Source organism: Hibiscus syriacus, unplaced genomic scaffold (assembly GCF_006381635.1).
Source record: "Hibiscus syriacus cultivar Baekdansim isolate YM2019G1 unplaced genomic scaffold, ASM638163v2 tig00010533_pilon, whole genome shotgun sequence".
NCBI classification, from domain to species: domain Eukaryota; kingdom Viridiplantae; phylum Streptophyta; class Magnoliopsida; order Malvales; family Malvaceae; genus Hibiscus; species Hibiscus syriacus.
Window position 1 is genome coordinate 1,900,236 of NW_024062223.1, and position 72,089 is coordinate 1,972,324.

Here is a 72,089-nt window from a genome sequence, read left to right on the forward strand (position 1 = left end):
TCCAATCGAAGTGTCAGGCCACCGCATCCAAAACCCTTCTGTCAATTTGTCGAAAGGAGTCACCTTTTGTCGTGGAGAAGCTGAAGAAGCTTCGTCGAAATCCTCACCGCTGCCGCCGCAGGATTTTGCTTTGATTCTAGTCACCTCGCCCATCGTCTTGCCTCACCATCTGCACCATTGGACTCACCGTCGTCGTCCACCCAAACCCAACTGGCGGGTTACCTTGTCGTTGGCGATTTCATCCGTCTACCGTCGGTGAGCTTTCCGAACCCATTTTAATCTATTTAATCGTATTATTGGTTGATTGTTGGGTTTAATTTTAGTTGGAAATGTTGTGTTGAAAATTTTAAATTTTCATATAATATAAGTATTTTTCTATTTTTTGTTGTTAATTTATTTCTATAATATCTAAAATTTAATAATTATTTTTAACCATTAATAATTTATAAATTCACTCATAAATAAAATCTTACAAATCTTACATTTGTCCCTCTCATCGAATTTTCTTACGCAAACTTTTCAACCGATTTGCCGTAACCAATGTATTGAGCTGATTAATACAGCTTATTGTTTTAGGACTCCAGCCATACCTTAATTATGCAAACCATACAAGTAATAAAGTAATAATGATCATTTGCATTAAAACAAATTTAATGATAGAATGAACTCAATAAGCGGTTTCAATGATAAAAATAAGTGTTATTTTTTAAAATATTTAATTCATCTACATGATATACATACATTATTTATAACTAAAAAAATTTCTAAATAAATATTATTTTATGATCATTCAACATAATTAATTTTCATGTTTCTTCCTTTAGGAGGTTGAGGTGGACAGTTGCCAAGGAACTTGTCTTTATGATTTGTCCAACATAAAGTCTGCTTAACCGACCAAACATGGTTTTTCTGTTGTGTCTTTAACAATGGAATGCTTTTTCCATCGTTCCCGGTTTCTTCGAAGTTTGTTTGGTCTGTTCAATATTTGACCACGCCTTTAGGGTAAACTATATACAAATGGTCATTGAACATTTATTTTCTGTTTTGATCATCAAACTACATTTTTCTGCAAATTTGATCAATAATGTTAAGTTTTTATTAAATGGAAATTATTTTAAATTATTTGTTTATAAATTTAAGATTGTTTTTATTTACATTTTAAATGTTTAGATTAATTGATTTTAATTACTTCATAGATTTTTTTTCTCGACAAACATGGAATTACTTCGGAAAAGTCAATAAAAGTAGCAACTAGGCGCGTATAACAGCTCTCAAATACCACAAAATAGCCACAAACTACTCAACAAATTAAACATTAACGGATATTATTTTCTAATTTCGATTGAGATTTGAAGAGATTATAATGTTATTCAAGATTAGGAAAGAAAAAATGCTCCCACTAGCCTTCCTATAAACACAAGGCTCATCTTCATTTCTGATAAAACCAAACTCTTTGATTGCATCAATGAAACGAAGATTCCAGCTTCGAGAAGCTTGCTTTAGTCTATAAATAGACCTCTGTAGCTTACAAACCTTTCCAGCATTTCCTGGAATGACAAAACCTTCTGGTTGTGTCATATACACATCCTCTTCAAGTTTCCCATTAAGAAAAGCGGTTTTGACGTCCATTTGCCAGATTTCATAATCATGGAATGCATCTATTACGAGCAAGATATGAATGGACTTAAACATAGCTACAGGGGAGAATGTTTCGTCATAGTCTACACCATAAACTTGTCGAAAACCTTTAGCGACTAATCGCCCCTTGTATATTTGTACATTACCATCTATGTCAGTTTTTTCTTGAAAACCCATTTACACCCTATAGGTTTGACCCCTTCAGGTGGTTCAACCAATGTCCATACTTGGTTTACTGACATGGAATCCATCTCATATCTCATGGATTCAAGCCATTTCTTAGAGTCTAGGCTACACACTGCCTCTTGATAAATCCTAGGCTCATATTGATCCATAAGAAGAACATCTCCATGTGCAGTAACGAGAAATCCAAATCTCTCAGGTGCACGGCGTTCTCTTATGGATCTGCGTAGTGGTTGTATTTCTAAATTTGTTGAATGCTCCTTAACAACTTGTGAGACATGCTCAACTTCAGGTTCTTTGATCTGTTGTTCTTGAACTTCTCCAAGTTCAATATTTCTACCCTTCCCTTTCTTTGAGAGAAATTCTCTTTCGAGAAAAACTACTGTTCGAGCAACAAACACTTTGTTCTCGTTAGGGTTGAGGAAATAATATCCCTTAGTTTATTTAGGATATCCAACAAATATACACTTATGAGATTTAGGTTCAAGCTTTGTAGACATCTAATGTTTTACATAAGCTTCACAACCCCAAATCTTCATAAAAGACATATTAGGACGTTTCCTAGTCTATATCTCGTATGGTGTCTTTTGAACCGATTTAGATGGAACACGATTTAGTGTGAAAGCGGTTGTTCAAGTGCATGTCCCCAAAAAGAAGTCGAAAGATCACTATGACTCATCATTGATCGAACCATGTCTAACAGTGTTCGATTCCTTCTTTCAGAAACTCCATTCCACTGTGGTGTACCAGGTGGTGTAAGCTGTGAGACAATCCCACATTCTTTCAGGAGTTCATCAAACTCTATGCTTAAGTATTCTCTACCTCGATCTAATTGAAGTTCCTTAATACTATTGCCTAGTTGATTTTGTACTTCATTTTTAAATTCCTTAAACTTTTCAAGGGCTTCAGATTTATAGCGCATAAGATAAATATACCCATATCGACTGAAGTCATCGGTGAAAGTAATGAAGTAATGGAATCCACTTCTGGCTTGTGTATTCATTGGTCCACATACATCACTATGTATTAACCCCAATAAATCACTTACTCGCTCACCTTTACTATTAAAAAGAGCTTTAGTCATTTTTCCCAACAAGCAAGATTCACATACATCATATTGTTCGAAAACAAATGAATCTAAGAATCCATCTTTATAAAGTTTTGATATGTGTTTCTCACTTATATGGCCTAAACGAAAATGCCAAAGATAAGTTTGATTTGAGTCATTTGTTTTTGATCTCTTAGTATTTATGTTATAAATGGTGTTTTCTTGATCCAAAATATAAAGACCATTAATCAATTATGTCGAACCATAAAAGACATTATCGAGATAAAAAGAACAAAAATTATTCTTAATAATAATCTCAAAACTAATCTTGTTCAAACAAGAAATAGAAATAATGTTCTTAGTCAAACTAGGCACAAAATAAAAATCCTCTAAATTTAAATCAAGTCCAATAGGAAAAGATAAAACATATGTCCCTATAGCTAATGCAGTAACTCTTTCTCCATTTCCCACTTGTAGGTCTACGTCTCCTTTAGCCAGATTCCTTCTCTTTTGCAGTCCCTGTACAGAAGTACAAATATGAGAACCATAACAGGTATCTAATACCCAAGAAGTAGATGTTGGCAAATTAACATCAATAACATAAATACCTGAAACAAACGTTCTGTTTGTTTTTGCCTTCTTGACCTCTTCAAGGTAAATAGGGCAGTTTCTCTTCCAATGTCTGATCTTATCACAATAGAAACATTTTCCTTCCTTGCTAACTCACTCTTTGGGGTTTAATGCATTTTCCCTTTCGGTTTGGCCTTACCATTGCCCTTAGACTTTGCCACTACCTTTTTCTTTCCCTTTCCTTTGTCCTTGCGGACCATCAGAATGGGCTTATGTCCAACCTTTTTCATGTTACTTTCAGTAGTTCGTAACATGCCAAGTAACTGTGGAAAAGTCTTGTTAATCTCATTCATGATGAAATTAAGGACAAATTGGCTAAAACTATCTGGCAATGATTGCAGGATAACATCGGTAGCCAATTCATCTTTGAGAGGAAATCCCAACTTTTACAACGTTTGGATGTAGCCCATCATCTTGATGACATGAGCTCCTATAGGAGTTCCCTCTGCCATTTTGCATTGAAAAAGAGCTTTAGAGGTCTCATATTTCTCTTGATGTGCTTGCCCTTCATATATTTCTTTGAGATTTTGAATCATCTCATATGCAACCATGTCCTCATATTTCTTCTGAAGCTTAGGAGTCATAGTGGCAAGCATTAGACATCCAACATCTAACATATCATCCATATGTTTCTTGAATTTCTCTTTGTCAGCTCTTGAAGCATTAGCTACCGGTTCATCAGGAACAGGTTCTTCAATGACATATTTCTTCCTTTCTTGTTTGAGAACAATTCTCAAATTACGAAACCAGTCAAGGAAGTTTATGCCATTAAGTTTATCCTTCTCAAGGAGTGATTGCAGTGATAAAATGTTGTTTGCCATTAAATCTACAACAATGAAAATATTAAAGTAAGTAAATTTACTGAATTAAAATTTATAAATAAGTCTTTATTTACAAATTACTCCCACTATTTTATTCAAAATTAAAAAAAACTCTCTATATTTAATTTCGGAAAAATTCAACGAAATTTTTTCTAGTGGGTGAGGATCCACAATACATCAATTTCCTAAATCAGCTTTGGATTTTCCTTTAGGATATTGATTATTTACGTAAGTAACACTTTACTAGTTACATCTCATGTAACTCCTCTTTTTGGTGAACAACTATTGTTCAAGTCATCTCATGACTTATCCAAATATTTAACATCTAGGTTTCTAATCCTATTAGAATAACCTAGCTAAGTTATTACCAATATTTCAACCCGTGAATATCACTTGCTTATTCTTCGCGTTTAACCAAGATAGATTTATGTGCCAATGCTTTAGCGAAGCCCACACAAAATCGATCGAAGCCTTAATGAGGGTAAATATTGGACGGTTAAGTTAACTTAGATTATAAAGAGGGATTTACGTAATTATCTCATCATTGTTCGTTTTAATATTAGACCCTTATTGATCTCATCAATATTCATTCTTATTATATCATTTGATGCATTGCATACATAACAAATATAGCAATAAATAAGAGGCAATGGTTATAGCCAAAACAATGACTAAGGTGGCCCATCCCAAGCCAATGGGAGAACCAAAAAAACTCTAAAGCCTAAGACTGCGCTCTAGGTATCTTCTCGCCATTCTTCTGCTCCTTGTGAATCTTCATAGGATTACAATTTTAAAAGAAACTCGTTTTACATACGAGGGAGTAAAATGAGAAGAGAAATACAACAAAGATATAGAAAGGCAAGGCTCGCAGACCGTATTTCAAAATAAACCATTGTAAATTGAACAAGGGCTATAACCATGCATGTCAAACACCGTGCAAAACAAACATATCATATATATATACACGTTGTTACGCCTTTGTTAAAAAAACATTAATATGGGCCTTCAATTTGTATGAACAATGATATTAATCGTTATGGTTATCGATTCGAACAATGATATCATGCATATTTACCGAAATCGATAAAACTAGAATATGCATCTCATACATATCGCATCAACCAAGAATTTAAACCGAAATCGGATCGTACAAGTGGCTCTAATACCACTATTGGGACTGTCGGCGCACCCCAAGGCGCAGCGGAAACAAAACTCGACGGTCTCACCAGCGATCCAAATACGTAAAACCGAAATCGGGAGGAAATGATGTGAATACTTACAATGGGTTCCTTGAAAATCAGCAAAGACATCAACGAGAAGTGGTGATCACGAACGGTTCGAATCGAAAACCTCCACGAAAACACGTCTCGACCTCTACCCGATTGAGAGCAAAATTTTCTTTTTACCAAATTCTGTTTTGAGAAAATGACTGAAGTAAGTGAGGCTGCTAGACCTTACTTCCTTTTTATATCTCAATTACCCTAACATCTTAGGGGTTTTAAAGTTATTTCGAATTAATAAATAAAATATTATTTAATTAATTCAAATTAAATATAAATTAAAGGGTTATAATCTGAATTACAATCTTTAATGTTTATTTAATAACTTATTTAATTATTTCGAATTATATATATATATATATATATCAATTAAAAGAGTTGTAATCTAAATTACATTCTTTTAATGCTTAATTAATATATTCGGGATAATTAAAATCTTATGTATATCAAATATACATATTTTAACTCTAGATATATTTTAATAACATATAACAAATTGTACATCTTTGCTCATTTCAATCCTAGGGTGTGACCCTGTAGGTTCTTGTAACGTTAGTAGTAATTATTAGAACAATTATAATATTATATACAATGAGTGACATCTAGCAATATATTATTGTCACATAAGTTACAAGAAATTATGATTCGACATATCATCTTCGTGATTAACTCTTTTATGTATTACATCCTTTTGTCCTTTATATCTAGAATAGTCACAAGTCTTAGAATAGTCACACTTGTATAGCCCATTTATTGTTTCTTGATATCTAGAGTATACTATAATTAATGAATAATTTATGATATCACATATCAACTTATTCGAGCATGGCCATGCATTTCTAGTCTCACTCGATCAAGTGGCCTGTGATATATTTCCTATTATGTAGGAAGGACAAATCCTATCTTAACCATATACACCCCACTACATATATATCGAGATATATTCAATAACAGTTTTTATAGTGCAACCAGTTACAGAGCATGTTTAACTGTATCAAAACATACAACAATATATGTTGGGATGACATTGATCTCAAGTCTGAGGATCATACATATAGTTATCACCGTGAGCAATGTTATGACTGTTACATAATAATCCAAGACATATGCTCATGATGGGTCAATCCAATACATTGTTCTCTAACAATATAATCATGTATCAATTTTGACATCTCTATGTCAATGACAACTCCTTGTCATCAATCAATAACATGTCAGTCTTAAGCATATTATTATTGTCCATGCCCATAATAATACTTGACTATGGATCTTTTAATAATGTTATTATATGGACTTTATTATCTTTCAGTTTATGTTAAACATAGACATATAACTAAAAATAATATTGGCAATGCCTTTATTCAATAAAATCGGTAAATAAATGTATTATTACAATCATCATATGATTGGTCTTTGAGCACACTCTAACACCGCTCCGGTTAATAACCGTTCTAGTCGATGACTGTGAACAGTTAACTCTGTTGCTTCCACAGCAGGAAGTTAGCTTCATCAAGGATGATGTTAACCTTCTTGTTTGTGAAGGTCTTTCCAGCAGGAACCTCCATGATTGAGAGTTTAGTACAGCACGTACGAGAACCTCAGGAACGTCCGGCGAATGATACCATGTTAAGCAATGCAGTATTTGCAGTACATAAACTAACAGAATTGAATGAGAAAAGCATTCTCTATTAAATCAGCTCACTATTCTTCTTACTTACACTTACATTTATAACACACTTATAACAAACTCTAACAGCCTAACAACCCTAAAACTGATTCCTAACAGCTTCATGTGATGGTTAACCACATCTATCATCATTTCTCAGCTCACTTGCATGACATGCATGAGGACTCTAATTCACGTGCACGAGCATATCTCAACAACAACTATAATGACTAATGTTCGGGATGAAATGCCTCCCCCTTTTGTACCAGCAAGAACATTGTAAGTACCTTTAGACAACATTATAATGACTAATGCTCAGCATGCATCTTGCAGACAGGTACTTACCTTTTTTTATTTCGGAGTCCACTGACTGTGGCAGAGGACTAGAAGCTGGGGTGGAGGACTAGAAGGTGAGGGTGGAGGAGACAAAGACACCGTTGTAGAAGCATTGACTGTATAGAAGGGATACAAATCCCAGCGGAATAAACAATTAGGCCTCTCAACACCACCTCCTTGCTTCCTGTGGCAACAACTTACATAGGAATCTGCAGATTGCCTTAGGCAATAGTCACAATCCTGCTTCGATAAATCTGGAGTGCACTGCATTAGTGAATATATCTTCGGGAACACCGTAACATCTGCTTCCCCAGTTGCGTACTTGAGACTAGAAGAACCGTTGGAAGCCTTCCTCATCACATTTTTTATCAAACTCTCCCAAACCGTATCGAATTCGGTTAAGTTCGATGTGATGTTTCCCGTATTATATACTGCGCTAGAGGGTTCTAGCTCCAAGGTTCCGAGAAATGAGTGATCTGCATAGTGCACAACAGAGAAATCCCCTGTCCATGAATAGGCCTCTTTCTGGTTGGGACAATTTGCCATGAGCTCGTGGATTGTATCATTGACAAGGCTAAAACATCTCTCTGGAGTAGAGTCTCCTTTGCACATAGCAAGAGCGTAAACTTTGTCGGAGCCCTGGCCAATAGTGGTATTGAAGAATCCACCGTTTGCAGAGGCATTAGATGGGAGTGAATCGAGAAGAAGGTCCCGGTTATTGCCATACGTGCTGTTTGTGGTAAAATTACCAGTGTCATAGCATCTTGGGGCGGCGGCAACAAGGCCGATGCCGATAACCAGATAGGAGAGAATTGAAGAAACAGCTTTAAGTTTAACCCACATTTTGAAACTTCAAGCAAAACTGAATGGAAACTTACAGTCTTTAATTCATCGGTCTTACCTGCGACTATGTCTTGGCAATGGGACCAGTTTTCCACTATTCCTACTTTTGAATTTACTACGTGCCTTCAATACTCTAGGACCCATTTGCCATTTACTTGTACTCTTGGGCTAACTTGTACAGTTCCTACCCTTCTTATGGTTAAGAATTCGTGATTTGATTTTTCTTGTAAACCATATACGTCATTGTAAAATATGAAAAATATTCTTTATGATTTTAAAATTGAAAAAATTAATCTACATAAATATCAGATTTTTTATTTTATTTAAAATTAAACTATTAAAACCCAAAAATAAATTTCATACAAGTTTAAACTATATTAATAATAAAGTATTTAAATATATGATTTTATCAAATTATAATTAATTAAATTTATTACGTTAAGTTACAAGTAAGTCACGAAATTTGTTTGTGAAACTTTTTTTTTTGTCTTTATGGTATATTTTTGTCTAATTGATCGTTGTTTTAGTTTATTTTTTTCAGAGTTGAATTTGACATTGTTATAACTGATCAAGATGATGCATATTTGTTATTATGCTGATTTTATTGTTCATCGGATTGGATTTGGATATACTATTTGTATTCGTGGATGGTTGTTCACGTTACTCGACCCTGATTTGTTTATGACACATTTTTCTTCAATGTCAGTGTTGCTATAACACCCCAAAATTTAATTAAAAGAAAGTTGAGGACTAAATTGCAAATTTTTAAAAGTTTGTAGCTCGATTTTGGAACATGTGGGAAGTTTAGGGACTTAACCTTGAATTATCACATTTATTTTGGTCAATGAAAAAATAAAAATAAGAGAAAACCCCCCGTGTGTTGGAAAACCAAGCCCCCCGAAAACCCAAACCCCAAACCAAACGGCCCCACCATCGCCCCTCTGGTCAGCCACTTCCAGTCGGCAGTCGAGTGCATCGCCGTCACCATCGGACTCAATAACGACTGGTGATCTAACCCCGACCCTTAGATCATCCGTTTAGGCCGTCGTTCATCGCGTGGAGAGAGAGATCATTCGACAACCCTCCTCGTCGCTCTCTGCTTCGCCCGGTGGTTCAGGTCACCGCCACCTTCATTCGAAGCGCCAGACCACCGCGTCCAAAAGACTCTGTCAATTTGTTAAAAGGAGCCATTGTTTGACGTGGAGAAGCCAAATAAGCTTTGTCGAAACCCTCTCCGCCTTCGCACGATTTTGCTTCGATTCCGGTCGCCTCGACCATCGTCTCGCCTCATCGTCTGCACCATTGGACTCACCGTTGTCATCCGCCCAAACCCAACAGGTGGGTTACCTTGTTGTCACTGGTTTCATCCGTCTGCCGTCGGTGAGCTTTCCGAACCCATTTTAATCTATTTAATCGAGTTATTGGTTGATTGTTAGATTTAATTTTGGTTTGAAATGATGTATTGAAATTTTTAAATTTTCATATAATTTAAGTATTTTTTTTATTTTTTTGTTGATAATTTATTTATGTAATATATATAATTTAATAATTCATTTCAACCATTAATAATTTACAAATTCACTCATAAATAAAATCTTACATCCATCTCTCTCATCAACTTTTTCTTACGCAAACTTTTCAACCGATTTGCCGTACTCAATGTATTGAGCTGATTAATAGAGCTTATTGTTTTAGGACTCCAGCCATACCTTAATTATGCAAACCATACAAGTAATAAATTAATAATGATCATTTGCATTGAAACAAATTTAATGATAGAATATGAAGCGGTTTAAATGATGAAAATAAGTTTTATTTTTTAAAAATATTTAATTCGAATAATTACATCTACATAATATACATATATTATCTATAACTGTTAAGTTATAAGGATTTTACAAGAAATCCGGTTACAATGGTAATGTAATAGGTTGCACCTTATTTTTATTTAACCGATTAAGTGCTTTAACCGTTTATATGACAATGACCTATTATAAATCCGATTGTAAGAGTAACGTGATAGATTGTGCCACGTATTTTTTTTCAAACCGTCACTCATATTTCCCGCCTATATAGTTCATTTTTATTTCCGACGCTGGTAACAAGCGTTACCTGAAACAAAAGGAGCGCGACCTTGAAGCATTTGTAAAATTTGTTATTAAAAATTTCGGTTGATGAATCCTATGGAAACCACATGAAACAATAGCCTAATTCAATGGAAGTGGTGAATGTTTCGAAATGTCAATGGTGGATGGTGTGCATCGATGAATCGAGTCCATTCGAAGTCGAGAAATCAACATGCAAGTAGTAGCAGATCTAGAAATTAAAAAAAAGTCTAAACATTTAGTATTCTTTTCTTAAAATTAACGGGTATACAATTTCTTTTATTATTTTTCATTTTCTTTAACGCATTAGACTAAACTTAATCATTTTCAAAATATCGTGATACACTTGACCCTTCAGTTGACCCTTAAGGGGCTTAATGCATCTGCCCGCCATGCAAATATTCTTTAAATTGGTTCCTCATGTTGATTTGTGCAACAGGAAAAGGACTTGTAGGCTTAATCCATGAATAACTAAGCCATATCTGAACTTACTTGGTTGAATCACCGTTCTCAATCCAAGTTGAAGCAAACTCAGCAACGAAGAGATTTGAAGAGATGATAATGTTATTCAATAAGTTTAATTGAAGAAAAGAAAGAATCAAATTTAATAATATTTTATTGGAAAAACCACCAAATGACGGTGAAAAGAGCAAACAATGTCCAGTTCTTTAGAGTTATTTTAACGTGTCACGTATAAAATTTTTTGTTAATGGCAGTAACTCAAATGAAAAAATTTCAATTTCAATAACCAAAATGAAAATGACCCAAAGTTTGCTGACTGTTATTAGAGTTTACCCTAGAAAAGTCTAAAAGACAGCCACAGCATTAACCAAAATATCAGCTTACCAAATTCAACACCAAAAAACACGCACAATATGCTGCACCGATCACCGCACCTAACCACGCTCCAATCATCATAACTATTGAAACAAGGATTCACCATCAATTACGATCGAATTTCTATTTGGGTACAAAGACGCGAATAAAAGCTGTAGCTTCAGAAATGGGGTTGAATCAGTCAACAAGGAGGTTCCAGTGCTCAAATCATCATGTATTTGTTACTGAATTTCTAGACAATCATACAGAAAAAAAAAGTACAGAAGATGTGCAATGCAAGTACTTATTCGAACTTCATCGAGGATCTAGTTCCGAAATAGAAGCCTCATTGACAGAGTCTTGGATGGCTTTTCTTTCAGATTGATTAGATAATGACAATGAATCGGACATCGTTGCTGTCTCCGTGTTGGTATTCATACAAAATGTAGGTCTCGATGGAACCGGAAGAGACATGGAATAGCTACTAAGCATGAGAACCACCGAGGCCATGGTTGGTCTATAAGCAATGTTTTCTTGAACACAAAGCAACCCGAGATGGATGCATCTCATTATTTCGCTTCTCGATCCATCCCTCAGAATCGGATCAACAAATTCCAAAGCAGTCCCTTCATTCCAATTTCTCCATGCCTGCAAATGTTCGACGTTATGAACTTACATTGTCTTTTAGCAACATCTATTCCATTATCTACCGTAACCAGAGTATGGAGATCTTACATGGGTAAGCAGAGAGTCTCCTACTTGGTTGGTCAAGCTGTTGATTTTGTTCCCACTAATGATTTCTAAAACCAACACTCCAAAGGCATAAACATCAGATTTAACTGAATATTGACCATGCCATGCATACTCTGGAGCCATGTATCCGCTGCATATGCATATACATTTTAATGAATAAATGTAACAAACAACATATAAAATCTCATCATTCATGATACTTACTAGGTCCCGACGATTTTGCTTGTATCGGCTTGAGTTTGATCAACCACAAACAATTTAGCCATTCCGAAATCCGAGATCTTAGGATTCATTTGTTCATCCAACAATATGTTGGCTGCTTTTAAGTCACGATGGATAATCCGGTATTGAGAATCTTCGTGAAGATAAACAAGTCCCTTGGCTGTTCCCTCTATAATTTTGTACCTCTTGTCCCAGTTTAGTAGTAATCGTTTTACTGGATCTGCAAAATTTGTAAAATTATAGGACTAAAATGCATATTCAATAGGTGTATTGTAGAAGGATTGAAACGGTACCGAATATAAAGTTGTCAAGGCTTGAATTGGGAAGAAACTCATAGATTAGAACCCTTTCTTTTTGTTCGAAGCTAAAACCAAGAAGCTTAACCAGATTCCTGTGTTGAAGCTTCGCCAATAGCATGACTTCGTTCTTGAATTCTCGTGTTCCTTGTCCCGAATTTTCGGACAGCCTCTTTATAGCTACCTCTCGTCCATCTTCAAGCTTACCCTGATAGAGGATTCACTGTCATATTCATTCTGTCTTTTTTCTTCTTTGAGATGATGGAAATTTTCATACAGAAAGTCTTAAATTACCTTGTAAACAGGACCGAATCCACCTCGTCCAAGCATGTTTGCCTCGGAGAAGTTTTCTGTTGCAACTCTCACTACATTAAAGTCAATTTGCAAAGATTCAACGTGCGTCTTGCTATCTGCAGGTTAACAAAGAATCATTCAAGTTACATAACTTGTAACAAATGGAAAGGAGAGTAAAACTAAACACACCATCCTTAAACATTGCAAAGGATTGATTATTAGTGAATTATCTTCTGTTATTAGACTATAACAGGAAAACAAAAGAAAATCAAAGGCTAACTTACTTTGATCATCCTGTTTCTTTTTCTTGATCCTCTTGGGGAGAACAACTCCAAGTATGACAAGCACCGCCATGAAGATGACACTTAGAACGACTATAACGATTAGTGTTCGGGATGAAATGCCTCCCCCTTCTGTACAGGCAACAACTTTTGTAAGTACCTTTAGACAAGACACCTATTTTATTCCTGAAATCAGCATGCATCTTGCAGACCGGTACTTACCTTTTCTGATTTCGGAGTCCACTGAATTTGGCGGAGGACTAGCAGCTGGGGGTGGAGGACTAGAAGGTGAGGGTGGAGGAGACAAAGACGCCGTTGTAGAAGCATTGGCTGTATAGAAGGGATACATTTCCCACCGGAAATAACAGTTAGGCCTCTGAACAACACCTCCTTGCTTCCCATGGCAACAGCTTTCATAGCGACTTGCAGATTGCCTTAGGCAGGAGTCACAACGCTGCTCCGATAAATCCGGAGTGCACTGCACTAGTGAATATATCCTTTGGAATGCTCCAAGTTCCGCTTCACCAGTTGCATACTTGAGACTAGAAGAACCGTTGGAAGCCTTCCTCACCACACTGTTTATCAAACTCTCCCAAACCGTATCGAATTCGGTTAAGTTCGATGTGACGTTTCCCGTATTATAAACTGCCACAGAGGGTTCTAGCTCCAAGGTTCCGAAAAATGAGTGATCTGCATAGTGCACAACAGAGAAATCACCTGTCCATGAATAGGCCTCTTTCTGGTTGGGACAAGTGTCCATGAGCTCGTGGATTGTATCATTGACAAGGCTAAAACATTTCTCTGGAGTAGAGTCTCCTTTGCACATAGCAAGAGCGTAAACTTTGTCGGAGCCCTGGCCAATAGTGGCGGTAATGAATCCACCGTTTGCAGAGGCATTACGAGGGAGTGAATCGAGAAGAAGGTCCCGGTTTCTTCCATACGTGCTGTTTGTGGTAAAATTACCAGTGTCGTAGCATCTTGGGGCAACGCCAACAAGGCTGATGCTGATAATCAGATGGGAGAGAATTGAAGAAAGTGAAACAGCTTGAAGCTTAACCCACATTTTGAGATTATAGTTTGAAGGAAGCAAAAAAAAAAAAGAGTTGAAGAGATGGTTTTCTTGGCAAAGATGAGAGTTGTTTGCTTGGCTGAAGTCAACTTCATGCCAACTCCAGTTTATAAAATTTTGATAAGATAAAAATATATTTTCAATAAAAAAATTAAAATATATAATAATTTTAAATTTTTAAAAAAACGATTGCGTTCATCTGTCCTCTCCTCTCGGTCTATCCTCAGCTGGAGTTGAAGCCAAACTGAATGGAAACTTCAAGTCTTTCATTCATCGGTCTTGAATGGATACTTAAAAGTCTTTCATTCATCGGTCTTACCTGCGACTATGTCTTGGCAATGGGACCAATTTTCCTACTTTTGAATTTACTACGTGCCTCATACTCTAGAACCCATTTGCCATTCACTTGTACTCTTGGGCTAACTAGTACAGTTCCTACCCTTCTTATGGTTAGGAATTCATAATTTGATTTTTCTTGTAAACCATACATCATTGTAGAATATGAAAAATATTCTTTCTAATTTTAAAATTGAAAAAAATTAATCTACATAAGTATCAGATTTTTTATTATTTAAAATTAAACTATTAAAATCTAAAAATAAATTCCATACAATTTTAAACTATATTAATAATAACGTATTTAAATATATAATTTTATTAAATTATAATGAATAAAATTTAATATGTTAAGTTACAATTAAGTTATCAAATTTGTTTGACACTTTTTTTTTTGTCTTTATGGCATATTTTTGGTTAATTGATTTTTGTTTTAATTTATTTTTTATGGTTGGATTTAACATCGTCATGACTAATCAAGATGATGTTTATTTGTTGTCATGATGATCTTTCTTGTTTTGGACCATCGGATTGGATTTGGATACGTTATTTGCGTTCGTTGATAGTTTTTTCACGTCACTCGACTTTGATTTATGGTTTGTCAGTTGTCTTTTAGTAATTTGATTCATTTTGTGGTTCATTTATCGATGCAGTCAGATATGTTCATATTTATCTTTTGTTCGAGTTTTTTAGTTAGATTTTTAACCTTTTCCTTCTATGATATTGTGTGATCTTAATGACTAATTTTTGTATTAATGGTGATAAGAAAATATCTTAATTATGTGTTTAGTTTACGTTTATGATTGTAAACATTCTTTATAATTATGAATATTTCTTCTTTTTTAATAAAACTAGGAGTTATATAAAAAAATAATCAAATTCTAAATTTTTAGATTATTCTTTTAAAAAATTTATCCAGTAAACAAAAAAAATTAGTGTAAAGTACACTAAAGGTCACTATACTATTGAAATGATTATTTAGGCCATTAAACTTTCAAAACTTACAAAATAATTATTAAATTTATCTAATAGTTAAAATGGTTATTATATTTTATCAAATTGTTATAAAATGATCATTAAATTTTATCAAATTATTAAAAATGAAAATTGAATATATCAAACTTTTTATAAATGTTATAACATTGCAGTGATCATTTTGTAATAATTCAATAAACTTAATGATTATTTTATAACTTTTGAAAGTCTGGTAAACAAAAATAATCATTTGGACAAAGTTTAATGACCTTTGATGTATTTTATCTAGTAATATTTTTAAAAGTTTAATTTATTTAATGATGATTTCATAAAGTTGCCGCGATGGTCTCTTAAAAATTGTAAATTTTCAAATAATTTAAGTATTTTTTTATTTTTTATTTTTTATTGATAATTTATTTCTGTAATCTCTAAAATTTTATAATTTCTACCATTAATAATTTATAAATTCACTAGTAAATAAAATCTTACATTCGTCCCTCTCAGTGACTTTTCTTACGCAAACATTTCAACCGATTTTCCGTACTCAATGTATTGAGCTGATTAATAGAGCTTATTGTTTTAGGACTCCAGCCCTACCTTAATTATGCAAACCATACAAGTAATAAATTAATAATGATCATTTGCATTGAAACAAATTTAATGATAGAATGAACAACGGTTTCAATGATGAAAAGAAGTATTATTTTTTTAATATATTTAATTCGAATAATTACATCTACATGATATACATATATTATCCATAACTAAAAAAAATATTCTAAATAAATACTATTTTATGATCACTCAAGATAATCAATTTCCATGTTTCTTTCTTTAAGAGGATGAAGTGGACAGTTAAAGAGACACGCCAAGGAACTTGTCTTTATGATTTGTCCAACATAAAGTCTGCTTAACCGACCAAACACGGTTTTGCTGTTGTGTCTTCAACATTGGAATGCTTTTTCCATCGTTCCCGCTTTCTTCGAAGTTTGTTTGGTCTGTTCAATATTTGACCACGCCTTTAGGGTAAACTATGTTCAAATGGTCATTGAACTATTATTTATTTTCTGTTTTGATCATCAAACTACATTTTTCTGCAAATTTGATCAATAATGTTAAGTTTTTTTTACTTTGTTCGCTGTTCGTTAAACAAATAATGAAGATGATTATTTATAATTAAAATGAGGATCAAATTGATGGATTATTTATATATTCAAGTTCATTTACTGTTTTTTTCTCAAAACATGATAGAATTGATAAAAATATATAAATTTTAGGGACTGATATTATTATTATATCATATCACATAATGATCTCCGTTATTTGTTTATCCGTGGCCACAATAAAAAAATATAATGTTAGTGATCAAACTTGTAGAAAAAAATAATAATTTAGTGATTCACTGTGTAATTTACCCATTTTATATACTATTTGCCATTAATTAACATATATGCCACTGTTTTGTTCAAACGTTGATGTACATTTCAGTAAGGTCCATTCAGCCAAAATGAAAAACTCAACAATTTTTCAGGAACAATCATATACTTGAAATAATCGATCACCGAGGTGACATATTTGAAATCGTAACCTCATTAACAGAACAGATTCTATCACTTGCATTGGGTTGAATTTGTTCTGCAACAATACGTCTAACACAAAATGCAGGCTCTGCTGGTAGAGGCAGCGTTATGGTGTCCTTTCCCAACATGGCAACCACGGTTGGTCCGTCTACCGGATCAGCTTGCACGCACAATAGGCCGATTTGAATGCATTTAAGCACCTCAGTCGGCACACTCGACTTGAGAAGATGCTCTTCTATTAGCTCCATTGCTTCACCTTTCGACCATAGTTTCCATGCCTACAATCATCACTTAGAATTAGCCTCTTGTATATAATATCAGATTAATCTATTCATTGAAGATCGGATGAGAGAACATACAAAAATCAAGAGGCTTTCACCACGTTCCAATAAATGAAACCCGTTATTCCTTTTACCAGTTATAATCTCCAGCAAAAGAACTCCGAAACTGAAAACATCAGACCTGACAGAAAACTGCCCTTCCATAGCATACTCGGGCAGTTCCTATGGATGATTCCAAGGCGAGAATCTTCGTGCAGATACATGATACCTCTGGCAGTTCCTCTAATGATGTTGAATCGTTTCTGCCAAGTCAGTTGTGCAGCTAAACTCGAATATGATAAATCTCGAAAAAGAGAAAAAAATGGACTAAGCAAACATTGAAATTTGTTATGTTTATGAATGAGATAATGTTGGTATCGAAAGGTTGAAGAATCAAACTGAATAGAAACACGTCAAGGCTTGTTGGGCGTGAATTCATATATAAGCAACTCTTCGTTTTCCTGTAAGCAACATCCCAAGAGCCGCACAAGATTTCTATGTTGTAATCTGGCAATTAACATAACTTCATTCTTGAACTCAAGCAGCCCTTGACTCGAAGTTTTCGACAGCCTTTTAACTGCAATTTCATTACCATCTGCTAGAGTGCACTGGAAATTAACATTGTAACATGAGCCTATAGCTTCACCAACAATCCTGTTCCTATGAAAACCCAGTGTGGCTGACTTGATCTCTGCAAGTGACCATCTTGTTGGGACATTTTTCGTCATTTCAGCTATAGCTTCTTCTCTGAGGAGAGTTCACATTCTCCTGAAGTACGATTCCAAATTTATCTAAATTAACTGTAAGTTGTTTCATCTTGATCTTTAGTAAGTATAATATGTTTTAATTTGGTTTGTATGGACACGTGTAGTGCAACTCTGTTACGGGTTATAAGGCTTTAACTGTTTATATTATAATAAATATGGTTTCGATGGTAACGTAACATGTTGTACTGCGCCTTGAATCTTTTAATGTATTTAATAAATAATTAAATTGCAACCTAAAATATGAACTGTAACCTATCAATAAAATATAGGTAATAGGCTTTCTACTCGGGTAAGACTTTTGAGGATGGGATTAAGCATTAACAGTGATTAGTGTGTGCTTTGTGGTGCTGAGGCTGAGACTAGGGATCACTAGTTATTTGATTGTGGTTTTGCGAGGGAGTTGTGGGGTGATATCCTTACTTTGTGTGGTGTAACTCGTAGGGTTAACTATTGGGATAGGGAGTTGGCATGGGCTGTTCACTGTTTTAAAGGGAAATCTCTCCTTGTGAGGGTGTTTAAGCTTGCTTGAGCTGGTCATTTGTATGGCATTTGGAAGGAGAGAAATAGTAGGTTTTTTGGGGGCAAAGCTAGACTGGTGGGTGATGTGTTGAAGGACATCAAAGAAACTATTCAATAAAAAATGGGGTATTTCTTAAGGTTGGGGGTCACTTGTAATGGTTGTTTCTTTTGATGTTTGTACTAGCAGGAGTTAAATTGTTGTTTACGTAGCAGGTTTCTTGTTTTTCTTGGGTAATGAAATGGAATTATCTAAAAAAAATATTGATAATAGAATTACAAGATATTACCTATAAATAAAAAATTTCAATAATTAGAATGGTTATAGCAGTTATTAACTGTAACCTAACCGTTAATTTATTATTTATTTTTAGAATAATAAATCTATCACCCCCATAAATATTGAATTAAAAATTTTAAAAAAACATATTCGTCTAACACTCTTCTTCCTCATTACGATGAAACAGATGACCGAAACTGACATTATTACGACGACAAAAGCCACTAAAGACCCTAATAGAATCCACATATTCCCAATCTTTAGTCTGATTTTATGAGGATCATTAATGGTTGATGAATCCTATGGAAAACACATGAAACAATAGCCTAATTCAATGGAAGTGGTGAATATTTTGAAATGTCAATGGTCAATGTTGTGCATCGATGAATCAAGTCCATTCGAAGTCGAGAATTCAACATGCAAACATGGTGGATCCAGAAATTAAAAAAAAATGTCTAAAAATTTAGTATTCTTTTCTTAAAAATTTAGAATTTTTCATTTTCTTTAACGCATTAGGCTAAATCATTTTCAAATTATCGGGATACACTTGACCCTTAAGTGGCTTAATGCATCTGGCCCCATGCAAATATTCTTTAAATTGGTTCCTCAGGTTGATTCGTGCAACAGGAAAAGGACTTGTAGGCTTAATCCATGAATAACTAAGCCATATTTGAACTTACTTGGTTGAATCACCGTTCTCAATCCAAGCTATTATTTTTCCACTTTTGAGATCAACCCCTTGAACAAAACATCAATCGAGGCCAAAAAAACAACCAAGTTAACATTAACACCGGCATGATTGCCATTGATATCACCGAGTGACGGGTTAAAACTGGTGTCAAACTTAGGGACGAAGAAAGAAGAAGAATTGTAAGAGTTGAAGTCATCTTCGAGCTATAGGAGTACCATGTAGCCATTGAAGAAGCTGGACGAATCAAGTCTAGACGATATGGAGAAGACGATGGATTTGTGAACTACAGTTCTTTTGCTCACTATTTTATGTGCATTCGTTTAGTTTTCGGTAATAGTTAGTTATTTAGCTGTCGAGGAGGAAGAGAAAAGAAGAAGAAGAAGAAGAAGAAGAAGAAGAAGAAGAAGAAGAAGAAGAAGAAGAAGAGAGAAAAGAAGAGAGTTAATGGAAGCAACTGTCACCTCGGATAAAACTAATGAGAGGTATTATCAGTGATATTACTGAAAATGAACTAAAAGTTTGATGATTGTATTGCAAGTTTTAAAAGTTAGGTGAACAAAATACAAGTGTCCTAAAAGTTTGAAACTATTTATGTACTTTACCCAATATTAAATTAAACTTTTTTGAAAAGAAAAAAGCAATTAAGCCATTTCGTAAATTAGCATTAAATGGGGACCAAAAAAGTTTCAAATTTTATTTTGACTTTTCTTAATCTACTTTATTAAATGGAAATTATTTTAACTTATTTGTTTATAAATTTAAGATTGTTTTTATTTACATTTTAAATGTTTAGATTAATTGATTTTAATTACTTCATAGATTTTTTTTCTCGACAAACATGGAATTACTTTGGAAAAGTTGATAAACGTAGCAACTAGACGCGTATAACAGCTCCCAAGTACCACAAAATAGCCACAAACTACTCAACAAATTAAACATTAACCGATAAAAATATTATTTTCTAATTTCGATTGAGATATGATGAGATTATAATGTTATTAATTGAAAGAAAGAAAGAAAAAAATAATAATTTTTTATTGAAAAAACTACCATATGACGGCGAAAAGAGCAAATAATGTCCGGTTCATTAGGATTATTTTAATGTGTCACGTCAGCTTTTATTAATGGTTAAATAACACAGTGATCGAAATAATTTCTTTTTTGTTAATGGCAGTAACTCAAATGAAAGTTTTTCAATTTCAATAACCAAAATGAAAATGACCAAAGTTTAGTGACTGTTATTTGAGTTTACCCTAGAAAAGTCTAAAAGGCAGCCACGACATTAACCCAAATATCAGCTTACCAAATTCAACACCAAAAACACGCACAATATGCTGCACCATCACCATCACTATTGAAACAAGGATTCAGCATCAATAACGATAGAATTTCTATTTCTTTTTTGGTACAAAGACACGAATAAAAGCTGTAGCTTCAGAAATGGGGTTGAATCAGTCAACAAGGAGGTTCCAGTGCTCAAATCATCATGTATTTATCACTGAATTTCGTAATAAATCATACAGAAAACATAAAGTACAGAAGATATGCAATGCAAGTACTTATTCGAACTTCATCGAGGATCTAGTTCCGAAATAGAAGCCTCATTGACAGAGTCTTGGATATGCAATATGCAGGTCTCGATGGAACCGGAAGAGACATGGAATAGCTACTAAGCATGAGAACCACTGAGGTCATGGTTGGTCTATAAGCAATGTTTTCTTGAACACAAAGCAACCCGAGATGGATGCATCTCATTATTTCGCTTCTCGATCCATCCCTCAGAATCGGATAAACAAATTCCAAAGCAGTCCCTTCTTTCCAGTTTCTCCATGCCTGCATATGTTCGACGTTATGAACTTACATTGTTTTTTAGCAACATCTATTCCATTATCTACCGTAACCAGAGTATGGAGATCTTACATGGGTAAGCAGTGTCTCTCGTATTTGGTTGGTGAAGCTGTTGATTCTATGCCCACTAATGATTTCTAAAAGCAACACTCCAAAGGCATAAACATCAGATTTAACTGAATATTGACCATGCCATGCATACTCTGGAGCCATGTATCCACTGCATATACGAATACATTTCAATGAATAATGTAACAAACTAGATATAAATCTCATCATTCTTAATACTTACTAGGTCCCTACAATTTTGCTTGTATCGGCTCGAGTTTGATCAACCACAAACAATTTCGCCATTCCGAAATCTGAGATCTTAGGACTCATCTCTTCATCCAACAATATGTTGGCTGCTTTCAAGTCCCGATGGATGATCCGGTATTGAGAATCTTCATGAAGATAAACGAGTCCCTTGGCAGTTCCCTCTATAATTCTGTACCTCTTGTCCCAGTTTAGTAGTAATCGCTTCACTGGATCTGCAAAACTCGTAAAATTATAGGACTACAATGCATATTCAATAGGTGTAGTTTAGAAGGATTGAAACGGTACCGAATATAAAGTTGTCAAGGCTTGAATTGGGAAGAAATTCATAGATTAGAACCCTTTCTTTTTGTTCGAAGCTAAAACCAAGAAGCTTAACCAGATTCCTGTGTTGAAGCTTCGCCAATAGCATGACTTCGTTCTTGAATTCTCGTGTTCCTTGGCCCGAATTTACTGACAGCCTCTTTATAGCTACCTCTCGTCCATCTTCAAGCTTACCCTGATAGAATTCAGAGCAAGGAGCAGTGAGGGAAAATAACAACTATTATTTCCTAGTATTCGCTGTCACATATTCATTCCGTCTTTTTGCTTTGAGATGATGGAAATTTTCATATAGCAAGTCTTCAATTACCTTATAAACAGGACCGAATCCACCTCGTCCAAGCATGTTTGCATCGGAGAAGTTTTCTGTTGCAGCTCTCACTGCATGAAAGTCGATTTGCAGCGATTCAACGTGCATCTTGTTATCTACAGGTTAACAAAGAATCATTTAAGTTACATAACATTGCAAAGGATTGATTATTAGTAAATTATCTTTTGTTATAAGACTACAACAGTAAAACAAAAATAAAATCAAAGGCTAACTTACTTTGATCATTCTGTTTCTTTTTCTTGATCCTCATGGGAAGAACAACAATTCCAAGTATGACAAGCACTACGATGAAGGTGAGGCTCGGAACAACTATAATGACTAATGTTTGGGATGAAATGTGACGCCAGACAGAATAGTGATTATCCTGCAAGCGCTCCAACAGATGATTCACAAGAGAAAATTCGCCCAAAAAAATCCAGAGAAAAAAAGTCTCTAGGGTTTAATAAAATATTATCAAATCAAACAATGGCAAAATCAGTCCACAAGCCGGACTGTTATAGCCAAAAATCGTCTTTATTCGAATTTTGCTAAAAATAGCAAAATCCCGAAAATCACTCTAAATTGAAATTCGAAATAAAATAAGCAATCTCCAAAAAATCCGGTCTAAATCGGATTTAAATTGACTTCCTAATTGACAATCGAAATATTATCATAAATAGTAAAAAAATATCTAATTCTAGTGATTCGGAGGGGAAAACGGCAGAATTTGAGGTTGAAAAAGGCCACAGTGAGCGTATCTCACTGTGGAGAGCGTGTGCGTCGAAAAGAGTTTTCCGGATTGGGGTCTTATGCGCGATTCTGACACCTGTAGCCAAAGTTATCGCCAAAAGACTGAAACATACTCAAAACGACCCCAATGAAGAACATGTCACAATCAATTCTCGCATTTGCGCTGATTTGCCAATTCATGGTATCTCAGCACTATCAAGGTGCAATCTGACAGCTCAGCATCATCTGTCTCGGATCCCCTGCATCAAAATGTCTCCCCCTTCTGTACAAGCAAGAACATTGTAAGTACCTTTAGACAACATTATAATGACTAATGTTCAGCATGCATCTTGCAGACCGGTACTTACCTTTTCTTATTTCGGAGTCCACTGACTGTGGCGGAGGACTAGCAGCTTGGGGTGGAGGACTAGAAGGTGAGGGTGGAGGAGACAAAGATGCCGTTGTAGAAGCATTGGCTGTATAGAAGGGATACAAATCCCACCGGAATAAACAGTTAGGCCTCTGAACACCACCTCCTTGCTTCCCATGGCAACAACTTACATAGGAATTTGCAGATTGCATTAGGCAGTAGTCACAATCCTGCTCCGATAAATCTGGACTGCACTGCATTAGTGAATATATCTTCCAGAACACCGTAACGTCTGCTTCCCCAGTTGCGTACATGAGACTAGAAGAGCCTTTGGAAGCCTTCCTCACCACACTGTTTATCAAACTCTCCCAAACAGCATTGAATTCCATTAAGTTCAATGTGAGGTTGCCGGTATTATAGAATGCCACAGCGGGTTCTAGCTCCGGGGTTCCGAAAATGAACGATCTGCATAATGCACAATACAGAAATCCCCTGTCCGTGAATAGGCCTCTTTCTGGTTGGGACAATTGGCCATGAGCTCGTGGATTGTGTCATTGACAAGGCTAAACATTTCTCTGGAGTAGTCTCCGTTGCACATAGCAAGAGCGTAACATTTCTCTGCAATTTCATTACCATCTGCTAGAGTGCACTGGAAATTAACATTGTAACATGAGCCTATAGCTTCACCAACAATCCTGTTCCTATGAAAACCCAGTGTGGCTGACTTGATCTCTGCAAGTGACCATCTTGTTGGGACATTTTTCGTCATTTCAGCTATAGCTTCTTCTCTGAGGAGAGTTCACATTCTCCTGAAGTACGATTCCAAATTTATCTAAATTAACTGTAAGTTGTTTCATCTTGATCTTTAGTAAGTATAATATGTTTTAATTTGGTTTGTATGGACACGTGTAGTGCAACTCTGTTACGGGTTATAAGGCTTTAACTGTTTATATTATAATAAATATGGTTTCGATGGTAACGTAACATGTTGTACTGCGCCTTGAATCTTTTAATGTATTTAATAAATAATTAAATTGCAACCTAAAATATGAACTGTAACCTATCAATAAAATATAGGTAATAGGCTTTCTACTCGGGTAAGACTTTTGAGGATGGGATTAAGCATTAACAGTGATTAGTGTGTGCTTTGTGGTGCTGAGGCTGAGACTAGGGATCACTAGTTATTTGATTGTGGTTTTGCGAGGGAGTTGTGGGGTGATATCCTTACTTTGTGTGGTGTAACTCGTAGGGTTAACTATTGGGATAGGGAGTTGGCATGGGCTGTTCACTGTTTTAAAGGGAAATCTCTCCTTGTGAGGGTGTTTAAGCTTGCTTGAGCTGGTCATTTGTATGGCATTTGGAAGGAGAGAAATAGTAGGTTTTTTGGGGGCAAAGCTAGACTGGTGGGTGATGTGTTGAAGGACATCAAAGAAACTATTCAATAAAAAATGGGGTATTTCTTAAGGTTGGGGGTCACTTGTAATGGTTGTTTCTTTTGATGTTTGTACTAGCAGGAGTTAAATTGTTGTTTACGTAGCAGGTTTCTTGTTTTTCTTGGGTAATGAAATGGAATTATCTAAAAAAAATATTGATAATAGAATTACAAGATTATTACCTATAAATAAAAATTTTCAATAATTAGAATGGTTATAGCAGTTATTAACTGTAACCTAACCGTTAATTTATTATTTATTTTTAGAATAATAAATCTATCACCCCCATAAATATTGAATTAAAAATTTAAAAAAAAACATATTCGTCTAACACTCTTCTTCCTCATTACGATGAAATAGATGACCGAAACTGATATTATTACGACGACGAAAGCCACTAAAGACCCTAATAGAATCCACATATTCCCAATCTTTAGTCTGATTTTATGAGGATCATTAATGGTTGATGAATCCTATGGAAAACACATGAAACAATAGCCTAATTCAATGGAAGTGGTGAATATTTTGAAATGTCAATGGTCGATGTTGTGCATCGATGAACCGAGTCCATTCGAAGTCGAGAATTCAACATGCAAACATGGTGGATCCAGAAATTAAAAAAAATGTCTAAAAATTTAGTATTCTTTTCTTAAAAATTTAGAATTTTTCATTTTCTCTAACGCATTAGACTAAATCATTTTCAAATTATCGGGATACACTTGACACTTAAGTGGCTTAATACATCTGCCCCCATGCAAATATTCTTTAAATTGGTTCCTCAGGTTGATTCGTGCAACAGGAAAAGGACTTGTAGGCTTAATCCATGAATAACTAAGCCATATTTGAACTTACTTGGTTGAATCATCGTTCTCAATCCAAGCTGTTATTTTTCCACTTTTGAGATCAACCCCTTGAACAAAACATCAATCGAGGCCAAAAAAACAACCAAGTTAACATTAACACCTACATGATTGCCATTGATATCACCGAGTGACGGGTTAAAACTGGTGTCAAACTTAGGGACGAAGAAAGAAGAAGAATTTTAAGAGTTGAAGTCATCTTCGAGCTATAGGAGTACCATGTAGCCATTGAAGAAGCTGGACGAATCAAGTCTAGACGATATGGAGAAGACGATGGATTTGTGAACTACAGTTCTTTTGCTCACTATTTTATGTGCATTCGTTTAGTTTTCGATAATAGTTAGTTATTTAGCTGTCGAGGAGGAAGAGAAAAGAAGAAGAAGAAGAAGAAGAAGAAGAAGAAGAAGAAGAAGAAGAAGAAAGAGAAAAGAAGAGAGTTAATGGAAGCAACTGTCACCTCGGATAAAACTAATGAGAGGTATTATCAGTGATATTACTGAAAACGAACTAAAAGTTTGATAATTGTATTGTAAGTTTTAAAAGTTAGGTGAACAAAATACAAGTGTCCTAAAAGTTTGAAACTATTTATGTACTTTACCCAATATTAAATTAAACTTTTTTGAAAAGAAAAAAAGCAATTAAGCCATTTCGTAAATTAGCATTAAATGGGGACCAAAAAAGTTTCAAATTTTATTTTGACTTTTCTTAATCTACTTTATTAAATGGAAATTATTTTAACTTATTTGTTTATAAATTTAAGATTGTTTTTATTTACATTTTAAATGTTTAGATTAATTGATTTTAATTACTTCATAGATTTTTTTTACTCGACAAACATGGAATTACTTTGGAAAAGTTGATAAATGTAGCAACTAGACGCGTATAACAGCTCCCAAGTACCACAAAATAGCCAAAAACTACTCAACAAATTAAACATTAACCGATAAAAATATTATTTTCTAATTTCGATTGAGATATGATGAGATTATAATGTTATTAATTGAAAGAAAGAAAGAAAAAAATAATAATTTTTTATTGAAAAAACTACCATATGACGGCGAAAAGAGCAAATAATGTCCGGTTCATTAGGATTATTTTAATGTGTCACGTCAGCTTTTATTAATGGTTAAATAACACAGTGATCGAAATAATTTCTTTTTTGTTAATGGCAGTAACTCAAATGAAAGTTTTTCAATTTCAATAACCAAAATGAAAATGACCAAAGTTTAGTGACTGTTATTTGAGTTTACCCTAGAAAAGTCTAAAAGGCAGCCACGACATTAACCCAAAATATCAGCTTACCAAATTCAACACCAAAAAACACGCACAATATGCTGCACCATCACCATCACTATTGAAACAAGGATTCAGCATCAATAACGATCGAATTTCTATTTCTTTTTTGGTACAAAGACACGAATAAAAGCTGTAGCTTCAGAAATGGGGTTGAATCAGTCAACAAGGAGGTTCCAGTGCTCAAATCATCATGTATTTATCACTGAATTTCGTAACAAATCATACAGAAAACATAAAGTACAGAAGATATGCAATGCAAGTACTTATTCGAACTTCATCGAGGATCTAGTTCCGAAATAGAAGCCTCATTGACAGAGTCTTGGTTGGTCTATAAGCATGAGAACCACTGAGGTCATGGTTGGTCTATAAGCAATGTTTTCTTGAACACAAAGCAACCCGAGATGGATGCATCTCATTATTTCGCTTCTCGATCCATCCCTCAGAATCGGATAAACAAATTCCAAAGCAGTCCCTTCTTTCCAGTTTCTCCATGCCTGCATATGTTCGACGTTATGAACTTACATTGTTTTTTAGCAACATCTATTCCATTATCTACCGTAACCAGAGTATGGAGATCTTACATGGGTAAGCATTGTCTCTCCTATTTGGTTGGTGAAGCTGTTGATTCTATGCCCACTAATGATTTCTAAAAGCAACACTCCAAAGGCATAAACATCAGATTTAACTGAATATTGACCATGCCATGCATACTCTGGAGCCATGTATCCACTGCATATACGAATACATTTCAATGAATAAATGTAACAAACTAGATATAAAATCTCATCATTCTTAATACTTACTAGGTCCCTACAATTTTGCTTGTATCGGCTCGAGTTTGATCAACCACAAACAATTTCGCCATTCCGAAATCTGAGATCTTAGGACTCATCTCTTCATCCAACAATATGTTGGCTGCTTTCAAGTCCCGATGGATGATCCGGTATTGAGAATCTTCATGAAGATAAACGAGTCCCTTGGCAGTTCCCTCTATAATTCTGTACCTCTTGTCCCAGTTTAGTAGTAATCGCTTCGCTGGATCTGCAAAACTCGTAAAATTATAGGACTACAATGCATATTCAATAGGTGTAGTTTAGAAGGATTGAAACGGTACCGAATATAAAGTTGTCAAGGCTTGAATTGGGAAGAAATTCATAGATTAGAACCCTTTCTTTTTGTTCGAAGCTAAAACCAAGAAGCTTAACCAGATTCCTGTGTTGAATTTATAGCTACCTCTCGTCCATCTTCAAGCTTACCCTGATAGAATTCAGAGCAAGGAGCAGTGAGGGAAAATAACAACTATTATTTCCTAGTATTCGCTGTCACATATTCATTCCGTCTTTTTGCTTTGAGATGATGGAAATTTTCATATAGCAAGTCTTAAATGACCTTATAAACAGGACCGAATCCACCTCGTCCAAGCATGTTTGCATCGGAGAAGTTTTCTGTTGCAGCTCTCACTGCATGAAAGTCGATTTGCAACGATTCAACGTGCATCTTGTTATCTGCAGGTTAACAAAGAATCATTTAAGTTACATAACATTGCAAAGGATTGATTATTAGTGAATTATCTTTTGTTATAAGACTACAACAGTAAAACAAAAATAAAATCAAAGGCTAACTTACTTTGATCATTCTGTTTCTTTTTCTTGATCCTCATGGGAAGAACAACAATTCCAAGTATGACAAGCACTACGATGAAGGTGAGGCTCGGAACAACTATAATGACTAATGTTTGGGATGAAATATGACGTTAGACAGAATAGTGATTATCCTGCAAGCGCTCCAACAGATGATTCACAAGAGAAAATTCGCCCAAAAAAATCCAGAGAAAAAAAGTCTCTAGGGTTTAATAAAATATTATCAAATCAAACAATGGCAAAATCAGTCCACAAGCCGGACTGTTATAGCGAAAAATCGTCTTTATTCGAATTTTGCCAAAAATAGCAAAATCCCGAAAATCACTCTAAATTGAAATTCGAAATAAAATAAGCAATTTCCAAAAAATCCGGTCTAAATCGGATTTAAATTGACTTCCTAATTGACAATCGAAATATTATCATAAATAGTAAAAAATATCTAATTCTAGTGATTCGGAAGGGAAAACGACATAATAGTCCCTGGCCAATAGTGGTATTGAAGAATCCACCGTTTGCAGAGGCATTAGATGGGAGTGAAGCGAGAAGAAGGTCCCGGTTATTGCCATACGTGCTGTTTGTGGTAAAATTACCAGTGTCATAGCATCTTGGGGCGGCGGCAACAAGGCCGATGCCGATAACCAGATAGGAGAGAATTGAAGAAACAGCTTTAAGTTTAACCCACATTTTGAAACTGCAAGCAAAACTGAAAGGAAACTTAAAAGTCTTTCATTCATCGGTCTTTCCAGCGACTATGTCTTGGCAATGGGGACCAGTTTTCCACCATTCCTACTTTTGAATTTACTACGTGCCTGTCATACTCTAGGACCCATTTGCCATTTACTTGTACCCTTAGGCTAACTAGCACAGTGCCTACCCTTCTTATGGTTAAGAATTCATAATTTGATTTTTCTTTAAAAACCATATACATCATTGTAAAATATGAAAAATATTCTTTATGATTTTAAAATTGAAAAAAAAATAATCTATATAAATATCAGATTATTTATTTATTTATTTATTTAAAATTAAACTATTAAAACCCAAAAATAAAGTTTCATACAAGTTTAAACTATATTAATAATAAAGTATTTAAATATATATTTTTATTAAATTGTAAATATTTAAATTTAATACGTTAAGTTACAATTAAATCATCAAATTTGTTTATGAAAGGGTATTTTTATAATTTTACTCAATAGGGTTATTTTTATCATTTTGATTTTGAAAGAATACTTAATAATTTAACGATAATTTGTCGTATTCAAGATTTATATTAAATTGTCATGATTCTGGATCAAATAAGGTTGAACAGATCTCAACACTGCAATACTCACTAATCATTCGGACTAACATCCTTCAAAATATTCACTTCTCAATATTGATTACACTAGTTGAACTAGCCACCATCATACCACCATTAGAACGAATCTTGAGGAGATGAACATGTATCCCAATGATATTATTTATTTATATATTGTAATCATATCCAGAGAGACCGACAAGCTTGGGCCATGTTCGAAGACCTTTAGAGGCAATTCAATGCTTAGGTTTAAAGTATTTTCCGGGTTTATCCAAAGATTCACTGATTCCAAGTTGTTTCCACTATCAGAGGTAAATCGTGTCATATTTGTATCCAAAGGGCATTTTCGACATTTTATTGGGATTAGTATAGGTTTAGTATAATTAATATTTATTCCCAGCCCAATGATATTTATTTATGCATTAACCAATACCTAACTTTTACCATACAGCATGCAATGGGTAGAAAAATATTACCTCAATTTACAAGTCACATCGATCGACCATTTAAACTCTATTTGATCGCCCTCAAGCTTTATGTCCACGACCCATAAAGCCTCATATGCATAGAAAACAAATTTACATCAAAAACATTAATCAAAAAAACATTTGAATATGAACATAAAACACAGAAAAACTATTTACTGAGTTCGAATTTGGCAAAACTGACTTTGGATTCGAATTCAAGACGGCGAAAAAAAAAATATAACTTTTTTGAAAACGTTGACTTTTTGGTCAAAGGGTCAACGAGTTGACTCGGTTAACTTGGTCCGAGTTGACTCATCTTTCAAGATACTTGGTTGCATAGTTGAAACGAAGCCCACACACACTGAAGGCGCGTGGCAGCGCGTGCGGTTGACGACGAGATGATGGAAATTTTCATACAGCAAGTCTTAAATTACCTTATAAACAGGACCGAATCCACCTCGTCCAAGCATGTTTGCATCGGAGAAGTTTTCTGTTGCAGCTCTCACTGCATGAAAGTCGATTTGCAGCGATTCAACGTGCATCTTGTTATCTACAGGTTAACAAAGAATCATTTAAGTTACATAACATTGCAAAGGATTGATTATTAGTAAATTATCTTTTGTTATAAGACTACAACAGTAAAACAAAAATAAAATCAAAGGCTAACTTACTTTGATCATTCTGTTTCTTTTTCTTGATCCTCATGGGAAGAACAACAATTCCAAGTATGACAAGCACTACGATGAAGGTGAGCCTCGGAACAACTATAATGACTAATGTTTGGGATGAAATGTGACGCCAGACAGAATAGTGATTATCCTGCAAGCGCTCCAACAGATGATTCACAAGAGAAAATTCGCCCAAAAAAATCCAGAAAAAAAAAGTCACTAGGGTTTAATAAAATATTATCAAATCAAACAATGGCAAAATCAGTCCACAAGCCGAACTGTTATAGCCAAAAATCGTCTTTATTCGAATTTTGCCAAAAATAGCAAAATCCCGAAAATCACTCTAAATTGAAATTCGAAATAAAATAAGCAATCTCCAAAAAATCTGGTCTAAATCGGATTTAAATTGACTTTCTAATTAACAATCGAAATATTATCATAAATAGTAAAAAAATATCTAATTCTAGTGATTCGGAGGGGAAAACGGCAGAATTTGAGGTTGAAAAAAGGCCACAGTGAGCGTATCTCACTGTGGAGAGCGTGTGCGTCGAAAAGAGTTTTCCGGATTGGAGTCTTATGCGCGATTCTGACACCTGTAGCCAAAGTTATGACCAAAAGACTGAAACATACTCAAAACGACCCCAATGAGGAACATGTTACAATCAATTCTCGCATTTGCGCTGATCTGCCAATTCATGGTATCTCAGCACTATCAAGATGCAATCTGACAGTTCATCATCATCTGTCTCGGATCCCCTGCATCAAAATGTCTCCCCCTTCTGTACAAGCAAGAACATTGTAAGTACCTTTAGACAACATTATAATGACTAATGTTCAGCATGCATCTTGCAGACCGGTACTTACCTTTTCTTATTTCGTAGTCCACTGACTGTGGCGGAGGACTAGCAGCTTGGGGTGGAGGACTAGAAGGTGAGGGTGGAGGAGACAAAGATGCCGTTGTAGAAGCATTGGCTGTATAGAAGGGATACAAATCCCACCGGAATAAACAGTTAGGCCTCTGAACACCACCTCCTTGCTTCCCATGGCAACAACTTACATAGGAATTTGCAGATTGCCTTAGGCAGTAGTCACAATCCTGCTCCGATAAATCTGGACTGCACTGCATTAGTGAATATATCTTCCAGAACACCGTAACGTCTGCTTCCCCAGTTGCGTACATGAGACTAGAAGAGCCTTTGGAAGCCTTCCTCACCACACTGTTTATCAAACTCTCCCAAACAGCATTGAATTCCATTAAGTTCAATGTGAGGTTGCCGGTATTATAGAATGCCACAGCGGGTTCTAGCTCCGGGGTTCCGAAAAATGAACGATCTGCATAATGCACAATACAGAAATCCCCTGTCCGTGAATAGGCCTCTTTCTGGTTGGGACAATTGGCCATGAGCTCGTGGATTGTGTCATTGACAAGGCTAAAACATTTCTCTGGAGCAGAGTCTCCGTTGCACATAGCAAGAGCGTAAACTTTGTAGGAGCCCTGGCCAATAGTGGTATTGAAGAATCCACCGTTTGCAGAGGCATTAGATGGGAGTGAAGCGAGAAGAAGGTCCCGGTTATTGCCATACGTGCTGTTTGTGGTAAAATTACCACTGTCATAGCATCTTGGGGCAGCGGCAACAAGGCCGATGCGATAACCAGATTGGAGAGAATTGAAGAAAGAGCTTTAAGTTTAACCCACATTTTGAAACTGCAAGCAAAACTGAAAGGAAACTTAAAAGTCTTTCATTCATCGGTCTTTCCAGCGACTATGTCTTGGCAATGGGGACCAGTTTTCCACCATTCCTACTTTTGAATTTACTACGTGCCTGTCATACTCTAGGACCCATTTGCCATTTACTTGTACCCTTAGGCTAACTAGCACAGTGCCTACCCTTCTTATGGTTAAGAATTCATAATTTGATTTTTCTTTAAAAACCATATACATCATTGTAAAATATGAAAAATATTCTTTATGATTTTAAAATTGAAAAAAAATAATCTATATAAATATCAGATTATTTATTTATTTATTTATTTAAAATTAAACTATTAAAACCCAAAAATAAAGTTTCATACAAGTTTAAACTATATTAATAATAAAGTATTTAAATATATATTTTTATTAAATTATAAATATTTAAATTTAATACGTTAAGTTACAATTAAATCATCAAATTTGTTTATGAAAGGGTATTTTTTTAATTTTACTCAATAGGGTTATTTTTATCATTTTGATTTTGAAAGAATACTTAATAATTTAACGATAATTTTTCGTATTCAAGATTTATATTAAATTGTCATGATTCTGGATCAAATAAGGTTGAACAGATCTCAACACTGCAATACTCACTAATCATTCGGACTAACATCCTTCAAAATATTCACTTCTCAATATTGATTACACTAGTTGAACTAGCCACCATCATACCACCATTAGAACGAATCTTAAGGAGATGAACATGTATCCCAATGATATTATTTATTTATATATTGTAATCATATCCAGAGAGACCGGCAAGCTTGGGCCATGTTCGAATACCTTTAGAGGCAATTCAATGCTTAGGTTTAAAGTATTTTCCGGGTTTATCCAAAGATTCACTGATTCCAAGTTGTTTCCACTGTCAAAGGTAAATCGTGTCATATTTGTATCCAAAGGGCATTTTCGACATTTTACTAGGATTAGTATAGGTTTAGTATAATTAATATTTATTCCCAGCCCAATGATATTTATTTATGCATTAACCAATACCTAACTTTTACCATACAGCATGCAATGGGTAGAAAAGTATTACCTCAATTTACAAGTCACATCGATCGACCATTTAAACTCTATTTGATCGCCCTCAAGCTTTATGTCCACGACCCATAAAGCCTCATATGCATAGAAAACAAATTTACATCAGAAACATTAATCGAAAAACATTTGAATATGAACATAAAACACTAAAAAATGATTTACTGAGTTCGAATTTGGCAAAACTGACTTTGGATTCGAACTCAATACGCCGAAAAAAAATAAAATATAACTTTTTTGAAAAAGTTAATTTTTTGGTCAAAGTCAACGGGTCAACGAGTTGACTCGGTTAACTTGGTCCGAGTTGACTCATCTTTCAGGATACTTGGTTGACATAGTTGAAACGAAGCCCACACACACTGAAGGCGCGTGGCAGCGCGTGCGGTTGACGATGAGATCGGGGGCGATAACCGACTATCCCCAAAGCATCATTTCAACACCACAAACCTGCTACAAGGCATTAATCAACCAAATCCATGAAAATTCAATTGGAAAATGCTCAAAACTTAAACCTAATGGCAGACGACAACAGTGCAACGTTAGGCGACAATCTCGGTTGGGTTTATGTTAGAATCTCCTGGGGAGTTCAGTGGCAGCGGCGGTGAGTCGAATGGACGATCGTGGCATTTGAAAAACATGATTAACAGAGGAAAGACTTGAGTTTTCCCGGTAAACTTCTCAATGCTCCTTGACGGTAAACGGTTGGGTATTTCGGTGAGTGACCGGTTGGGGTGGGTTCGGAGCTTTATGGCGCTTATGTTGGGCTAGGTGATGACTCCCATCGACGAACGGTGGCGTCGAAATGAGGAGGGCGAGCCAGCGGGTTTCTCCTTCTCCTAAACGATAAATGACGGTCGATACGAGTGATATAAGGATCGAGGTTGGATCGTCGGTCGTTGTTGAGGCTGATGACAACAGCGGTGCACTCAACCACCGACTGGAGGTGACTGGCCGGAGGGGCAGCGATAAGGTTGTTTATTGGGGAAAAAGAAATGGGTTTGGGTTTGGGTCTGGTTTACGACACGGTGGTTCAAAAAAATGGGTTAAAACCCGATATATAAAATATAAAAGAAAATTTTATTATTTCTTATCAACAATAGTAGCTTAGCCCGGTTGATAGGGGCAGGTCGGCCACGCAAGAGATCAAAGGTTCAACACCTCTCAGCCACACATATTCCATTTTTTCTTTTGCTAGAAGAGATGGATAAATTCCTTATAAGCCATTGGTCTGATTAGAAATTTTATTTTCTAATTTTCAAGCTTCCCTCAAAATTCAACTTAGTCCCACCAGGAACTAATAGAAACTTTTAACCCCAATCTTTGGGGAGTGACATAACACGTTTACTTTTATTACCCTTCATCTTTGTGGGAATTTTTACATCAGTCTGCACTTTGACGGGTTCTCTTCTGGGTGAGTTCTCCATTAAACACAGAGAGTATCTTTATTCATTCTCTTACACTTTAATTTTATGTATTGGGACAATTTAACTTAAGTGAGGGGGTAGAGTGTTAGGTTAAATTTTCCCTTGCTTATCTTTATTCTTTTCTTATGGTATGCCTTGATTGAACTTGTGATGATTTTCGTTGACATTCTCTACTTTTATTGAATGATTTGAAATGCCATGCTTGTTTGAGAACACTTTATTTTTGAATTTGGATATACATGATGGAGGATGGCATGATTAACAAAATTGTTGAACTTTTTCTTGATGTTCCATGACTTTGTTAGATGAAATGTTCTTAACTTAATTCATGTACACACTTCGGTAAATGTTGAACCTATATTTTGATATAACAAATAAGGGCAAAATGTTTTTAGACTTAATTGAATTTGTTCAAGTGATTCAAAAATAATTCAAAGTATACAAAGCTTTAAAAATGTTTTCCAAGTGTTTTTGACTTGATCTACACCTTAGTATGTTTAGAAACTCAAAATAAGTCAAAATATTCAATTCTTGGTGTAAGGTTTTGAAATTCCCTTTAAGGTTTCGAAACCTCTGAGGTAGAATGCTCAAAGTTAAAAAAAATTATCTTGGTTTTAAAACTCCTTGCCTGGTTTCGAAACCTCCATGTACTTGGATTCGAATCCCCCATGACTGGTTTTAAAACCCCTACCTAGTTTCAAAACCCCATGTTCCAATGATTACATTTTTCAAGAGGGTTTCGAAACTCCCTCTAGTGGTTTCGAAACCACAATGCAAAAATGTTGAAATTGAAGGGATTAAAGGCTTCCAATGGCTATAAAACATCTCCAAAGGTTAGAAACATCCACAAGCTCATTCCATCATATAAGAACAACCCAATGACAATTGAAGAATGTCACTACACGGATCCAAGCTTAAAGATCAAGATAAAATAGTCTATCATTCTTATTTTTCATTTTCTCTTATATATAATGTATTAAGCCTTATTGAATATCTTTGTATTCATTTTTTGTGATCTTAAATCCTTGTAAACACTTACCTTGAAACACCCCCAACCCGTATCTAACCCGGATCCGAGTCCAATGTGTCACAATGACTTTTCAAAGCGTTTTCCTTTACAAATTGGTTAAAAATTTAAATTTACAATTCAAGAAAATGGATATTTTACCTTAATTAAAAATTAATTGGTTTTACAAAACGTATCAGAGTTTATACAATTCAAATCTTTAGATTACATGCCAACTATTCTTAATAAACCAAATATATATAATTCAAAACTCTTTTCTGATCTGATCATAGAAAAAGAGATGATGACCTGTCTTGCTCCTCTTTGCTCCTTAACTTTTAACCTTCTTGAAATCTACGTGTGAAACATTCACACGCTAAGTCTATGACTTAGTGAGTCATATAAAACATACAATATAAACTTTAACTACTAACAATGAATGCATGTTTCATACTATCATATCATACCACCTCATCTACACTTCCATGTAATAAATACATATATACACATATGTCATCCTATCATATATAATGGTATACTATTTCATGTTCCTATAATCATTTATATTTACACCATTTATCATATATCACATTCTCCTATCATCATTTAAGTCATTTTATTTATATAATTTCTAATCATATAATTCCTATCACAAAGTCACATCTTATCAACTATTTTCATATGTTCATATTTATCATATTACCCATAGATTCTCATTGAATATTTTATAGCATACTCTTGTATACTAATTTCTTGTATTCTATTAATTCATTTTTCACATAGCTTGTCACATAAACATATATTTTCATAACTTATTATTATTTAATCACTATGACATTCTCATAAAATTTCTTAGATCAGTGTACTATATTTCATATCACCTAAGAATTTAACAAGTTTTAGATCATAGTTTCATTTAAACATGTAAACCTTCCTATACAACTTATATAATATATTCTTATACTTATTTATGTAAATGTTTCCTAATTAATATATTATTTGTTTTATCTCAATTCTTATATAATTCCATTATACTAATTCACATACAATCATAATTATTCTATTCATACAATCATATAATCAACAACCTCATTACCTATACATGTACTTATAAAGCTCACAACATTTCTCATATAATCCCTTATACCATATCATATAAGTTCATTATATTCTCTTATATTCAAATATATCATACAAACATATTTTCACATAGATAATATAACATATGCACTACATGTAACCTATATACTTATATCCAAGTACTCAACCACATATAACAATCATGCCAAAGTTATTTATATTATCTCTTTTTTGGCCCATGTACACATGTGAGAACTAAAGATATGTGAGTACATTGAAGTTGTGCACCTATGCTGTCACCATAGCTCATATAAGAATCCATTAAGTGACATGTGAAATCTATGTCCCGAAGGACTTCATCTATGTCCCGAATGACCTATCATAAGTCATGAAGGACCTATGTAACCCTCGACTCTTGGAATGCCAACTATACATCTAGCTCTCATTTCACATAACATGGGAATTCTATTTCATATTATTTACCATCTTCATATTGACATATGGTTCACTTTCACATATCACATAACTTATCACATATACTTTATCTCATGTCATGTTTTATATCTTATGATCATGTAAGCACATTACTTATTTTCATATAGCTCATATCATTTTATTCATATGATCTCTTATGTTCATATCATACATCTATTACCAATTCTTATATCATCACATATATATTTTATACTCATTCACAATTACACTAACATGTACTCACGTATATCATATAACATTTGCAATCACCAATAACACGCATATATCATGTCAAACATATGCTCATATTAATTAATTCATGCTTTCCACTATAGGAAATAAACTTGTCGCAAGTCTTATTTCTATTAAACATCATATACTATCTAATATGCACTCATCTGGCCTCACTATTCAATTCAAGCACTTAGAACTCTTTCCTCATTGATATTATCTCGTTGACTCATCTGGTACTTGCTTTCGTTTGATATCTACACAATGATACATTTATTACAAATATTAGAATTCTAAGCATCATGATTTGATCCTTAATATCTTAGACTAAAAGAAAGACGTAATTTCATTTTCTATTTGGAGTAGTATGGGTACCTCCTATAGGGTATCCATACCCATTTTGCATTCAAAATCCTTATTTCAAAAACGGTACTGATACTGATCTTATGGTATCGGTACCCTTAGTATCGATACTGCCTTCCCAGGTATCGATAGCCCATGAACAATTTATAAATTCTGCCTTATGGTATCGATACTCATTCATATGGTATCGATACCCTCTCTCAAATTTTGACCCTTTTCTCTTGGAAGTATCGGTACTGGATGAACAGTACCGATACCCCATGCCCAGATTTTTTTTATCTTAAAAATTCACCCAAACTTACTTATATCTTGTACTAGAACCTCCTTTAAGTCCTTTAAGCTTAATTACACTTATTCTAATTAACTTAGATCACTTTAACTCGACCTAATATTCAATATCCCACATACATACTTGAATTCAATAATCAAGCCAATAAATCAACATGCTCCAAATTCATTTCTAACACTTTGAATCTCTTATTTCAACTTATGAAAAGTCAATTTCAACATCAAAATCCATTTACTCATTTTTCAATAGTTCACTTAATAACTCCTTTTACTTAATCTCTCCTAACTTGTTCATCTTTGAGTTTTAAGCCACTTAAAACTTTCCTTAAGCTTTCTTATCACTCTAAGAATCAAAATAAACCTTAAAATTAAAGAAACAAACAAATTGAATCCAACTCACCTTACCACTGAAGCTACAGGAGAAGAAGAAGAAGAAACACACTCTCCAAACTTTTCCTTATTCATTTCCCATTTCCACGAGTTTATGTCCCTTAAAAAGAGAAAATAAAAATCTTCTCTTAGAAAAGACCATAATACCATTATTACTTTCAAACTTTACTATTAAATACAACATCAAAATTCTCTAATTAAATCCCTAAACTTTTCAATTTTTCAAAATAGAACACAAAGTTTTCAAACATTCATTTTAGTCACTAGCCCTGATTTTAGGATATTTCATACCTAGAGAGGTCTTCTTGTTTACACAAGTTATCCTTTGTTGAAAATGGGAATGGTTCTAGTTTAGCCTTGAAAAACTATAGAATTATAAATATTACTCTTAAGCCTAGAAAAAGAAAGAACAAATTAGTGAATTTGTTAAAAAAAAACCTTAGTGTGGAGCTAAAATAGTGGATGTAGACTTGGTTGAGAAGTTGAACCACTATATATCGTTGTGCCAATTTTTCTATCTTTTATTGCTTCCATACCAAAGATTTTTAAAGGTAATTTACCCTATCTTGGTGGTTTTTGGTTGATCATTTCGAGCCCAACAATTGGTATCTGAACGGGTTAAAATTGATGGTTTAACAACTTTGTGAGGATCCTATAAGTGCTATTTGAATTCTTAATTCAACCAAGAAGATTGCTTCCACTTCCAGCTCACGTTACATGGAGGACTCCCAACCGATTGACAAGCCTCAATACTTTAATGAAACTAACTATGGTCATTAGAAGAACTTAATGAAACTATTCATTCAATCCATTGATATTGGGGCATGAGAGATGATCAATAATGGCTATTTTTCTCCAACAAAGAAGATGGAGGAGTGAAGTGATCAAGAACGGAAGAAACTTCAACAAAATGCCATGGTCATGCACATTTTATTTTGTGCATTTGGTCCCGATATATATGAATGATTTTCTTAATGTTCTAATGCCAATGAGCTTTGGGATAAGCTTGAAGAACTTTATGGTGACAAGAAAGAAGAAACATCAAGTTCAAACCTCCTCTCAAATCCAAAGGTGGTGTGTTTTATGGCTCTTGAAGAGCAAGAGGTAACTTCTAACTCTTTTTATTTAAATTCTTATTTTTTTAAAGAATTAAAAGAAGTCTATGATGAGTTGTATTTGGAATTTGAGACCATGAATTTCAAATATAAGAAATTAATTTCTAAATTTAAAGTTCAAAATGATTTTATTTTGAAAATAAAATTAGATTTTGAAAAACAAAATGAAGTTTTGAAAAATGATTTTGAGATTTCAAAGATCAAAATTAAAGATTTAGAAAAAGAAAATCTTGATTTAAAAGTTAAGCTTGAGTGCTTAACAAAAGAAAAAGAAATCATTTTAAACAATTCATCTTGTTTAAAAATGGCAAAATGCTCACATTGTGATTATCATGATCACAATGTTCATACTTTTCCTATTAAGAAAAGAAAACATTTTAAAATTAGACAAGTATATGTTCCTCTAGGAACTAGGGGCATTGAAACTAACATTCAAGGACCCAAATAAATTTGGGTACCAAAAACAAATTAAATGTCTCTTGTAGGTGTGTTGGAGAAAAATGTGATAAAGGTAAAGATTTTGGATGCTCTAATCACACAAAGGAAAGATAGGTAACCTCAAAACTTAATGATTATTATTTTTGTATATTAGTTATCTATTTTGTTTTATGCATGCATGAGTATTGAGCATTAATGATTACATGTTATTTATTATCTCATGTATGTTGAAATTATGTTATGATGAACATGTTTTTAAAGTTAATTTTTTTAAAAAATATTTAATTCATCATAATGAGTTTTGGTCAAGTTAAACTTTAATGTTTTAATGATTTCTTCAAAATATCTTGACCATAATATGCTTTTATTGAAAATTATCTTTTAAACAAGTGATATCCTTGATTTATTGAATAATTTTAACATATGTAATCACTTTAAGCTTATGATGCCAATTTGATAATGTTTTAAAATCTTTTTCAATTGGTGTCAGTTTAGATGTTCATGGATATGTTCTTACTTGCAAATGATATCTATCTAGCAATTGATATATATATCAAATGCATGTCATTTTGTAGTGCTTTATGCATGTGCAATTTATTATGCTATTTTTTATATTGCATAAAGTATGATAGACTTGGATTTATTGAATTTCATATGTTACTAACATGTTTGTTCATCTTTGTTGAAATTCAATAGTTTTTAATTGTCAAGTTTTAGAGTCAATTTTTTTGGAATGCATTTGTTGAATATCATGTGCAATTTATTATGCCTTTGATTTTTCAAATGATTTTATGTTAAATTTTTCTACTTACTCTCTTGTTATTTTGTTACTCAAAGTTTGAATTATTTTTTATATAAGAAAAAGGGAGAGAAGCATAGGTTTGAAAAATTCAATTTCTTAAAGAAAAAAGGAGATCTTAAAATATTTTAAAAATATTCTCTTATTCAAATAATGTTTTGTTATGGGGGAGATTTTGCCAAAAACTATTTTTCAAATGTTTTGTCATATCAAAAGGGGACATTGTTGTACCTATATTTTGAAATAAAAAAATAAGAGAAAAATGTTTTTGGACTTAATTGAATTTGTTCAAATGATTCAAAAATAATTCAAAGTCCACAAAACTTGAAAAATATTTTCCAAGTATTTTTGACTTGATCTACACCTTAGAGTCTGTTTAAAACTCAAAATAAGTCAAAATATTCAATTCTTGGTGTAAGGTTTTGAAACCTCAGAGGTAGAATGCTCAAAGTTGAAAATATTTCAGTCTGGTTTCGAAACCCCTTGCCTGGTTTCAAAACACCCTGACTAGTTTCTAAACCCCATGTTCCAACGATCATATTTTTTCAAGAGGGTTTCGAAACCCACTCTAGTGGTTTCAAAACCATTGTGCATCAATGTTAAAATTAAGGGGATTATAGGCTTCCAACGGCTCCAAAACATCCCCAACGATTAGAAACGACCACAAACTCATTCTATCATATAAAACAACCAAATGACACTTGAAGTAGGTCATTATATCTATCCAAGCTTAAAGATCAAGAGAAAAGAGTTTTTAATTCTTATTTTTCAATTTTCTCTTGGATATAGTGTATTGAGCCTTATTGAATATCTTTGTATTCATTCTTTGTGAACTTAAATCCTTGTAAACACCTACCTAGAGAGATTTTCTTGTTTACCCAAGTTATCCTTTGTTGAAAAGGGGAGTGGTTCTAGTTTAGCCTTGAAAAACTAGATAATTGTAAAGGTTACTCTTGAGCCTAGAAAAAGAAAGAACAATTTAGTGAATTTGTTAGAAGATCCTTACTGTGGAGCTAAGGTAGTGGATGTAGACTTGATTGAGAAGTCAAACCACTATATATCATTGTACAAATTTTTCTATCTTTTGTTTCTTCCACACTAAAGATTTTTAAAGGCAAATTCACCCCCTCTTGGCAGTTTTCAATTGATCGTTTTGAACCCAATAGTAAGATTTGAGTCCTTATGAGCATATTCATTACATCCTTGCTCTTATTCTTGTTTGATTGAATGTGTCGAACTTGACATCGATATTCTAGAACTTATATTTAAATGCATGTTGAGATTACATATTAACTTGATGCTTTAAAGTGAATAGGGCACCTAGGATGCACCCACTTTTTATCTTAAAAAATTGCCTACCCATCAATTTCCCTTAGTAAACAATTTTTTGTCTTTTACATTTTCTTTGTTTTTAGCCCGTTTATTAAACATGAGCCTTTTTATCTCTCTTTTCTACCCTTGTTAGGATAATAGAGCAATTTACCCGATGTATGATCATGATCCACGAACATAAAAGATAGCAAAAAAAGTAGAAAATAAATTTAAAAAAATAATAGGAAAAATGAAAAAAGAGAAAAACATATTAAAAAGTGAAAAAAATGAAGAATTCGTAAAGAAAAAATAGCTCGAAAAAAAAGGGTTGTTTGTTATTTGTTTCATATTTTTTGCATCCCTTTTATTTACCTTGTTTACTTGGTGGAATTTGATCTACTTATTTTCTCTTATCTTGACCTTTAGCCTCATTTTTTTCTTTCTCCTTACTTTTACCTAAACCTCGTTACAACCCATTCAAGACCCTTTGATGGATGCATCTTGTTCTAATTAGTAGTGGAGATTTGATTTACTTACAAACTTATGACAATATCATGTTCGGTTCCGACTTTGAGTTTTTTTTTGCACCCAAAACACATTGAGTGAATCTTGGTGAGAAATTGAGTTAGGTTGCATTGATATTAATGGATGAATGGATATCATGATTTTTCCCGACTTGATCCTGTTTATGATTTCCAATTGATTGGTACCTTGATTTGGATGATTGTTATGAACACGACTTGCATGATTTTCTAAGTTATGAGATGGATGAAGCATGGTAAGTGGAGCTCTTAACTTGTTTAATTGAAGTACACTTAAGGACAAGCATGAGATAAGTGAGGAACAATTTGATGAGTGTTTTAATTTGCATATATTTTGTCGATAAATATTTCATGTTGTTTATTTCATTTTTCTAATTTCTATTGTTTTGATTCATTTTGTACATGAGATTATTTTCCAGAAAACAACAATAAAAGGATCGATTCCACAGTTTTTATTGTTTGAAATCATGGTTGAACACATGGGCATGACCTAGGACACGACGCGGTCTAACATGACAGTTTCTAGAAGATCCATTCAACAACAATAGTTTCTAGAAGTAGTTCAATCAACATTATATGGAAGAGGATTGACGAAATATTTTAGAGATTTAAGTTTAAGTTTGAATTTAAAATACTTTGAGATTATCATTTTAGGATTTTTTATTTGAATATTTCTAGGATTTTATCTTTGGTAAATTGAAAGCTATAAATACCCGTTAGGGTAAAAGGTTGAATGTACTTGGATTCAATTTATTTTTATAAAAGTTTTTCTTTTTACCTTTGTTTTTTACTTTAAGCTTTTACTTGTTTTCTAAAAATATGCTAAAGTATGATTTATATCAGGCTTAGCTAATTTTCTTATTTAGCCAATGTCTTAGCAATGACTCCATTCGTAATGTGATAATTGAAAAAGCAATTAATATTTTCAGATATCATTCTCAGTTTTCGGCAAACTGGATTGACAATCGGTTTCTCCTTTAAAATCTTAACACTTTAATTTCAAAAAGTCGACGATGGTCTAGATGTTGTTCTGATTTAAAGTTGGGAAGCTAATGGAAATAGAGATCATATTCGATTCTCATTGAGACAATATAATCTTAGTAATGCTTTTCTAAAACTTTAAACTATTTTTGTGCCAACGACGATAGCCACATTTAGTCCAAACAAGAATTTAATTTCAAAGATTGACTTGGGAATATCAGTTACCGGAGAGAAAAATAAGTTGTAAGGGTTGTGCCTTGTAGACTGTAACCTGCATGAATCTCGAAGTAAAATATATTTAGATGATCGAAACAAATTGTGACAAATCGAGGCTTGAGGCTATTTCATCCAATTGGGTTTCTTCACTTTTAATTTTATTTCTGACATTTTTCTAATTTAATTTTCATATTCAACTTTCTACTTTAGTTTTGCATTTTGCTTTCTTAAAACCTCCCCATTTTTTTCATTAAGTCAGAATCAAAACATCTCTATGCAGAAGCTTCGTAGTCCCTGTTGACTCTTCTTCTCTCTATTATATTTTTATTTTATTTTATTTTGAGAATGTAAAATTTTATTTGACATTTAAGACACTTGTCACTTTTTATTTACATTTTAAATGTTTAGGTTAATTGTTTTTAATTACTTCATAGATTTTTTTCTCGGCAAACGTGGAATTACTTTGTTAAAATGCCATTACAAAACAGGAAATGTCAATAAACGTAGCAACTAGACGCGTACAACAACTGTCAAATACCACAAAATAACCACAAACTACTCAACATATTAAACACTAACAGATAAAAAAATTAATTTATAGTTTCGATTGAGATTTAAAGAGATTAGAATGGGATTCAATAAATTTGATCTGAGGAAAGAAAAAGAGTAATTTGATAATTTGTTTTATTGGAAAAACCACCAAATGACAGCGATAAGAGCAAACAATATTTGGTTCTTTAGGGTTATTTTAATGTGTCACATCAGATTTCATTAATGGTTTAATAACCAAATGAATTTAGTGACTCAAATGAAAGTTTTTCAATTTCAATAACCAAACGGAAATGACCAAAAGTTTAGTGACTATTATTAGAGTTTACCCTAGAAAAATCTAAAAGACAGAAACAGCATAAACCAAAAGATCAGCCTACCAAATTCAACACCAAAAAACACGCACAATATGCTGCACCGATGACAAATGTGGTTTTGATGTAAAAATAAACGCAATCCTCTCAATAATATATAAGAAAGAAATATGTAATAAAGATAAGTAAGGATCGATCCACAAGGACTTAAAAATTTCCAAATTTTGGTTTGAATTGTTTTGACAAGACGATATGCAGTAAATAAAATGGGGATTTTGATAAAAAAAAGATTAAATAAGAAAAAATAATTTAAAGTGAAAATAAATAAAATAGAAAATGTAAAGTTGAAAATAAATATGGTAAAATGCAGCCTCAAGCCTCGCTTTGACTCTATTCGTTTATGTTCATCGAAAATAGATTTTCACTTCGGGATTCACACCGGTTATAATATACAAGGTTTATTCCCATGTACCTTGCTTTTCACTTTAGTAACCGATTTTCCCAAGGTCAATCTTTGGAAATCCAACTTTTAATTGAATCAACTACAACAATCATGGTTAGCCCAAAAATAATTTTAGTTTAAGAAAAGCCCGACTTGGATTATATTGTCTCTTTGAGAATCGAACACGATCTCAGTTTCCCTAAGTTGAACGCCACTAAATGTGTTCACAAAAAGTCGGATTTGCTATTCGTCGATCTTTCCTCCCAACTTTAAATCAGAACATCCATACCAACGTCGACTTTTTGAAATGAAAGTGTTTTGATTTTATAGGATAGGTCGATTACCTATCCAAGTTTAAAGAAAACTGAGAGTGACATCCTGAAGATGTTAAGAGTTTTTCAATTCCCGCATATTGAATTGAGTCATCGCTTAGCCTTTTGACTTATGAGAAAATTAACTAAGCATGACCGAAGTCATATTTAGTATGTTTAAAATAAAAATAGAATAAAGATGAAAACAAAGAAAAACTTTTATAAAACCACATAATCAAAAGTTGCTTAATCAAATCTAAAACAAGTGTGTTATAAGCCTTACCCCAAGGGGTATTTATAGCTTCTAAAGTCCTAGAGATGAACATAGTATCTAAAAGAAAAATAATCCTAAAGATAATTCAAATTTTTTTTCAAATTCAAACTTTAAAATTTAAAAAATAAATCTCCTAAGATATCTCTACCCGTTCATATTCTAGAAGGTGCTGACTAGATCTTCTAGAAAACTGTTGCTGACTGGACTTTCTAGAAACTGCCACGTCAGACCGTGTCATTCTCAGAGTCGTGCCCATGTCTCCAGCCATGACCAAATAATAAAAAAATGAAGAATGTACCCTTTTTACTTCTACTTCTGAAAAATAAGACCTACACGAAAATAAGCACAATACAACCAAATCAGCGGTAATAAATCTATAAGATCGAAGAATTATCGAGCAAATATTATCAATTAAGAAAACCCACTTCACTTATCTCATGCTTGTCCTCAACTATGGTTTAATCAAATCTACCAAAAAATCTATTTACCTTTCTTTGTCAAGTCTCACATCAAAAGAAGCAATGCAAGTAGAGACCACAATAATCATTCAAGTCAAGACATCAATCAATTGGACAACCCTAATTGGAACAAGGTAAATATAATTGTGACATACATACATTCATCAATCTCAATGCCACCTAACCCAACACCTTACCAAGATTTACTCAAATTACTCAATGTGTTTGGGTCAGAAATCGATACGATATTACCATAGGCCTGCAAGTAAATCAAATCACCACTACTAATAAGAACAATATACATAAATCAAATGGTCTTTTATTGGTTGTAACGGGGCTTAGGTAAAGGTGGGGAAAATGCTAATAATATGGCTAAAATTCAAGACAATGAACTAACAAATAACAAGTTCAACTTCATCAATCGACTAAGCACAACAAGATAAAAAGACACAAACCATCAAATAACACATTTCCTTTCGAATTGAATTTGACTTTTCTGCATTTTGTTGTTGTTTTGTGTTTCCACTTTTTCTCATATATTTTTATGTTATCTTTTCTCTTTTTTTATAAATGAAAGAAGATTTTTTTCTTTTGCACATGACTTCGTCTAAAGACCAGGAAAAATCTTTTATTTATGGAGCATATACCAGATAAATTGTTCACTTGTCCTGGAAAAGGGTAGAAAAGAGGGATAAAATAAAAAGACTCAAGTTTATAAATGTGGTGAAAACAAAGAATGGGAATAGGCACAAGAGTGGTTAACTAGGGAAAAATGCATGGGTAGTGGGTAAAACGAAGTGGTAAATTATAAGGTGCCCAAATCATTTTTAAGCATCATGTTCTTGTGTAATCTCAATAGTATTTAAAATGCAGGTTCTAGAATACCAATGTCAAATTCGGCACATTTAATCCAATAAAATGATAGCAAAATGATATGCTCGTATTCAACCAACAAAATCTTGGAATGACACAAGAAATCTAACTTGATCAAAATTCATGCTATCCGCTATCAAGAATATCTTAACCTAAACAATTATGGGTTCCAAACAAGCATGTCATGCCAAAAACATTTATCAGGACAAAGAAATTCAATAGAACTTTCCGTAAATCTAGCCAACACATAATGGCATCAAAATATAAAGATAGGCAAGGGAAAATTCTACTTAGACTCTACTTCCCCTCACTTAAGGTTTTTTGTCCCAAAACGTAAAAGTAAAATGAAAGAGAATGAATAAAATACTTCTCATATTTACTGTCGACCATGACCACAGCTAAAACTGCGATGGGAGGTGCTAGGACAAAGATATGAAAGGATCTCTATAATGTTTGTCTCAATGGTGTTGAGACAATTGTAGACTTCATCCATTTGTGTTTGCATGTCCGGGTGAGGTGCTGCAGGTGGCGGTTATGATGGATTGCGACGAAAAAAAGACATGCTCGCTGCGAGGAGTAAGGACACCAGGTGGAACAAAGTATGGTGTGCTTGGGGTTCTAGAAAGTAAGTCCATCGAATCCAAGCATCACTCATCCAAGGCATATGTGGAAAAAGCATAAGTAAACATGGTAACATAAAAATTAGCAAAGTGATAAGATAAATGAGTAATATAAGAGCCAAGGATAAGTGGGAAATTGGATCGAATAACGATCTCAAAAGCCCAAGCAAACCAAAAACCTAATTTCACCCGCTGACCGGCTAATATACACCATAAAAATAAAAGTTCAACTCAGCTCAAGGAAGAAGACGAGTAATTTCTGCCTGAGTAGTTATAAGCGAGAAACGATGTATATAACATAAGGTCGGGTCGTGTATATGATGAGCTCGAATCAAGCGAGCATTGAACATATGACCAGCCATTCCGGTGAATGCCTCATAAGCCATATCAGCATCAAAGTCCTACGGAATCTCAAGCAGAGCAGTCAGATACTCATGATTCGTAACATCTGTCACGAACCCCATAGCAAGATTAAAATAAAAAATATACATAGAAAAATGATTTCCGCATAATTGAAAGGTAACGACATCAGCAGAGGTAACATTAATAAGATGATGCTGTGAAAAAGTGAAAGTTCCATAAAATTTAAAGACAAGTTCATAAAACGCGCCACAATTAATCATCAGATATAAAGTCCAACCAATGGAAGTAACGTAAGCATGTACAGATTCGCGTAAATACAGAGTTTCCAAAGTTTGAGTCAAAATATATTTACCTACACAAAAAGGACGATGTCTTACCAATTCAAAATGCACTAACTCCTCATTGTTGAACTATAAGTAACCTTGTAGAGTTTCTTCAGTAGGTACAACATACGAAGGGCCACGTCGGTTACGTTATGGATTATCATGAATAAGCGGTGAACTCTCAGGAGGAGGAAAATCGTCCGGGCTGGAGGATTGGGACAGAGAAGTGGGCTGCCCAATTTGACATAGTGAACTATCAGGTGGTTCCGTCAGTGGAGAACCAACATCGAAATCCTCTGTAAAACAATAAACTGGATGGTACATTTATAATGGTTAAACGTAAATAGGATCAGAATGTACCTCAAAATTATGGTCGGATACTGCCAAATGAATAAAATACAAGGGTAAAGTCAATTGTGGACGAGAGTAAGAAGTGGCCATAGTTGGCATAGATTGGAATGATGGAGACGATGAGTGCGGCGGAGAGTGGCAGCGAAAAAATACTCATTCCGAGATGGAGAGAGGCAGTCGGCATGAATGCCAAATTATATGACGTGGGTAGACTATTTGGTGCGTGGCCTCGGCCTCGTGCCAAGAGAGGAGCAAGTTATGGTGGGATAGGCGTAGAATCACTGGGCACTTCAACAAAAGATGGCACTTTGAGTCGGCAACGCCCACCGAGGACGATTGGTGGTGGTGATGCTTCGTTGTTTTGTTGGTTTCTTGTATGAACCATTGTGAAGAAGAGGAATGGCCAGTCAAAAGAAATGGTGACACGGTGGAGAATAAATGTAGGTCCAGCGATGGTGATTGATATCGAAAGGGGTAACGGTTTGGGGAAGAAAAGATATAGGGGTTTGACTTTAATATCTCGTGAGGAAGAGTGTTTTAATTGGGGTGAAATTGGTTTCAAAATTAAAAATAAGGTAAATATGATTGGGGTAAAATATGTTTAAAATTTAAAATAGAGATAATATGTTGGGATAGGAGTTATAAGGATGGATTGGATAGGGGTGGGGCCTGTGGTGAAAGAAAAATAAAGAGTGAGAAAAAGTTATATAGGGAACATGTATGGGCGAAAAAGGGTGATTCCGGGTTTGGCTAAAATGTGTCGGCCTGAAAGGGAGATGCTAACGTGCACTATCTTTAATGAAACAATGTGCACGACTTTGGTACAAATTTTTCCCATGCCTTGCGCGACTGCTACAACTCTTGGGGTGTGAGTTTTAAACTGCTCGAATGAAAATTTTGAATTTTTTTCGTTTAAGCTTGATCGAAAACATTGGGTTCCTGAAAATAAAAGGGAAATAGAAAAAATTAGACAAAATAAATTACTGAAAAATGATAAAAATAAAAATAAAAAAAATTAAAGAATCAGAATTGAAAATGGATTGCCTCCTACAAAGAGCTTTTGTTTAACGTTGTTAGCTCGACGACTTAGTCTGGTTCATACTACAGGTTCTAAGAGAAATACTTCATCCACATCATATATTTTTTCCAACTAATAACTCTCTTATGAGAAATTATACGATCGAATAATTCTTTTATTTTGTTTTTTTAGAATTTGACATACTCATAGGTTTTTCTTCGGATCTTTTTTAGCTTTGAAAGCTTATCCGAAATAATAACCGGTGAAGTAACATTTTCTCCTAAAAATGCATTCTTTAAGTGTTTCGACATTTGTTTCAGTTATATCTCAGGTGCTTGCAAAACAGAAGGCATATCTTTAGACTTAGAAAGAATCAAACGTAAATCAAAATGAACAAATATAAATTTTCCAACTCTCATATTTCCTCATTGTAGTCTTCTAACTCCCTGCATAGATCAAAAGATACATTAGTTTCTACAAACTTATTTGCCAAAATATCAATAATATCAACATAATTTATGCTTGCTACTTTGTCTCGGTGTTTCATTGCCTTATACACATCAAATTTAACGATCTCACCATCAAACGTCATAGTTAAAGTCCCACTTCTTACATCAATCTTTGTGTGTGTAGTACTTAGAAATGAACACCCCAATAAAATATCGGAATAAGTACTGGTTAGATCATTCTTCATGTCAATCACATAAAAATCAACATATTTTCCAACATATTAAGTCATTTACTTTTACTAGCATATTTTCCAAGAGTCATTCTGAGTAGATGACAAATATGTCAACAAATTGAATTGATATTTTGTATCCTTCAAAGGCTCATTAGTAATCATATTATAAACAGAGAGAGTCATCACATTAATAGAGGTGCCAAGATCACATATGACTCGTTTTACCCCAACTTTATCAATTTTACAGGGTATTGCGAACATACCTTGGTCTTTCATTTTTGGTGGTAACTTTTATTGGAAAATAGTTGAGACATGTTTTCTCAAATTTACATTCTCGTTCTCGGTAAGTTTTCTCTTTGTTGTGCAAAGGTCCTTAAAAAATTGGGCATATCTCGAAACCTTTCGGATAACCTCAAGGAGAGGTATATTAATTTCTACCTTTCGAAATACATCTAATATTTCCTTTTCCTCAACTTGTTTATCCCTTTTTACTAACCTTGATGGAAAAAGTGGTGGCACAACATAAGGAGAGAGCGTTGGATCCGTTTGTAATTCATCTTTCTTTTGGGATCATGATTCAATGACCTTATTTTCTTTTTTGGATTGCTTCATCTTATGGGACAGGTGGCGCGACAACTGTACCACTCTGAAGACTGATAGCACTGACATTATCCCTTGGGTTTACCTCGGTTTGAGATGGAAGTTTACCTTGTGATTCCAAGCGTCTGACGGTCTAAGCCAGTTGGCTTATTTGCATGTCTATCTCTTAGAAGTGGGCTTCAGTACGAATCTGAAATTTTTCCTAGGTAAGAGCCAACCTCTCGACGATTGATTCTAATGAAGACTTATACGGCTGTTGGGGTGGTGGAGGTGGCCTTGACTGATAAGCTTGATTTGGCCTTGAGTTTTGAGCGTAACTGAAATTTGGATGATCCTTCCATCCTGGGTTATAAGTATTGTTGTAGGGATTATAAGCCCTTTGAGGAGGTTCTGGAAAGTTCCATACTGCATTAACTTGAGCAGATGTGTAATCTTGAATCAGTGGACAGTCATCTATTTGATGATTAGATAATGCACATATTCCACATAATCTGTTAGTTGCAATCTTTCCTGTAACAAGAGAGTTGACTACTTCAGTTAATTTATCTATCTTATTTTCTAAGGAAGATGAACTTATCTCATGAACTCTTCGAGGAGGTTTATTAGTTGGGTGGAACTGTTAAGAGTTTGCGACCATCGTGGAAATTAAATCCCTAGCCTCAGTAGGAGTTATGTTCACTAAAGCTCCTCTGCTGGCAGCATTGATCATCTTCATTTTCAGGGGAGTTAGTCCTTCATAAAAGTATTGAAGGAGAGTTTGCTCAGTTAACCCATGTTGTGGGCAACTAGAACATAATTTTCTAAATCTCTCCCAATAGTCATAAAATGACTCCCCTTCAAATTACTTGATTCCAAGTATTCTTCTTCGTAACTCACTTGCTTTTGCCACGGGGAAAAACCTGTTAAGAAAAAAGCAATTCATTTGATCCCATGTGGTAATATAATTTCGGGATAAATAAAATAAACACTCCTTAGCCGAATAAGCTAAGGAAAAAGGAAAAGCTCTAAGTTTGATTTGGTCCTCAGATACTCCATGTGGTTTCATGCTGGAGCAGACCATGTGAAATTCTGTGTGATGTTTATGTGGATTCTCGTTTGGTAATCTACGGAAGGTATACAGGAGATGAATAAGGCCAATTTTTAACTGGTATGGAGTTTCACCTTGGGGAAAATCAATTCACAAAGGTTCTTGTTCAGTAGGAGTTACTGCTAACTCTCTGATAGTGGGATCGACCATCAGATTTGGTTCTGTATTAATGGATTTTCCTGAACTTGGTTCTGAATTCGATTTTGGATATAATTTTTGTCTCATTCTTTCTCGAAGCATCTGTGCGTGAAGTCTTCGAGCTCTGGCTTTGATTTCTGGGTCGTAATCCACTAAATCGCTTGGATTTGTCCTGGTAATAAATCAAAAGAAAATAAAAATTAGTAACTTTAGCGAAGTCCCCGGTAACGGCGCCAATTTGACAACTGTCGTTTTGATGTCAAAATAAATTCCTTCTTCTCAATAATATATAAGAAAGAAATACGTAGTAAAGAGAAGTAAGGGTCGATCCACATAGACTTAGAAAATTTCCAAATTTCAATTTGAATTGCTTTGACCATGCGATATGCAGTAAAGAAAATGGGGGTTTTGATAAAAAAAAGATTAAATAAGAAAAAGTAATTTAAAGTGAAAATAATGAAAATAGAAAATGTAAAATTGAAAATAAATATGGTAAAATATAGCCTCAAGCCTCGCTTTGACTCAATTCGTTTCTGATCATCGAAAATGAATTTTCACTTTGGGATTTACACTAGTTACAGTCTACAAGGGTCATTCCCTTGTAACTTGCTTTTCACTTTAGTAATCGATTTTCCCAAGGACAATCTTTGGAAATCCAGCTTTTAATTGAACCAACTACAACAATCGTCGTTAGCGGAAAAATAGTTTTAGTATAAGAAAAGCCCGACTCGGATTATGTTATCTCTCTGAGAATCGAAATTGATCTCATTTTCCCTTAGCGGACGATCGCTAAATGTGTTCACAGAAAGTCGGATTTTTTATTTGTCAATCTTTCCTCCCAACTTTAAATCAGAACAACATCCATACCAACGTCGACTTTTTGAAAATAAAGTATTTTGATTTTATAGGATAGGTCAATTACCTATCCAAGTTTTTAGAAAACTGATAGTGACATCCTGAAGATGTAAGAGCTTTTTAATTCTCACATATTGAATTGAGTCATTGCTTAGCCTTTCGGCTTATGAGAAAATTAGCTACCATAACCGAATTCATACTTAGCATTTTAAAATAAAAATAAAATAAAGATAAAAACATAGAAAAACTTTTATAAAACCAAATAATGAAAAGTTGCTTAATCAAATCTAGAACAAGTGTGTTTTAAGCCTTACCCCCAAGGGGGTATTTATAGCTTCTAAAGTCTTAGAGATAAACATAGAAATTAAAAGAAAAATTATCTTAAAGATAATTCCAAATGTTTTTCAAATTTAAACATTAAAATTTAAAAATAAATCTCCTAAGATATATATGTTCGTCCACCTTCCAAAAGGTGCTAACTACATCTTCTAGAAAACTGTTGTTGACTGGACCTTCTAACAACTGCCACGTCAGACCGTGTCATGCCCAGAGTCGTGTCAATATCTCCAGCAATGACCAAATAAAAAAAAATACAGAATGCACATTTTTATTGTTAAATATGAAAAATAAGATCATGCACGAAAATAAGCATAATACAACTAAATCAACGGTAATAAATCCATAAGATCAAAAAATTAATGATCAAATATTATCAATTAAGAACAATCATCAACCGATCACCGCAACTAATCACACTCCCATCACCATCACTATTGAAACAAGGATTCGCCATCAATAACGACCGAATTTCTATTTCTTTTTTGGTACAAAGACATGAATAAGCACTGTAGCTACAGAGATGGGGTTGGGTCAGTCAACAAGGAGGTTCAAGTACTCAACTTATTATGTATTTATCACTGAATTTCTAGACAATCATACAGAAAAAAAAAAGTACAGAAGATATGCAGTGCAAGTACTTATTCGAACTTCATCGAGGATCTAGCTCCGAAATTGAAGCCTCATTGACAGAGGCTTGGATGGCTTCTCTTTCAGATTGATTAGAGAGTGACAATGACTCGGACATTGTTGCCGTCTCCGTGTTGGTAGTCATAGAAAATGCAGGTCTCGATGGAACCGGAAGAGACATGGAATAGCTACTAAGCATGAGAACCACAGAGGCCATGGTCGGTCTATAAGCAATGTTTTCTTGAACACAAAGCAACCCGAGATGGATACATCTCATTATTTCGCTTCTCGAACCATCCCTCAGAATCGGATCAACAAATTCCAAAGCAGTCCCTTCATTCCAATTTCTCCATGCCTGCAAATGTTTGAGGTTATGAACTTACAGTCTTACAGCAAAATCTAATCCATTATATATACCATAACCACAGTATGGAGAACTTACATGGGTTAGCAGAGAGTCCCCTACTTGGTTGGAGAAGCTGTTGATTTTGTGGCCGCTAATGATTTCTAAAACCAACACTCCAAAGGCATAAACATCAGATTTAACTGAATATTGTCCATGCCATGCATACTCTGGAGCCATGTATCCACTGCATTGACAAATACATTTCAATTAATAAAGGTAACAAACAAGATATAAAATCTCATTATTCTAAATACGTACTAGGTCCCAACGATTTTGCTTGTATCGGCACGAGTTTGATCAACCGCAAACAACTTTGCCATTCCGAAATCCGAGATCTTAGGATTCATTTGTTCATCCAACAATATGTTGGCTGCTTTTAAGTCACGATGGATAATCCGGTATTGAGAATCTTCGTGAAGATAAACAAGTCCCTTGGCTGTTCCCTCTATAATTTTGTACCTCTTGTCCCAGTTTAGTAGTAATCGTTTTACTGGATCTGCAAAATTTGTAAAATTATAGGACTACAATGCATATTCAATAGGTGTATTTTAGAAGGATTGAAACGGTACCGAATATAAAGTGGTCAAGGCTTGAGTTGGGCAGAAACTCATAGATTAGAACCCTTTCTCTTTTTTCAAAGCTAAAACCAAGAAGCTTAACCAGATTCCTGTGTTGAAGCTTTGCCAATAGCATGACTTCGTTCTTGAATTCTCGTGTTCCTTGGCCTGAATTTTCGGACAGCCTCTTTATAGCTACCTCTCGTCCATCTTCAAGCTTACCCTGATAGAGGATTCACTGTCACATTCATTCTGTCTTTTTTCTTCTTTGATATGATGGAAATTTTCATACAGCAAGTCTTAAATTACCTTGTAAACAGGGCCGAATCCACCTCGTCCAAGCATGTTTGCATCGGAGAAGTTTTCTGTTGCAACTCTCACTACATTAAAGTCAATTTGCAACGATTCAACGTGCGTCTTGCTATCTGCAGGTTAACAAAGAATCATTCAAGTGACATAACTTGTAACTAATGGAAAGGAGAGTAAAACTAACCACACCATGCTTAAACATTGCTAAGGATTGATTATTAGTGAATTATCTTTTGTTATTAGACTATAACAGGAAAACAAAAGAAAATCAAAGGCTAACTTACTTTGATCATCCTGTTTCTTTTTCTTGATCCTCTTGGGGAGAACAACTCCAAGTATGACAAGCACCGCCATGAAGATGACACTTAGAACGACTATAACGATTAGTGTTCGGGATGAAATGCCTCCCCCTTCTGTACAGGCAACAACTTTTGTAAGTACCGTTAGACAAGACACCTATTTTATTCCTGAAATCAGCATGCATCTTGCTGACCGGTACTTACCTTTTCTGATTTCGGATTCCACTGACTGTGGCGGAGGACTAGCAGCTGGGGGTGGAGGACTAGAAGGTGAGGGTGGAGGAGACAAAGACGCCGTTGTAGAAGCATTGGCTGTATAGAAGGGATACAAATCCCACCGGAAATAACAGCTAGGCCTCCGAACAACACCTCCTTGCTTCCCATGGCAACAGCTTTCATAGCGACTTGCGGATTGCCTTAGGCAGTAGTCACAACGCTGCTCCGATAAATCCGGAGTGCACTGCACTAGTGAATATATCCTTTGGAATGCTCGAAGGTCCGCTTCACCAGTTGCATACTTGAGACTAGAAGAACCGTTGGAAGCCTTCCTCACCACACTGTCTATCAAACTCTCCCAAACCGTATCGAATTCTGTTAAGTTCGATGTGATGTTTCCCGTATTATAGACTGCCACAGCGGGTTCTAGCTCCAACGTTCCGAAAAATGAGTGATCTGCATAGTGCACAACAGAGAAATCCCCTGTCCATGAATAGGCCTCTTTCTGGTTGGGACAAGTGTCCATGAGCTCGTGGATTGTATCATTGACAACGCTAAAACATTCGTCTGGAGTATAGTCTCCTTTGCACATAGCAAGAGCGTAAACTTTGTCGGAGCCCTGGCCAATAGTGGCGGTAATGAATCCACCGTTTGCAGAGGCATTACGAGGGAGTGAATCGAGAAGAAGGTCCCGGTTTCTTCCATACGTGCTGTTTGTGGTAAAATTACCAGTGTCGTAGCATCTTGGGGCAACGCCAACATGGCAGATGCTGATAATCAGATAGGAGAGAATTGAAGAAAGTGAAACAGCTTTAAGCTTAACCCACATTTTGAGATTATAGTTTGAAGGAAGCAAAAAAATAAAAGTCGAAGAGATGGTTTTCTTGGCAAAGATGAGAGTTGTTTGCTTGGCTGGAGTCTACATGCCAACTCGAATTTATAAAATTTTAAAATATATAATAATTTTAAATTTTCAAAGAAATGACTGCGTTCATCTATCCTCTCCTCTCAATCTATCCTTAACAGGAGTTGAAGCAAAACTGAATGGAAACTTCAAGTCTTTCATTCATCGGTCTTACCTACTCTAGGACCCATTTGCCATTTACTTGTACTCTTGGGCTAACTAGTACTGTTCCTACCCTTTGGTTAGGAATTCATAATTTGATTTTTCTTGTAAACCATACATCATTGTAGAATATGAAAAATATTCTTTCTAATTTTAAAATTGAAAAAAATTAATCTACATAAGTATCAGATTTTTTATTTTATTTAAAATTAAACTATTAAAACCCAAAAATAAATTTCATACAAGTTTAAACTATATTAAAAATAAAGTATTTAAATATATAATTTTATTAAATTATAATTAATAAAATTTAATATGTTAAGTTACAATTAAGTTATCAAATTTGTTTATGACACTTTTTTTTGTCTTTATGGCATATTTTTGGTTAATTGATTTTTGTTTTAATTTATATTTTTTTATGGTTGGATTTGACATCGTCATGCTTGATCAAGATGATGTTTATTTGTTGCCATGATGATCTTTCTTGTTTTGGACCATCGAATTGGATTTGGATACGCTATTTGCAGTCGTGGACGGTTTTTCATGTCACTCGACTTTGATTTGTGGATTGTCAATGGTCTTTTAGTAATTTGATTCATTTTGTGGTTCATTTATCGATGCAATTAAATATGTTCCTATCTATCTTTTGTTCGAATTTTTTAGTTAGATTTTTAATCTTTTCCTTCTATGATCTTGTGTGATCTTAATGACTAATTTTTATATTAATGGTGATAAGAAAATATCTTAATTGCGTGTTTAGTTTACGTTTATGATTGTAAACTTTCTTTATAATTATGAATATTTCTTCTTTTTTTTAATAAAACTTTGTTTTAATTTATCTTTTTTATGGTTGGATTTGACATCGTCATGATTGATCAAGATGATGTTTATTTGTTGTCATGCTAATCTTTCTTGTTTTGGACCATCGAATTGGATTTGGATACGCTATTTGCATTCGTGGACGGTTTTTTCATGTCACTCGACTTTGATTTATGGATTGTCAGTGGTCTTTTAGTAATTTGATTTATTTTGTGGTTTATCGATGCAATTAAATATGTTCCTATCTATCTTTTGTTCGAATTTTTTAGTTAGATTTTTAATATTTTCCTTCTATGATATTGTGTGATCTTAATGACTAATTTTTATATTAATGGTGATAAGAAAATATCTTAATTGTGTGTTTAGTTTACGTTTATGATTGTAAACATTCTTTATAATTATGAATATTTCTTTTTTTAATAAAACTAGGAGTTATATATAAAAAAGTAATCAAATTCTAAATTTTTAGATTGTTCTTTTAAAAAAAATTATCCAGTAAAACAAAAAAATTTAGTGTAAAGTACACTAAAGGTCACTATACTATTGAAATGATTATTTAGGTCATTAAACTTTCAGAACTTACAAAATAATTATTAAATTTATCTAATAGTTACAAAATGGTTATTATATTTTATCGAATTGTTATAAAATGATCATTATATTTTATCAAATTATTAAAATTGAAAATTGAATATATCAAACTTTTATAAATGTTATAACATTGCAGTGATCATTTTTTAATAATTCAATAAAATAATGGTTATTTTATAATTTTTGAAAGTCTGGTAAATACAAATAATCATTTGAACAAAGTTTAATGACCTTTGATGTATTTTATCTAATAATATCTAGTAAAAGTTTAATATATTTAATGATGATTTCATAACGTTGCCGCGATTGTCTATTAAAAATTTTAAATTTTTATATAATTTAATTATTTTCTATTTTTTTTTGATAATTTATTTCTGTAATATCTAAATTTTTATAAATTCAATCATTAATAATTTATAAATTCACTCGTAAATAAAATTTTACGGTCGTCACTCTTATCGACTTTTCTTACGCAAATTTTTCAAACGATTTGCCGTACTCAAAGTATTGAGCTGATTAATAGAGCTTATTGTTTTAAGACTCCGGCCCTACCTTAATTATGCAAACCTACATAGGACCACAAGTAATAAATTAATAATGATCATTTGCATTGAAACAAATTTAATGATAGAATGAACTCATCAATCGATTTCAATGATGAAAAGAAGTGTTATTTTTTAAATATATTTAATTCAAATTATTACATCTACATGATATACATATATTATCTATAACTAATTTTTTTTAAATAAATATTATTTTATGATGACTAAATATAATTAATTTCCATGTTTCTTCCTTTAGGAGTTGAAGTGGACAGTTAAAGAGAAACGACAAGGAACTTGTGTTTATGATAACATAAAGTCTGCTTAACCGACCAAACACGGTTTTGCTGTTGTGTCTTCAACAATGGAATGATTTTTCCATCGTTCCCGCTTTCTTCGAAGTTTGTTTGGTCTGTTCAATATTTGACCACGCCTTTAGGGAAAACTATATACAAATGGTCATTGAACTATCATTTATTTTCTGTTTTGATCATCAAACTACATCTTTCTTCAATTTTGATCAATAATGTTAAGTTTTTTTTCCACTTTGGCCGCTGTTCGTTAAACAAATAATGAAGATGGTTATTTATAATTAAAATGCGGATAAAATTGATAGATTATTTATATATTCAAGTTCATTTATTGTTTTTCTCAAAACATGATAGAATTGATAAAATATATAAATTTTAGGGTCTGATATTATTATTATTATATCATATCACATCATGATCTCCGTTATTTGAGCCTACAGCTTCACCAACAATTCTGTTCCTATGAAAACCCAGTGTAGCTGACTTTATCTCTGCAAGTGACCATCTTGTTGGGACATTATTAGTCATTTCAGCTATAGCTTCTTCTTTGAGGAGAGTTCACATTCTCCTGAATTTTTTTATTGCGTAACATGTTGCATTGCGCCTTGAATTTTTTTAACCAGTTAAGTTATAAGGATTTTAACTGTTTATGTTATAATAATCTACAAGAAATCCGGGTGCAATGGTAATGTAATAGATTACACCTTATTTTTATTTAACCGATTAAGTGCTTTAACCGTTTATATTACAATGACCTATTATAAATCCGGTTGTAAGAGTAACGTAATAGATTGCGCCACGTGTTTTTTATCAAACCGTCACTCATATTTCCATCCTATATAGTTCATTTTTATTTCTGCCGCTTGTAATAAGCGTTACCTGAAACAAAAGGAGCGCGACCTTGAAGCATTCGTAAAGTTTGTTATTAAAAATTTCGGTTGATGAATCCTATGGAAACCACATGAAACAATAGCCTAATTCAATGGAAGTGGTGAATGTTTCGAAATGTCAATGGTGGATGGTGTGCATCGATGAATCGAGTCCATTCGAAGTCGAGAAATCAACATGCAAGTAATAGCGGATCCAGAAATTAAAAAAATGTCTAAAAAATTAGTATTCTTTTCTTAAAATTAATGGGTAAACAACTTTTTTTTCATTTTCTTTAACGCATTAGACTAAACTTAATCATTTTCAAAATATCGGGATACACTTAGACCCTTAAGGGGCTTAATGCATCTGCCCGCCATGCAAATATTCTTTAAATTGGTTCCTCAGGTTGATTTGTGCAACAGGAAAAAGACTTGTAGGCTTAATCCATGAATAACTAAGCCATATCTGAACTTACTTGGTTGAATCACTGTTATCAATCCAAGCTGTTATTTTTTTTTCCACTTTTGAGATCAAATCCTTGAACAAAACATCAACTGAGGCCAAAAAAACAACCGAGTTAACATTAACACCAACATCATTGCCATTGATATCACCGAGTGACGGGTTAAAAGTTAAAACTGGTGTCAAACTCAGCGACGAAGAAAGAAAAAGAATTTTGAGAGTTGAAGTCATCTTTGAGCTATAGGAGTACCATGTAGCCATTGAAGAAGCTGGAAAAATCAGGTCTGGACGATATGGAGAAGACGATGGATTTGTGAACTACAGTTCTTTTGCTCACTATTTTATGTGCATTTGTTTAGTTTTTGGTAATAGTTAGTTATTTAGCTGTCGAGGAGGAAGAGAAAAAAGAAGAAGAAGAAGAAGAAGAAGAAAGAGAAAAGGAGAGTGTTAATGGATGTAACTGTCACCTCGGATAAAACTAATGGGAGGTAATATCATGTATATTATTGAAACAAGGATTCACCATCAATAACAACCGAATTTCTATTTCTTTTTTGGTACAAAGATGCGAATAAAAGCTGTAGCTTCAGAAATGGGGTTGAATCAGTCAACAAGGAGGTTCCAGTGCTCAAATCATCATGTATTTATTACTGAATTTCTAGACAATCATACAGAAAAAAAGTACAGAAGATGTGCAATGCAAGTACTTATTCGAACTTCATCGAGGATCTAGTTCCGAAATAGAAGCCTCATTGACAGAGTCTTGGATGGCTTCTCTTTCAGATTGATTAAAGAGTGGCAATAAATCGGACATTGTTGCTGTCTCCGTGTTGGTATTCACAGAAAATGCAGGTCTCGATGGAACCGGAAGAGACATGGAATAGCTACTAAGCATGAGAACAACAGAGGCCATGGTTGGTCTATAAGCAATGTTTTCTTGAACACAAAGCAACCCGAGATGGATGCATCTCATTATTTCGCTTCTCGATCCATCCCTCAGAATCGGATCAACAAATTCCAAAGCAGTCCCTTCATTCCAGTTTCTCCATGCCTGCAAATGTTCGACGTTATGAACTTACATAGTCTTTTAGCAACATCTATTCCATTATATACCATAACCAGAGTATGGAGATCTTACATGGGTAAGCAGAGAGTCTCCTACTTGGTTGGTGAAGCTGTTGATTCTGTGCCCACTAATGATTTCTAAAACCAACACTCCAAAGGCATAAACATCAGATTTAACTGAATATTGACCATGCCATGCATACTCTGGAGCCATGTATCCACTGCATCTACAAATACATTTCAATGAATAACTGTAACAAACTAGATATAAAATCTCATCATTCATGATACTTACTAGGTCCCGACGATTTTGCTCGTATCGGCTCGAGTTTGATCAACCACAAACAATTTCGCCATTCCAAAATCTGAGATCTTAGGATTCATCTCTTCATCCAACAATATGTTGCCTGCTTTTAAGTCCCGATGGATGATTCGGTACTGAGAATCTTCATGGAGATAAACCAGTCCCTTGGCTGTTCCCTCTATAATTTTGTACCTCTTGTCCCAGTTTAGTAGTAATCGCTTCAGTGGATCTGCAAAACTCGTAAAATTATAGGACTAAAATGCATGTTCAATAGGTGTAGTTTAGAAGGATTGAAACGGTACCGAATATAAAGTTGTCAAGGCTTGAATTGGGAAGAAACTCGTAGATTAGAACCCTTTCTTTTTGTTCGAAGCTAAAACCAAGAAGCTTAACCAGATTCCTGTGTTGAAGCTTCGCCAATAGCATGACTTCGTTCTTGAATTCTCGTGTTCCTTGTCCCGAATTTTCGGACAGCCTCTTTATAGCTACCTCTCGTCCATCTTCAAGCTTACCCTGATAGAATTCGGAACAAGGAACAATGAGGGAAAATAACAACTATTATTTCCTAGTATTCACTGTCACATATTCATTCCGTCTTTTTTCTTTGTGATGATGGAAATTTTCATACAGCAAGTCTTAAATTACCTTATAAACAGGACCGAATCCACCTCGTCCAAGCATGTTTGCATCGGAGAAGTTTTCTGTTGCAGCTCTCACTGCATGAAAGTCGATTTGCAACGATTCAACGTGCATCTTGTTATCTGCAGGTTAACAAAGAATCATTTAAGTTACATAACATTGCAAAGGATTGATTATTAGTGAATTATCTTTTGTTATAAGACTACAACAGTAAAACAAAAATAAAATCAAAGGCTAACTTACTTTGATCATTCTGTTTCTTTTTCTTGATCCTCATGGGAAGAACAACAATTCCAAGTATGACAAGCACTACGATGAAGGTGACGCTCGGAACAACTATAATGACTAATGTTCGGGATGAAATGCCTCCCCCTTTTGTACAAGCAAGAACATTGTAAGTACCTTTAGACAACATTCTAATGACTAATGTTCAGCATGCATCTTGCAGACCGGTACTTACCTTTTCTGATTTCGGAGTCCACTGACTGTGGCAGAGGACTAGCAGCTGGTGGTGGAGGACTAGAAGGTGAGGGTGGAGGAGACAAAGACGCCGTTGTAGAAGCATTGGCTGTATAGAAGGGATACAAATCCCACCGGAATAAACAGTTAGGCCTCTGAACACCACCTCCTTGCTTCCCATGGCAACAACTTACATAGGAATCTGCAGACTGCCGTAGGCAGTAGTCACAATCCTGCTCCGATAAATCTGGAGTGCACTGCATTAGTGAATATATCTTCCGGAACACCGTAACGTCTGCTTCCCCAGTTGCGTACTTGAGACTAGAAGAGCCCTTGGAAGCCTTCTTCACCACACTGTTTATCAAACTCTCCCAAACCGCATCAAATTCCGTTAAGTTCGATGTGAGGTTGCCGGTATTATAGAATGCCTCAGCGGGTTCTAGCTCCGGGGTTCCGAAAAATGAGTGATCTGCATAATGCACAACACAGAAATCCCCTGTCCATGAATAGGCCTCTTTCTGGTTGGGACAATTGGCCATGAGCTCGTGGATTGTGTCATTGACAAGGCTAAAACATTTCTCTGGAGTAGAGTCTCCTTTGCACATAGCAAGAGCGTAAACTTTGTCGGAGCCCTGGCCAATAGTGGTATTGAAGAATCCACCGTTTGCAGAGGCATTAGATGGGAGTGAATCGAGAAGAAGGTCCCGGTTATTGCCATACGTGCTGTTTGTGGTAAAATTACCAGTGTCATAGCATCTTGGGGCGGCGGCAACAAGGCCGATGCCGATAACCAGATAGGAGAGAATTGAAGAAACAGCTTTAAGTTTAACCCACATTTTGAAACTTCAACCAAAACTGAATGGAAACTTACAGTCTTTAATTCATCGGTCTTACCTGCGACTATGTCTTGGCAATGGGACCAGTTTTCCACTATTCCTACTTTTGAATTTACTACGTGCCTGTCATACTCTAGGACCCATTTGCCATTTACTTGTACTCTTGGGCTAACTAGCACAGTACCTACCCTTCTTATGGTTAAGAATTCATAATTTGATTTTTCTTGTAAACCATACATCATTGTAGAATATGAAAAATATTCTTTCTAATTTTAAAATTGAAAAAAAATAACCTACATGAATATCAGAATTTTTTATTTTATTTAAAATTAAACTATTAAAATCTTAAAATAAATTTTATTTATGTTTAAACTATATTAATATAAAGTATTTAAATATATAATTTTATTAAATTATAAATACTTAAATTTAATACGTTAAGTTACAATTAAGTCACCAAATTTGTTTATGATAAGATTTTCTTCAATGCCAGTGTTGCCGCTGCCGCAAGATCCTATGACACTACCACAAATAGAGCACACGGCAAAAGCAAAGACCTTATCGCTTCACTCCCATCTAATGTCTCAGAAAACGGTGGATTCTTCAATCCAGTGTTGGCCAGAACTCCGATAAGGTTTACGCTCTTGCTATGCTACGTGTGTCAAAACCATTTTTTTATTAATAAATTAATTTTAAAATAATAATTAAGATTTTTGTTTCGAAAAATTTGGATTTCGGCTTCATTTGAAATTTGGAGTCTTCATCAACCTTTAGGTTAGTTAAGTCGAACACTTAAAATATTTATTTAAAATAATTTTAATAAAAAATATTTAAAAAACTAAAATTGGTTTGTGTATTACCATAAAATCATTTTTAAGGATTCTGAAGTCGATTACGTTTGGGGAAGGATTAGCACTCCCACGTCGCTCAAATTTAGTACCTCTCGATTATACGTTGTCTATGTAGTGGAGCTTTATATATTCCGGTCCAAAATTTAAATTATGATCCTTTATATTTCGATGAATTTGAAAATGAGCGAATTCTTTTTTTTAATATTTGATTCGATAAAAATAATTTTATTCACTCAATTTTTTTTAAAAGTGTGTTTCTTTACTACGTAAATTAAATGAAATTGAAATCAATCATGTTGAACGTAATTTCGTTAAATCGCGGTGCAAGACAACATTGCTTTCAATCAATTTGAAAAATGAGATGCATGATTTATGAATGCGGCATTAATAAATGACATATACAAAATAAATGAAATATTCACCATATTATGATAATTAAATAAATAAAAATAAAATAAATAAATTCTAAAATAAATAAAACACAATGAATATTTATTTATTAAAATAATTTCATTAAAAATGAAAATATAAAAAATTATACATTTATTTAAAGTGAAATATGTTTTATATACTTTTAAAAGTCATATAAATATATAATGAATAATCATAAAATATCAACTTTATTCAAATAACCTTCGGAAGGACACTCCAGATTTTTGAAAGTCTTCTATAGGTTAGTCGAACAACGAAAGATTTTATAAGATTTTATAAATATAAAAACGCCACTAAAGTATAAGTATTTATCGGTGTTTGTTAAAAAAAACGCCGCTAAAAATGTCGCTAATTTTGCTGTAGTGAACGTTTCAAACTAATATTAATAGTAGTCCTTTAATATGAGACGTCTTTAATACCTACCTAAATTGTACCCGTCCCGTAAAGACCAAGTTTCGATCGACTTTTCAAAGCTTAAAACTTTTTTTTTAATGGGCGCTCTTGACTCATTCTCGAACTCAACTCAAGCAAACAAAACATCCCATCTCAGCCAAACTGCCAAAATTTATAACATGGTGACCAAATTAGAGGAAGAAACATAGAAGTATCTCTTGCAATACAATGTATTGCTCAACTAACCACACCTGTCTCATAAAGGTGAGACTGAGGGATTAAACTTTTAAGACCTAAGCTTCGTCTTTCGATTGACTTTTAAAAGCTAAAGACTTTTGCTTTAATGGGCCCTCTTGGCTCTCTCCAACTCAAATCAGGCAAGCCAAACCTCCCATCTCTGCCAAAGTTAACATTTTTCTTTCTTTCCAAATCATTGCGAAAATGTGGGTTAAACTTAAAGCTCTTCCTTCAATTCTCTCATTTCTGCTTATGGGCATCAATCTTGTTGCTGCTGCCCCAAGATGCTAAGACACTGGTAATTTTACTACAAATAGCGCACATGGCAATAACCGGGACCTTATCCTCGCTTCACTCCCTCGTAATGCCTCTGCAAACTGTGGGTTCATTACCATAGTACTAAATTGCAGCCGCAACATAGAGTAACGCCTGCACCGTAACGTTTTTTTAAGGTTACCGCGACACAAGATCGGCACAACGCGATAAGGGAACCGCATCACGATTGTTGCGGTAAAAAACCGTTACATAACACCGCAACACGCTATAAATTGCGCCGTAACGCCGCAACAAACTTTAAATTATCTGAAATATAAACTTACATAGATGAATTGTTCTAATTTAATTCTTAAAAGTGGATACATTTATTCTACTACTTTTCATGGAGATCAAGGTACGTCCAGATATCCGATAATTCAGATTTGTATAGAACAAATGCATCACAAAATAGAAGAGATGATGATGATAGAACTCATAAGAAGATGGGAGAACACTTTTATGATTCATTTGCAGGTTCATCATCATATAGTTCAACTACAAATGATAATGAAATTAGTGAATCATCTCATGGTTCTCATTCTTACCAACCAAATTCATGTTATCCACCTTACCTTGAACAAAATCCAAGTTATGGATTTTTTTGTCATTTATCATACAACATGTTTCCTACCAATGATGCATCTTATGATGCACATAATGTGTTATCTTCTTCACACGAAATAAGAAGGAATCAAAACCAAGACAATGACGAAGATGAAAATGTTTTAGATCCGTCACGCCATTAATTTTGGTAGTGAACTATAAGATATAGAATTTTTATATTTGTAGTTATGTATTTTTCTTTCTTTCTAAGTTATGTAAAATGAACATTTTTATGTTAAAATATAAAAAATTTGATATGATTTTAGTGATATTGGTTATATGTTATTCATCAACATTATAATTGTTATTACCCATTATCGAGTATGATAGAACTTCTATGGTTTATATTTGTTTTTAATAAATTTTTATCTATGAAATTAAATTTTTATTTTCAAAATAAAATATTAAAAGAGTATATTAATATTAGTATATTAAAAGATAACTGTAAAATGTATAAATATAATATTTTAGACGTATTGTGATTTTTGAGGAAGAGATCACACTCGCGACAGCCGTAACACGTCCGCGACAGCCATTACACGTTATGTAACATCCGTAACATCCACAACCACGACACCACAATAGCATTCACAATAAAAGCCGCAACCGTAATGAATCATTACTACCAGTATTGACCAGAACTCCGACAAAGTTTACGCTTTTGCTATGTGCAAAGGAGACTCTACTCCATATGAATGTTTTATCCTTGTCAATGATACAATCCACGAGCAGGGCCGGTTTTGGACCTGTGCGGGCTGCCCAACCGCATAGGGCCCAATATTTATAAGGGCCTCCAAAAAAAAAATTAAGTCAAGGCCTACATTAAATAATATTTGACAAATTATAAAAAGTAAAACCTAGATATTTGGCTATTTGCCTCCTCTCTCCTCTGTAGAAACATAAACACACTGCAAAGTAAAAAAAATACAAAAATCTCTGCGCTCTCCTCCTCTCCTCTACGACTATTTTCCAAGGTTAGTAAATGCTTTTATTATTATTTTATTTTGTCAAGATTATTAGTGTTTTATTTTTAGTTTATTAATAAAAATATAAAATAATTAATTATTTATGTATATGTGATGTTTCAGATTTCAGTGTTTGCCTCTCCCCTCATCTCCTCTGCGATTGCACTTTTCTCTTTTTCAAGGTTAGTAAATATTTTTTATTATTACTTAATTTCTTTAAGATTATTAGTTTTTATTTTTAGTTTATTAATAAAAATATAAAATAATTATTTATTTATGTATGTGTGATGTTTCAAGATTATTAGTGTTTGATTATGCTCACTTTTCTGTAGCTTTATTTTTTATATTTTAAATTATTTTAGGTGTTATTTATGATTTTTAATTCTATATATAATATTAGACTAATAGTTAACTAATAGTAGTGTAAAAGCCACATTTAATTAGTTAAACTCTATCAAACAAACTATAATGATTCATAATTTTATTATAAATCAAACAAAATAGTAATAGTAAAGTATTTGAGTTACACACATATCTTATGTTTGAAGTTTCTAATTGTATTTGTATTGGCTATTTATTGAACATGTTCAGAGATTATGCCTCCTAGGTTAAGAAAACATGAATCAGGACATGAAAAACGTCAAAAGAGAAAAAGACTCGAAGAACTCATTAAGTCTCAGAGTGGAGCTCTAAATAAGTTTATTCAAAGAGAACCACAAGTTTTTTCTCGAGATCAAAATGTTGTTAATGATCATTTTAATGATGTTGATGTACATGGCGAAGATGTTGATGATGCTAATAATGCTAATGTCGATGATGGCGATATTGATGGTAAAGGTGCGGATGATGTTAATAATGACCATGTTGATGTTAATCATGTTGATATATTTGATCCGAGACGTTGGGATGATCTTAGTTCTGACGTGATTAAGGTTCTAGTATCAGAGGGTCCTAAAAGAGATATGTCATTTGAGAAGGGTCCTAAAGATAAATTTTCAAGACAATTTTCTGCCGCTTTATATACTAGAATCCTCCCAAACAATGAGAAGGTGGATAGAGAATGGCTAGTATATTCCAAAGAGCTTGACAGAGTTTTTTTGTTTCTGTTGTAAAATATTTAGGAAAGGGCTTGCAAAAGGTCAGTTAACTAATGACGGTTTTGCAGATTGCCAACATCTTAGCACCAGACTTAAAGAGCATGAAGTTGGCCTAGAACATGTCACAAACATGGCTACTTGGCTTGATATGCGTCAGAGATTAAAAAAGAATGAAACAATTGATAAAGTGACACAAGAACAATTTGAAAAAGAGAGAGATCATTGGAAGAAAGTTCTTCAGAGAATTATTTCAATTGTAAAGTTCCTTGCTAAACATAATTTAGCTTTCCGTGGATCGAACGAGAAGTTGTATCAAAAGGGCAACGGGAACTTTTTGGGTTTAATTGAAATGTTGGAAGAGTTTGACCCAGTTATTAAAGAGCATGTGAGACGTATCACAAGTGATAACATCCATGTTCACTATCTCGGTCATACAATCCAAAATGAGTTAATAACTTTACTTGCACATGCAATCAAATCAGATATCATAAAAAAAGTTAAGCAAGCAAAGTATTACTCAGTGATACTTGATTGTACCCCAGATTCCAGTCATCAGGAACAAATGACTTTGATATTGAGGTATGTAAATTTCTCATCCACAAGTGTCAGTGTTGAGGAATCTTTTTTAGGATTTTTAAATGTTAATGATACCACTGGTCAGGGACTTTTTGATACAACACAAGATGAATTGAAGTCACTTGGTCTTGATATTGATGATATGCGTGGTCAAGGCTATGACAATGGATCGAATATGAAAGGTAAACATTAGGGAGTACAAAAGAAATTTCTAGATATAAATCCTAGAGCATTTTATACTTCTTGTCGTTGTCATAGTCTTAATCTAGCATTATGTGACATGGCTAATACTTGTTGAAAAGTGTTGAGTTAATCGATCGACGGAATCGGCCAAGAGGGGGGTGAATTGGCAATTAAAAATTGCGTGGAAGCTTTTGCAGAAAATTGAAAGTAATTGCACAGTGATTTACAGTGGTTCGACTTTCTCAAACAAAGTCTACGTCCACTACCTTAGCTATCCACACTAAGGATTTTCCAACAAATTCACTAATTTTTTCTTTCTTTTGAGGCCAAAGAGATAACCTTACAAAATCCCTCAAGAGTATACCCCAACTCTTGAGAACACTCTTTTTCCCAAAGAGAAGATTACAAATTTGCAAACTTACAAGAAAACCTCACAAGGTAAGATGTTTGCACAATTCTAGAACAAAGAAAAGAACACTCAAAGATAAATACAATTGAGTACAAAAGTGTTCTTGAAAGTAAATGAATATTGGATGAAAAATAGGCTTGAAATGCTCAAACTTGAGGTTTGATGCTTTCTCTTTGATTCTCTATAATTTCTTGTTGATCAAGGGCTTCAGAACTTGTTTAAATACACCTTGAATCACTTCTGAACGTTGGTGATAATTAGTGGAGTCAATAGAGCCGTTCAAGTGTGAAAACAATTAATTTTTCTGGGTGGAGCGTCTCATGCATCGATGCATGATGGAGGATGCATCGGTGCATCAGTGTAAAATTCAAATATTTTGACCGTTGGAACACTTGATGCATCGGTGCACCAAGTGTGCATCGATGCATGAAATGCATTCGATGTTTGAAAATAGCCTGCGAGCATCGATGCATGTCTTGTGCATCGATGCATCAAATGCATTCGATGTTTTGAAAATATTCAGAGTGCATCGATGCATGGAGAATGCATCGGTGCATGGAATGCATTCGATGTTTCAATTAATTCACTAATGCATCGATGCATGGTTGATGCATCGGTGCATCACCTCAAATAATTGAATTTAGGCTTTGATTTTGGTTCAAAATACTTTGTGAAAATTGTTTTAAAAATAGTTTAAGTACAAATCACAATTTTACACATTTAGTAAGGTTTAAAATTGATCTTGAAAAACTTGGAGTAATAATTTGATATTCGGTTAATTGAATCGAATATAAAATTTTAACATCATTTGTAAAATCTTAAAATTCATTTAACTTAATTTGTTATATCGAAATATCAAAAATGTTTTCAACAAAAAGCTAGAGATTTTTTTGGAGTAATACAGCGCATATACACCATATTTTCCAATTCTTCTAAAAGGTGGCAAATTTTGAAGGATAATGTTCAAGGACTGACACTTAAGTCATTGTCAACCACACTCTGGGAAAGTCGTGTTGATAGTGTCAAAGCTATTAGATTTCAGATTGTGGAAGTAAGAGAAGCTTTACTTCAAGTTGCAGAGAACGATAATGATTCCAAAATAAAAAGTGAAGCTAAATCTTTAGCAACAAATGAGCTTGGCGATTTTGAGTTTTTAGTTTCGATTGTCATTTGGTTCGATATATTATACACCGTAAATTTAGTGAGCAAAAACTTACAATCCAAAGATATGCTTATTGATGTTTCTATTAAAGAAGTGAAAGGTTTGATCTTCTTCTTTGAGGAGTTTAGAAACACGG

At 34.0% G+C, this 72,089-nt stretch overlaps 5 protein-coding genes and 3 pseudogenes across 5 annotated transcripts in view; 1 reads left to right on the forward strand and 7 right to left on the reverse strand.

Moving 5' to 3' along the window:
* Positions 1 to 7,617: 7,617 nt before the first annotated feature.
* LOC120204031 (cysteine-rich receptor-like protein kinase 14) lies at positions 7,618 to 8,445 on the reverse strand. Its single transcript, XM_039204133.1, has one exon. It carries the CDS (start codon positions 8,443 to 8,445, stop codon positions 7,618 to 7,620), a length of 828 nt encoding a protein of 275 aa, XP_039060064.1.
* A 3,016-nt stretch (positions 8,446 to 11,461) lies between these two features.
* LOC120204235 (putative receptor-like protein kinase At4g00960) lies at positions 11,462 to 14,348 on the reverse strand. Its single transcript, XM_039204352.1, has 7 exons — positions 13,435 to 14,348; positions 13,216 to 13,344; positions 12,932 to 13,047; positions 12,635 to 12,845; positions 12,324 to 12,561; positions 12,102 to 12,249; positions 11,462 to 12,014 (listed from the first exon to the last, which is right to left on the reverse strand). Exons 1-7 carry the CDS (start codon positions 14,273 to 14,275, stop codon positions 11,682 to 11,684), a joined length of 2,016 nt encoding a protein of 671 aa, XP_039060283.1. The 5' UTR covers positions 14,276 to 14,348; the 3' UTR covers positions 11,462 to 11,681.
* Positions 14,349 to 17,150: 2,802 nt separating this feature from the next.
* LOC120204032 (cysteine-rich receptor-like protein kinase 10) lies at positions 17,151 to 18,220 on the reverse strand. The gene is made up of 3 exons (XM_039204134.1): positions 17,981 to 18,220; positions 17,532 to 17,675; positions 17,151 to 17,450 (listed from the first exon to the last, which is right to left on the reverse strand). Exons 1-3 carry the CDS (start codon positions 18,218 to 18,220, stop codon positions 17,151 to 17,153), a joined length of 684 nt encoding a protein of 227 aa, XP_039060065.1.
* A 3,029-nt stretch (positions 18,221 to 21,249) lies between these two features.
* On the reverse strand, positions 21,250 to 24,408 carry LOC120204033 (annotated as a pseudogene).
* Positions 24,409 to 27,533: 3,125 nt separating this feature from the next.
* On the reverse strand, positions 27,534 to 33,001 carry LOC120204034 (annotated as a pseudogene).
* A 21,878-nt stretch (positions 33,002 to 54,879) lies between these two features.
* On the reverse strand, positions 54,880 to 57,657 carry LOC120204237 (putative receptor-like protein kinase At4g00960). Its single transcript, XM_039204354.1, has 7 exons — positions 56,752 to 57,657; positions 56,533 to 56,661; positions 56,249 to 56,364; positions 55,952 to 56,162; positions 55,641 to 55,878; positions 55,419 to 55,566; positions 54,880 to 55,331 (listed from the first exon to the last, which is right to left on the reverse strand). The coding sequence occupies exons 1-7, from the start codon at positions 57,590 to 57,592 to the stop codon at positions 54,999 to 55,001; spliced, it is 2,016 nt and encodes a 671-aa protein (XP_039060285.1). The 5' UTR covers positions 57,593 to 57,657; the 3' UTR covers positions 54,880 to 54,998.
* Positions 57,658 to 62,017: 4,360 nt separating this feature from the next.
* Positions 62,018 to 72,089, reverse strand: part of LOC120204258 (putative receptor-like protein kinase At4g00960) — a 22,976-nt gene continuing 12,904 nt past the window's right edge. Inside the window, exons 3-9 of the mRNA XM_039204373.1 lie at positions 63,935 to 64,737; positions 63,679 to 63,837; positions 63,442 to 63,557; positions 63,099 to 63,309; positions 62,788 to 63,025; positions 62,566 to 62,713; positions 62,018 to 62,478 (exon numbers count right to left, since the gene is read on the reverse strand). Of these exons, the coding sequence (XP_039060304.1) occupies positions 62,146 to 62,478; positions 62,566 to 62,713; positions 62,788 to 63,025; positions 63,099 to 63,309; positions 63,442 to 63,557; positions 63,679 to 63,837; positions 63,935 to 64,730 (2,001 nt within the window). The 5' untranslated portion in view covers positions 64,731 to 64,737 and the 3' untranslated portion in view covers positions 62,018 to 62,145. The remainder of the gene's footprint in view (positions 62,479 to 62,565; positions 62,714 to 62,787; positions 63,026 to 63,098; positions 63,310 to 63,441; positions 63,558 to 63,678; positions 63,838 to 63,934; positions 64,738 to 72,089) is intronic.
* The window catches only part of LOC120204035, a 3,611-nt pseudogene continuing 644 nt past the window's right edge, over positions 69,123 to 72,089 (forward strand).

Coding starts and splice junctions, on each gene's coding strand:
- LOC120204031 (XM_039204133.1), bottom strand. CDS start 8,445: ATGTGGGTTAAACTTAAAGCTGTTTCTTCAATTCTCTCCTATCTGGTT.
- LOC120204032 (XM_039204134.1), bottom strand. CDS start 18,220: ATGACGAAAAATGTCCCAACAAGATGGTCACTTGCAGAGATCAAGTCA. Junction 17,676..17,980: donor GATTACAACATAGAAATCTT/GTGCGGCTCTTG, acceptor AATCATCCATAG/GAACTGCCCGAGTATGCTAT. Junction 17,451..17,531: donor GTGAAAGCCTCTTGATTTTT/GTATGTTCTCTC, acceptor TGATGATTGTAG/GCATGGAAACTATGGTCGAA.
- LOC120204235 (XM_039204352.1), bottom strand. CDS start 14,275: ATGTGGGTTAAGCTTCAAGCTGTTTCACTTTCTTCAATTCTCTCCCAT. Junction 12,562..12,634: donor CCTTGACAACTTTATATTCG/GTACCGTTTCAA, acceptor CAAATTTTGCAG/ATCCAGTAAAACGATTACTA. Junction 12,250..12,323: donor AGCAAAATCGTCGGGACCTA/GTAAGTATCATG, acceptor ATGCATATGCAG/CGGATACATGGCTCCAGAGT.
- LOC120204237 (XM_039204354.1), bottom strand. CDS start 57,592: ATGTGGGTTAAGCTTAAAGCTGTTTCACTTTCTTCAATTCTCTCCTAT. Junction 56,662..56,751: donor GGAATCCGAAATCAGAAAAG/GTAAGTACCGGT, acceptor TTGCCTGTACAG/AAGGGGGAGGCATTTCATCC. Junction 55,879..55,951: donor CCTTGACCACTTTATATTCG/GTACCGTTTCAA, acceptor CAAATTTTGCAG/ATCCAGTAAAACGATTACTA.